This window comes from Arachis stenosperma, chromosome 10 (assembly GCF_014773155.1).
Source record: "Arachis stenosperma cultivar V10309 chromosome 10, arast.V10309.gnm1.PFL2, whole genome shotgun sequence".
NCBI classification, from domain to species: domain Eukaryota; kingdom Viridiplantae; phylum Streptophyta; class Magnoliopsida; order Fabales; family Fabaceae; genus Arachis; species Arachis stenosperma.
In genome coordinates this window covers 51,410,911-51,482,999 of record NC_080386.1, presented here as the reverse complement: position 1 = coordinate 51,482,999, position 72,089 = coordinate 51,410,911, and the positions used below count along the sequence as shown (strand labels likewise).

The following is a 72,089-nucleotide window of genomic DNA, read 5'->3' as shown; positions in this document are numbered from 1 at the left end:
CAAGATGACCATATCTTGCTCCATACCAACAATCTCCGTGGGATCGACCCTTACTCACGTAAGGTTTATTACTTGGACGACCCAGTGCACTTACTGGTTAGTTGTGCGAAGTTGTGAAGAATATGAGTGAACCATAGTAGTGTGCATCAAGTTTTTGGAGCCATTACTAAGAATTGTTCGAGTTATAAAAGTGTAAATCACAATTTTGCCTATCAAAGCTTTTGTAATTCTTCCTAAATTTGTGCTTAAGAGTCAAAACATGCTTTTTAGGCCTTTAATTAGCTAAATTTAATTCACTTTAATTCCATTCGATGCATTGACATGCTTGTTGAGTGATTTCAGACTTATAAGGCAAGTATTGGATGGAAGAAGTGAAGAGAAAAGCATGCAAAGTGGAGAATTCATGAAGAAATTAGCATTTGGAGAATCGAAGGTGGTGCACGAAATTGTGATCATCAATGGCGCCATCAACATGGTACGCTCAATTGTAATCTCAACTCTTTATCACAACTTTGCACAACTAACCAGCAAGTGCACTGGGTCGTCCAAGTAATAAACCTTACGCGAGTAAGGGTCGATCCCACGGAGATTGTTGGTATGAAGCAAGCTATGGTCACCTTGTAAATCTCAATCAAGCAGATTCAAATGGGTATGGGTGATATATGAATAAAGCATAAAACAAGGATAGAGATACTTATGTAATTCATTGGTGAGAATTTCAGATAAGCGAATGGAGATGCTTTGTCCCTTCCGTCTCTCTGCTTTCCTACTGTCTTCATCCAATCCTTCTTACTTCTTTCCATGGCAAGCTGTATGTTGGGCATCACCGTTGTCAGTGGCTACAGTCCCGTCCTCTCAATGAAAATGTTCAACGCACCCTGTCACGGCACGGCTAATCATCTGTCGGTTCTCAATCAGGTTGGAATATAATCCATTGATTCTTTTGCGTCTGTCACTAACGCCCAGCCTTCAGGAGTTTGAAGCTCGTCACAGTCATTCAATCATTGAATCCTACTCAGAATACCACAGACAAGGTTTAGACCTTCCAGATTCTCTTGAATGCCGCCATCAATTCTAGCTTATACCACGAAGATTCCGATTAAGGAATCCAAGAGATAAACATTCAAGCCTTGTTTGCTTGTAGAACGGGAGTGGTTGTCAGGCACGCGTTTATAAGTGAGAATGATGATGAGCGTCACATAATCATCACATTCATCAAGTTCTTGAGTGCGAATGAATATCTTGGAATAAGAACAAGCTGAATTGAATAGAAGAACAATAGTAATTGCATTAATACTCGAGGTACAGCAGAGCTCCACACCTTAATCTATGGTGTGTAGAAACTCCACCGTTGAAAATACATAAGAACAAGGTCTAGGCATGGCCGAGAGGCCAGCCCCCAAAACATGATCAAAAGACTCCAAATGATCAAGGATCAAAAGATTCAAAGATCTAAAGATGATCTAAGATCCAAAGATGAAAATACAATAGTAAAAGGTCCTATTTATAGAGAACTAGTAGCCTAGGGTTTACAGAAATGAGTAAATAACATAAAAATCCACTTCCGGGCCCACTTGGTGTGTGCCTGGGCTGAGCATTGAAGCATTTTCGTGTAGAGACTTTTCTTGGAGTTAAACGCCAGCTTTTGTGCCAGTTTGGGCGTTTAACTCCCATTCTTTGCCAGTTCTGGCGTTTAACGCCAGGCATTCTTGAGCTGATTTGGAACGCCGGTTTGGGCCATCAAATCTCGGGCAAAGTATGGACTATTATATTGCTGGAAAGCCCAGGGTGTCTACTTTCCAACGCCGTTGAGAGCGCGCCAATTGGGCTTCTGTAGCTCCAGAAAATCCACTTCGAGTGCAGGGAGGTCAGAATCCAACAGCATCTGCAGTCCTTTTCAGTCTCTGAATCAGATTTTTGCTCAAGTCCCTCAATTTCAGCCAGAAAATACCTAAAATCATAGAAAAACACACAAACTCATAGTAAAGTCCAGAAAAGTGAATTTTAACTAAAAACTATTAAAAATATACTAAAAACTAACTAAAATATACTAAAAACATACTAAAAACAATGCGAAAAAGCGTATAAATTATCTGCTCATCACAACACCAAACTTAAATTGTTGCTTGTCCCCAAGCAACTGAAAATCAAATAAGATAAAAAGAAGAGAATATGCAATGAATTCCAAAAACATCTATGAAGATCAGTATTAATTAGATGAGCGGGGCTTTTAGCTTTTTGCCTCTGAACAGTTTTGGCATCTCACTCTATCCTTTGAAATTCAGAATGATTGACTTTTATAGGAACTCAGAATCCAGATAGTGTTATTGATTCTCCTAGTTAAGTATGATGATTCTTGAACACAGCTACTTTATGAGTCTTGGTCGTGGCCCAAAGCACTTTGTCTTCCAATATTACCACCGGATACATACATGCCACAGACACATAATTGGGTGAACCTTTTCAGATTGTGACTCAGCTTTGCTAGAGTCCCCAATTAGAGGTGTCCAGGGTTCTTAAGAACACTCTTTTTGCCTTGGATCACAACTTTATTATTATTTTTCTTTCTTTTTCTTTCTTTTTTTTCTTTTTTTTCGTTTTTCTCCCCTTTTTTTTCGTTTTTCTCCCCCCTTTTTTTTGTATTCACTGCTTTTTCTTGCTTCAAGAATTATTTTTATGATTTTTCAGATCCTCAGTAACATGTCTCATTTTTCATCATTCTTTCAAGAGCCAACATTCATGAACCACAAATTCAAAAGACATATGCACTATTCAAGCATACATTCAGAAAGCAAAAGTATTGCCACCACATCAAAATAATTAATCTGTTATAAAATTCAAAATTCATGCAATTCTTCTCTTTTTCAATTAAGAACATTTTTCATTTAAGAAAGGTGATGGATTCATAGGACATTCATAACTTTAAGGCATAGACACTAAGACACTAATGATCATGAGATACAAACATAGATAAACATAAGTATGAAAATTCGAAAAACAGGAAAATAAAGAACAAGGAGATCAAAGAACGGGTCCACCTTAGTGAGGGCCGTTTGTTCTTCCTCTTGAAGATCTTATGGAGTGCTTGAGCTCCTCAATGTCTCTTTCTTTCCTTTGTTGCTCCTCTCTCATGATTCTTTGATCTTCTCTAATTTCATGGAGGAGGATGGAATGTTCTTGGTGCTCCACCCTTAGTTGTCCCATGTTGGAACTCAATTCTCCTAGGGAGGTGTTGATTTGCTCCCAATAGTTTTGTGGAGGAAAGTGCATCCCTTGAGGCATCTCAGGGATTTCATGATGAGTGGGATCTTTTGTTTGCTCTATCCTTTTCTTAGTGATGGGCTTGTCCTCATCAATGGGGATGTCTCCCTCTATGTCAACTCCAATTGAATAACAGAGGTGACAAATGAGATGAGAAAAGGCTAACCTTGCCAAGGTAGAGGACTTGTCCGCCACCTTATAAAGTTCTTGGGCTATAACCTCATGAACTTCTACTTCTTCTCCAATCATGATACTATGGATCATGATGGCCCGGTCTAGAGTAACTTCAGACTGGTTGCTAGTGGGAATGATTGAGCGTTGGATAAACTCCAACCATCCCCTAGCTACGGGCTTGAGGTCATGCCTTCTCAATTGAACCGACTTCCCTCTTGAATCTCTCTTCCATTGAGCGCCCTCTTCACAAATGTCTGTGAGGACTTGGTCCAACCTTTGATCAAAGTTGACCCTTCTAGTGTAAGGGTGTTCGTCTCCTTGCATTATGGGCAAGTTGAATGCCAACCTTACATTTTCTGGACTAAAATCTAAGTATTTCCCCCGAACCATTGTAAGCCAATTCTTTGGGTCCGGGTTCACACTTTGATCATGGTTCTTGGTGATCCATGCATTGGCATAGAACTCTTGAACCATTAAGATTCCGACTTGTTGAATAGGGTTGGTAAGAACTTCCCAACCTCTTCTTCGAATCTCATATCGGATCTCCGGATATTCACTCTTTTTGAGTTTGAAAGGGACCTCGGGGATCACCTTCTTCAAGGCCACAACTTCATAGAAATGGTCTTGATGCACCCTTGAGATGAATCTCTCCATCTCCCATGACTCGGAGGTGAAAGCTTTTGCCTTCCCTTTCCTCTTTCTAGAGGTTTCTCTAGCCTTGGATGCCATAAATGGTTATGGAAAAACAAAAAGCAATGCTTTTACCACACCAAACTTAAAAGGTTTGCTCGTCCTCGAGCAAAAGAAGTAAGAAGAGAGTAGAAGAAGAAGAAATAGAGGAGATGGAGATGGCTTTGTGGTTCGGCCAAAGGGGGAGAAGTAGTGTTTAGGGTGTGTGAAAATGAAGGAGTGAAGATGGGTTTATATAGGGGTGGAGAGAGGGGTGGGGTTCGGTTATGAATGGGTGGGTTTGGGAGGGAAAGTGGTTTGAATTTGAATGGTGAGGTAGGTGGGGTTTTATGAAGGATGGATGTGAGTGGTGAGGAGAAAGATGGGATTTGATAGGTGAAGGGTTTTTGGGGAAGAGGTGTTGAGGTGATTGGTGAATGGGTGAAGAAGAAGAGAGAGGGTGGTGGGGTAGGTGGGGATCCTGTGGGGTCCACAGATCCTGAGGTGTCAAGGAAAAGTCATCCCTGCACCAAGTGGCGAGCAAAATTGCTCTCTGTGCCAATTCTGGCGTTAAACACCGGGCTGGTGCCCATTTCTGGCATTTAACGCCAACTTCTTGCCCCTTCCTGGCGTTTAACGCCAGTCTGGTGCCCCTTTCTGGCGTTAAACACCCAAAATGGTGCCAGACTGGGCGTTAAACGCCCATTTGCTACCCTTACTGGCATTTAAACGCCAGCAAGGTCTTCCTCCAGGGTGTGCTATTTTTCATTCTATTTTTCATTCTGTTTTTGCTTTTTCAATTGATTTTGTGACTTCTCATGATCATCAACCTACAGAAAACATAAAATGACAAAGAAAAATAGATAAAATATAACATTGGGTTGCCTCCTAACAAGCGCTTCTTTAATGTCAGTAGCTTGACAGAGGGCTCTCAATGAGCCTCACAGATACTCAGAGCAATGTTGGAACCTCCCAACACCAAACTTAGAGTTTGAATGTGGAGGTTCAACACCAAACTTAGAATTTGGTTGTGGCCTCCCAACACCAAACTTAGAGTTTGACTGTGGGGGCTCTGTTTGACTCTGTTTTGAGAGAAGCTCTTCATGCTTCCTCTCCATGGTATAAGAGGGATATCCTTGAGCCTTAAACACAAAGGATTCTTCATTCACTTGAATAATCAATTCTCCTCTGTCCACATCGATCACAGCCTTTGCTGTGGCTAGGAAGGGTTTGCCAAGGATGATGGATTCATCCATGCACTTCCCAGTCTCTAGGACTATGAAATTAGCAGGGATGTAATGGTCTTCAATCTTCACCAGAACATCCTCTACTAGCCCATAAGCTTGTTTTCTTAAATTGTCTGCCATCTCTAGTGAGATTCTTACAGCTTGTACCTCAAAGATCCCTAGCTTCTCCATTACAGAGAGAGGCATGAGGTTTACACTTGACCCTAGGTCACACAGAGCCTTCTTAGAGGTCATGGTGCCTATGGTACAAGGTATTGAAAACTTCCCAGGATCTTGTCTCTTTTGAGGTAATTTCTGCCTAGACAAGTCATCCAGTTCTTTGGTGAGCAAAAGAGGTTCATTCTCCTAAGTCTCATTACCAAATAACTTGTCATTTAGCTTCATGATTGCTCCAAGGTATTTAGCAACTTGCTCTTCAGTGACATACTCATCCTCTTCAGAGGAAGAATACTCATCAAAGCTCATGAATGGCAGAAGTAAATCCAATGGAATCTCTATGGTCTCAGTGTGAACCTCAGATTCCCATGGTTCCTCATTAGGGAACTCATTGGAGGCCAGTGAACGTCCATTGAGGTCTTCCTCAGTGGCGTTCACTGCCTCTCCCTCCTCTCCAAGTTCGGCCATGTTGATGGCCTTACATTCTCCTTTTGGATTTTCTTCTGTATTGCTTGGAAGAGTACTAGGAGGGAGTTCAGTAATTTTCTTGCTCAGCTGTCCCACTTGTGCCTCCAAGTTTCTATTGGAGGACCTTGTTTCAGTCATGAAACTTTGAGTGGTTTTGATTAGATCAGAGACCATGGTTGCTAAGTCAGAGTGGTTCTGCTTAGAATTCTCTATCTGTTGCTGAGAAGATGATGGAAAAGGCTTGCCATTGCTAAACCTGTTTCTTCCACCATTATTATTGTTGAAACCTTGTTGAGGTCTCTGTTGATCCTTTCATGAGAGATTTGGATGATTTCTCCATGAAGAATTATAGGTGTTTCCATAGGGTTCTCCCATGTAATTCACCTCTTCCATTGAAGGGTTCTCAGGATCATAAGCTTCTTCTTCAGATGAAGCATCCTTAGTACTGCCTGGTGTAGCTTGCATTCCAGACAGACTTTGAGAAATCAAATTGACTTGCTGAGTCAATATCTTGTTCTGAGCCAATATGGCATTCAGAGTGTCAATCTCAAGAACTCCTTTCTTCTGATTTGTCCTATTGTTCACAGGATTCCTTTCAGAAGTGTACATGAATTGGTTATTTGCAACCATTTCAATTAGTTCTTGAGCTTCTGTAGGCGTCTTCTTCAGATGAAGAGATCCTCCAGCAGAGCTATCCAAAGACATCTTGGACAGTTCAGACAGACCATCATAGAAAATACCTATGATGCTCCATTCAGAAAGCATGTTAGAGGGACATTTTCTGATTAATTGTTTGTATCTTTCCCAAGCTTCATAGAGGGATTCTCCTTCCTTCTGTCTGAAGGTTTGGACTTTCACTCTAAGCTTACTCAATTTTTGAGGTGGAAAGAACTTTGCCAAGAAGGCATTGACTAGCTTTTCCCAAGAGTTCAAGCTTTCTTTAGGTTGTGAGTCCAACCATATCCTAGCTCTGTCTCTTACAGCAAAAGGGAATAGCATAAGTCTGTAGACCTCAGGGTCAACCCCATTAGTCTTGACAGTGTCACAGATTTGCAAGAATTCAGCTAAGAACTGATGAGGATCTTCCAATGGAAGTCCATGGAACTTGCAATTCTGTTGCATTAGAGAAACTAATTGAGGCTTAAGCTCAAAGTTGTTTGCTCTAATGGCAGGGATAGAGATGCTTCTCCCATAGAAGTCGGGAGTAGGTGCAGTAAAGTCGCCCAGCACCTTCCTTGCATTGTTGGCATTGTTGTTGTTTTCGGCTGCCATGGGTTCTTCTTCTTTGAAGATTTCTGTTAGGTCCTCTACAGAGAATTGTGCCTTAGCTTCTCTTAGCTTTTGCTTCAAGGTCCTTTTAGGTTCAGGGTCAACCTCAACAAGAATGCTTTTGTCTTTGCTCCTGCTCATATGAAAGAGAAGAGAACAAGAAAATATGGAATCCTCTATGTCACAGTATAGAGATTCCTTGAGGTGTCAGAGGAAAAGAAAAATAGAAGGAAGAAGTAGAGAATTCGAACTTATAAAGAAAGATGGAGTTCGAATTGTGCATTAAGGGATAGTGTTAGTCCATAAATAGAAGGATGTGAGAAGAGGGGAAGAAGTTTTCGAAAATTAAGTAAAAGATTTTAAAAACATTTTGAAAAACACTAATTGATTTTCGAAAACTAAGAATGGAAAAGAAATCAAGTGATTTTTGAAAAAGATTTTGAAATTAGAAATTAAAAAGATATGATTGAAAACTATTTTGAAAAAGATGTGATTTAAAAGTTATGGTTTTAAAAAGATGTGATTGAGAAGATATGATTTGAAAAACAATTTAAAAAGATTTGATTTTAAAAATTAATGACTTGGCTAACAAGAAAAGATATGATTCAAACATTAAACCTTCCTCAACAGAAAAGGCAACATACTTGAAATGTTGAATCAAATCATTAATTGATAGCAAGTATTTTTGAAAATGGAAAGAAATTGATTTTGAAAACATATGATTGAAAAGATATGATTTGAAAAAGATTTGATTTTGAAAAGAATTCGAAAACTTGAAAAAAAATTTGATTTGAAAACAAAATCTTCCCTCTTGTGCCATCCTGGCGTTAAACGCCCAAAATGGTGCACATTCTGGCGTTTAACGCCCAAAGCACTACCCTTTTGGGCGTTAAACGCCCAGCCAGGTACCCTGGCTGGCGTTTAAACGCCAGTTTGCCTTCTTCACTGGGTGTTTTGAAAGTCCAGCTTTTTCTGTGTAATTCCTCTGCTGTATGTTCTGAATCTTCAATTCTCTGTATTATTGACTTGAAAAGACACAAATTAAAAATATTTTTGGATTTTTAATAATGAGGAATAATCAAAATGCAACTAAAATCAAATAACAAAATGAGAATGCATATGACAAATAACAAAACACTCAAGTCAAGAGAATTCAAAGATCAGAGCAAGGAAATCATCAAGAACAACTTGAAGATTAATGAAGACACATGCATGAATTCGAAAAATGCAAGAAGAACATAAACATGCAATTGACACCAAACTTAAAATGAGACACTGGACTCAAACAAGAAATATTTTTTTGTTTTTATGATTTTGTAATTTTTTTTTTTGAATTTTTCGAAAATTAAGTGGAAGAAGAAAATAAAGATACCAAAATTCTTAATGAGAATTCCAGGAATCATGCAATGTTAGTCTAAAGCTTTAGTCTAAAGAAATTAGACGTGGCTAGCCAAGCTTCAGCAGGACATTACATTCAAGAGCTAAATTGATGAGAATCAATCAGCTTTGGTGATGATAAGAACATCACCTTGAAACACTAGAATTCATTCTTAAGAACTCTGAAGATAAATACCTAATCTAAGCAACAAGATGAACCGTCAATTGTCCATACTCGAAACAATCCCCGGCAACGGCGCCAAAAACTTGGTGCACGAAATTGTGATCATCAATGGCGCCATCAACATGGTACGCTCAATTGTAATCTCAACACTTTATCGCAACTTCGCACAACTAACCAGCAAGTGCACTAGGTCGTCCAAGTAATAAACCTTACGCGAGTAAGGGTCGATCCCACGGAGATTGTTGGTATGAAGCAAGCTATGGTCACCTTGTAAATCTCTGTCAGGCAGATTCAAATGGGTATGGGTGATATATGAATAAAGCATAAAACAAGGATAAAGATACTTATGTAATTCATTGGTGAGAATTTCAGATAAGCGAATGGAGATGCTTTGTCCCTTCCGTCTCTCTGCTTTCCTACTGTCTTCATCCAATCCTTCTTACTTCTTTCCATGGCAAGCTGTATGTTGGGCATCACCGTTGTCAGTGGCTACAGTCCCGTCCTCTCAGTGAAAATGTTCAACGCACCCTGTCATGGCACGGCTAATCATCTGTCGGTTCTCAATCAGGTTGGAATATAATCCATTGATTTTTTTGCGTCTGTCACTAACGCCCAGCCTTCAGGAGTTTGAAGCTCGTCACAGTCATTCAATCATTGAATCCTACTCAGAATACCACAGACAAGGTTTAGACCTTCCAGATTCTCTTGAATGCCGCCATCAATTCTAGCTTATACCACGAAGATTCCGATTAAGGAATCCAAGAGATAAACATTCAAGCCTTGTTTGCTTGTAGAACGGGAGTGGTTGTCAGGCACGCGTTTATAAGTGAGAATGATGATGAGCGTCACATAATCATCACATTCATCAAGTTCTTGAGTGCGAATGAATATCTTGGAATAAGAACAAGCTGAATTGAATAGAAGAACAATAGTAATTGCATTAATACTCGAGGTACAGCAGAGCTCCACACCTTAATCTATGGTGTGTAGAAACTCCACCGTTGAAAATACATAAGAACAAGGTCTAGGCATGGCCGAGAGGCCAGCCCCCAAAACATGATCAAAAGACTCCAAATGATCAAGGATCAAAAGATTCAAAGATCTAAAGATGATCTAAGATCCAAAGATGAAAATACAATAGTAAAAGGTCCTATTTGTAGAGAACTAGTAGCCTAGGGTTTACAGAAATGAGTAAATAACATAAAAATCCACTTCCGGGCCCACTTGGTGTGTGCCTGAGCTGAGCATTGAAGCATTTTCGTGTAGAGACTTTTCTTGGAGTTAAACGCCAGCTTTTGTGCCAGTTTGGGCGTTTAACTCTCATTCTTGTTCCAGTTCCGGCGTTTAACGCCGGGCATTCTTGAGCTGATTTGGAACGCCGGTTTGGGCCATCAAATCTCGAGCAAAGTATGGACTATTATATTGTTGGAAAGCCCAGGATGTCTAATTTCCAACGCCGTTGAGAGCGCACCAATTGGGCTTCTGTAGCTCCAAAAAATCCACTTCGAGTGCAGGGAGGTCAGAATCCAACAACATCTGCAGTCCTTTTCAGTCTCTGAATCAGATTTTTGCTCAAGTCCCTCAATTTCAGCCAGAAAATACCTGAAATCACAGAAAAACACACAAACTCATAGTAAAGTCTAGAAAAGTGAATTTTAACTAAAAACTAATAAAAATATACTAAAAACTAACTAAAACATACTAAAAACATACTAAAAACAATGCCAAAAAGCGTATAAATTATCCGCTCATCAGAAGGCCATGCACATGCGTCACCCACGCGTACGCGTGACGCTGATCACGTGACCTCATTAAAGTGAATTCGTTGGTGTAAAATCTGGTTAATTAATGACTAATTATTCCATAATTTAAAATATATTCTAGAGAATAAGAACTGAAATTTTTATGGTTTAATATGATAGAGAAAATTAAAACAAAAATTTTGACACCGATTTTAAGGAAATCGGCCCAAGATTGGGCCTAAGGCCCAACTAAGCTTTCTTTTAATTAGAGAGCTCAGCACTCTCTCTCTTCCCAAACAACACACACACGCTGAAAGTGAGGGGGGAAACAAGAAACCCTTTTTCCAAATTCATTCCAAATTTCATTTGATCATAACTTTTGATTCGAAGCTCCGATTGACGCACAATTTGTGGCCACGCGACCACGGCGTCGAACTCTACAAAACCCACACAATTATTCTTGAGGTAAGCCACGTTTTCTTCTTCGAATTCCCAGCCCTTAGTTTTGAAAATTTTGGGTAAAAAGTGTTGAGATTTTTTAGTTTTGATGTTATAGGATCCAATTAACTTGAAAGGAAGACTTAGTCTTGCCTCCTTGATCCTTGGGTAAGGTGAGATTCTCAACCCTAAGCTAAACAATTGGAATTTTGTGATTTAGTGATTGAGTTATTGTGTTTGGGTGTAATATTGTGGCTTAGGTAGTGTATATATGTGTATTGGAACTTGATTGATGGTTTTAGAAAGCTTTGGAGTGGAGCAATAAGTTTAAAATCTGTTGGTGAGGTTTTGGGACCTTGAAAGTTGAATTTGGAAGTGTTCTGTGTTGAACGGGAATCAGCCAAGGTATGGTTTCGGTTTCCTGTATCTAAAATATAATGTGGTCATGAAAACGTAGGCTAGTGACCCTAGGATAGGATTTTGAAATGTTGATGTAGTTGTTGAATGAATTGGATTGAGTTGAACATATGAATAGTGGTTGAATGATTGTGAGTGGTGATAATTGTTAGCAAAGTGTAAAAGTTGTATATGATATGGATTGATATGTCTAATGGATGATAAGGTTAGGACTCTTGTTGATGAGCATAATTTGGAGTGTGATATTGATATGTGTGTACATATGGTGATTGATGAATTAAATGTTTGTTTGGAAATTGAGATATGAATGTTACTTATGACTTTAATTTATTGAATTGAGATTTGGTTAAATATGGTGGAATTGGTGGGATGAGAATTGAATAAGGGTTTGGAAATGCTTGATGTTGGAATCATTGAGTTTTGGTTGGTTTTGAATGAATTTGGAAGTGTATGTTTTAGAAATTGGAAGTTTATGAGCTTTGGTAAAAAATGAAATTTTGATTAACTTCAACGGATCATATTTTGAGCAATCATTTTTGGAATTTGATGATCTTTATATCAAATGAAAGATAATTTCATAAGCTTTAAAATAGTTTAAATTTGCTAGAAATCTGAATTTTGTGGAAGGAGATATGATGTTGAAAGTTTGGGCCTGAAATCTGAATTCTGTAAATTCTGCATAATTTGTGATTTCTGGTTTGTGTGCGCATGCACATCCATGTGCGCACGCATAAACTGTGGATTTCAGGACCTGTGCACATGCACACACTTGTGCGTACGCACACACAGGGAAGTGGCTTCTGCTGGGGGAGCTAGCACGCCTTGTGCACGCATACAATCAATGAGGTTTTGCAAGCTGTGCGCGCGCACAGCCTTGTGCGTACGCACACGTTGGGAAGGACGTTCTGTTGATGGAGCTAGCACGCCCTGTGCGCGGACTTAACAATGGGAATTTTGCTTTCCACACTTTCCTAAAATACTTCTGGGTGTGCGCACGCACACCCTTGTGCGTACGCACACGACCCTGTTTTCTTATAAAACCCTTGTTTTCAAGTATTTCACCTTCCCAACAAGCTTGTAGCCTTCTGAAACAGTTTCAAGCTTATAAACCCCCATCTTTATCCTTTAAGTCTTGAATCAATATAAAATGCCTAGTGATTGAGAAGAAGCTAGGGAAGGGGATAACTTGTGGTTGAAGAAAGGGGTTATAATGAGGAGTTATGATTAATGATGAGGTTATGAGACGTTGAGGAGGATGGTGGAGTGCTGTATGAGATATGAGTCGAATGGCTGTGTATGAGATTAGCCGAATGGCTGTGTGTAATGATGATTTATGGCTAATTATGAATTATGAATTTAAGCTGGATGGCAGAGATGAATATTGAATTATGGCTAAAAATAAATGCATATATGTTGAGTTATTGATATTGTAATTGTTGCACTCCACCTATCTGAGATACGAGTTTCCCTGGATGAAAGCAGTGGCTAGCCACCACGTGCTCTAGGTGGAGACTCGATACTCTGCTGACCCTATGTCGCAAGTGTGGCCAGACACTGTGAAAGTTCCGGATGAGCTCGCCCCCATGAATATACACCAATAAGGGTGTTGGATGTGAATTACGATAATGTTTATGGATAACTCGAGTTGGGGATGCGCGACAGAGGGACAGTCCAATGGTTAGCTACTAGGACTTGTCGGGTTGGCTTTATAACCGATAGATGAGACTCATCAGCCACTAGGACAGGCATACATCATACGCATTATATGTGAATTGTTTGGAATGCCTAATTGATTGCATCATTACTTGCTAATTGTCTAACTTCCATACTTGCTTCCTACTTGTGCATTTTCTTGTGTGATATAATTGTGTTTGCATATCAAATTACTGTTGGCGGTTGGGAGGATTGAAGGGTTTGGAAATGGGATATTTAGTTAGACTGAAGATCCTTAAGTTAGTCGCCTATTTTCATTTCTCATAGTTTAGTATATTTATATGCTTTGGTTATGAGTTGGAAGTTCTAGGATTGCCTTCGGCTTTCCCAGAACATTATATGTTAGATATTTGGGCACTGTTACCATGCTGAGAACTTCCGATTCTCACCCACGCAGATTTTGTGGTTTTCAGATGCAGGACGTGAGGCTCCTCGCTGAGGCATGCTGGAGACTTCTGTTTTGGCAAAGATCATTAGCTCTCGGGACTTTATTTTGATTTTTATGTATTTTGTTTAGACACTTATATTCTCCACTATTTATATATATACTGTATTGACTCCTTTTAGAGGTTCTTTTGTAACTTGTCTTTTGGGGTATTTTGGGTTCTTCTACTTTATACATGTATGTATACTTTTATGGTCGGACCGGTTACCTTCGCAAATCGAGTCTCGAGTCTTGATATCTGTATTTTTGGCACTCTCTTGTATGTATACTCGCGTTAGCTTATCCTTTATCTGTTTTGTTTACATTATCAATCGGAGTGTTGCGCTTTCGATTTAACGGCTTTGATTTACACCTTATTCTTCAAAGACTCCTAGTTATAAACATTTTTCACACTACTATATATACTAAATTCCATTTTTAGATGTCGTAATACCTTGCCACCTCTGTTTTATGACTTAAGCATAAGACTTTGTGTGGTAGGGTGTTACAGTTGGGGGTGATTTCTGAGCTTTCCAAACCCAAATCCAACTCATTTCTGGGGCTATTTGATGCAGAATTTAAGATTGGGTCAAGAGAGGAGCAATTAGTTAGTGTAGGAAGCATGCCTTAGGTTAGTTTCTAGAGAGAGAAGCTCCCTCTTCTCTCTAGAATTAGGATAGAGTTATGGTAATTTCTCTTAGATTTAGGTTTTAATTGTTGTTGTCATCTTGTTTTCTTTATAATTTCTTGTTCTATTGTCTTGGTTTTCCTATTTCCTCTTATTAATTTCTTATTTTGGTTACTTTTATGTTCATGCACTCTTGTTAATTTCAATTTTCTTTAATGCAATTTAAGGTATTTCATGTTAATGTTGCTTTCTTTAGTTGTTATTGTTGATTTCTTGCATTGGGTAGTAGTAGATTTTATTATTCTTGCAATTTTATCATGCTTTCCTTTTATGCCCACCAAGTGTTTGACAAAATGCTTGGTTAGATGTTAGAGTAGCTTTTTGAGCATTCTTGGTTTGGAAAGAGAAATTAGGAAATTTTGAGTCATCAATACCCAATTTAGATTGGTGATCTAGAGTTGTTAGTTAATATTATTTCCATTGACTCTAATCTCTTGCTAATTCAATTAGTAAGTTGTTTAGCACTTTTAGATTGAGATTAACTAGTCTTATTTGACTTTTTCTCATGTGAAGATAACATTATACCTTCTTCCAATGTTGGAGATGACTAAATAAGATTAGCCCTTGTTACTTATTGTATGATAATTAATGACTAGGATAGAAAGCCTATATGCTCAATCCTTGCCATAAATATCTCTCTTTAGTAATTGCTTTCTTTAATTGTTTGCTTTATTTTCTTGTCATTTATTTTCTTGCTTCTTTATCAACCCAACCCGTGAAACTCATAACCAATAATTGAGCACTCAATTGTGATTATTAGGGAGAACGACCCAGGACTAATACTCTCGGTTATTTTTATTGGGTTGAACTTGTAACAACCAAAACTAAACTTTGATTTGAGGATCGATTGTCAATTTAGGCTATACTCACAACAAAATTATTTTGTTAAATTCCGAACCTGTATAAATCCTCATATCACTATACTTATTACCCAAAATATCCAAAGAACGTATATAGTTATAAAACTAACTTCAATTTTTATTAAATTACTATTTCATTCTAAAATATAACTCTTAATTTTTCGATTATAATCAAAGAACTGAATCTCATTTCCAGAATTCTTCAAGTTTTCAACTTGAGTTTTATGTGTGTTTTTTAAGCTTTACTATTACCGATTTTTTATAATTTTTAATTTAATCTCTTGGTCATCAAATCTCACCAATATCTCATCAATTTTTTCAGGTTTTTCTCACTTAAAAACAGCCCCAAACATCATCAAAACCCTCTCAATTCTAGATTGTTTCATCATAGCCGAATCAAAATTCAGCAAACCAATAATATATCATAAAAATTCAACATAAACACAAATCAATCTTATATAAACATTATCAAACCAACAATCACTCATAGTAAAGATATTTAATAGGCACAAATTTACCAAACCTTACCTTCATACGAAATCAAAATAACAGAAGTTTCACAGAAATTTTTTGACTGAGTCGCTGAAGAAGAAAATGTCAAAAATTATCTGTACCTCCTAGAATTTCAATTGACCGAACTCAAAAGAAATAAGAGCTACGTCATCGTCAGTTTCTATCGAACAAAAATAACACCAACGTGTAAAGGAGGAGAATACGAATACTTTTATCGAATTAGATTTTTTTATTGGAGTTTTGGATTAAAAGAAATTGAAACCGGAATTTTTGGTATGACTCACGGTTTCCTCATACAAGCATTCGGTCTCTCTCTCTCTCTCCGGTGAAAGAAAAAGAAGCCTAGTGAATTTTTATGATAATTATATGTGATTAAGGGAAGTGTTTCACGTTGAAGAATATTAAGTGTCATGGTTTGATAAGAAAATGAAACACGTCATGATTATATTTATATATATACATACATAATAAGTCAAGTTCCATTTCCTTTTCTTTGATTCCTTTGAAGGGTACGCTAGATTCCTTCCTTAATAATAATAATAATAATAATAATAATAATAATAATAATAATAATAATAATAATAATAATAATAAATTTAATATTTGTCTAATTAAAATATTTTTTTGATAGATAGTTTAAATTTAATAAAATAAGTAATAATTAAATTAAATTTCAATAATTATAAAATTTTATTTAATTTTTTATGTTGAAAATAATTTTTTTAAAAACTACATCTTAATATAATATAATAACTTATAAATAATTAATTATTTAACTTTTAAAAATTTGAAATTTTACAATCCAAACTAATTTAGATTAAAAAAAAGTAACAAAAAGAAGATATAGATTTTCACCTTTTGATATGTGGTACAAAAATAATATATAATATAATAAACGGTACATGTTCTCTAAACTATGTGTTATATATTTTTCATTATTTAACCTTCATTATTACTTTCTTCTCTTTTTTTCTATTTCATGGTCAATTTAAGATTTAATTTATTATTTTTTCATAAATTTTTTGTTTTTTAAATTGTTTTATTTTTTATTTTTCCATTATTTTAAAAATTTTAGATTTTAAATATCTCCAGTTTAAACGATTCTAATCATATGATCAAGAAGTGGTTCAAGAGAATAGGTTTATATTTGCGGTAATTTATTGAGTATAATTGAAAAAAACATATTAAAATATAATATACAAAATTGTTAATTCAACATTTATTAATGGATAACTAGCAGAAAAAAAATTGCATAAATCATAGAAAATAAATTGATAATATACAGGTTAACTTAGATAATCAAAATAAAGTAAAATAAATAATAAAGAGAAGATATAAAATTTTACTTTTTGTTTTGTATTATAAAGATAATATATAAGAATATAATAGAAAAATTACCACCGTCAAATTAAATACTGTTAAAAAATAAATAAATAAACTTATATAAGATTTATAAATAATTACTTTGTAAATATTTAGTTTGATATAATAACAACATAATAAATTTTTTAATATTTTATTTAATTTAAATTTATAAATTTTATACATTTTAAAAGTTAAATAATTTATAAAAAATTTATATTTATTTTTAAATATATTTTTATTCTTAATTGTTAAATTATTTTATCAAATTTATAATTTTAAAAAAATATAAAAAATTAATCTTTTAAAAATAATAAAAAAATCGGCTAAACAGGCACGGTATGGCTTATTGAAACGCTAATAATAATAATCCAAATTCTCTGATAAAAAAAGGTGCATAAAAAGTTTGAAAAATAATATTTGAACTATTCTCTCTATACATACTTTTGTATATTTTTAAGGTTTATTTATTTTGTTGATCCTTATAGTTTCACAAAATTTTCAATTAGGTTCTTATACTTTTTTTTCCTTTTAATTGGGTCCTGCACTAAATTCTTTTTCAATTAGATCCCTCTTAACAGTAATTGGTTTAATTATATAGGGACCCAATTAAAAAAAATTAGTGCAGAGACCCAAATAAAAGAAAAAAAAATATAGTGACCCAATTAAAAATAAAATTTGGTGCAAGAACTCAATTAAAAGAAAAAAAAGTATAGAAACTTAATTAAAAATTTTACAAAACTATAAAAACCAACAGAATAATTAAATTCACTTTTAATTCTTTTGTTACATTTCATAAATCAAAGTTCACAATATAATGAGAAAATAAGTTTAATTTTACAGTAATCCATAATTATACCTATTGTTATCAAACTCGCGAGTTAACTCATAAACTCGTACGAGTTTACAAGTTTAGTTGTGGAGTCGAGTTGATTCGGACATAAACTCAATTCTGAGTAAACTCGGCTGGACTCAGTCAAACTCAGTCAAATTCGTGAACCCAGGACCAAGTTTAACGAGTTTGTATTTTTGCCTAATTTTGACCAAAAATGTTTGACTTAGAAAAAAAGCCAACACACATTTTTGCATTAGGAGTACAATAACATTCCCAAAGCACTCACTCACCTCTCACACTCACTCCTCTACACCGTTTCTCTCACCTCAAGTCACACTTTCTTAATTTTTTCTTGTCGTAGCGCTTTCACTGTCCACCTACGTCTACTACTCTGCTCTGTGTTGTGCCATCATCTCTGTGGATCTCTGTCTCTGTTGCTCTCTACTTTGCCTTTCTTCGCGTCTTTGCTATTTGCATCTATGTCTTACCGATGCCATTTGCGAGTTCACCTGTTTCTCTTTTGCTGTCGTTAAGTCTCTCACTCTCTAGCTTCTACATGACATTTTTGGCTCTCTAGTGTCATCATTGTTTTGTGTTGTTGCTGCGATAATTTTCCGTCATTGCATTTAGCCATTTAAGTAATATTATTTTTAAAAAAGTTTTGCATTAAGCTTTAATAGATTAGGATTAGTTATTTAGATTTTTTGTTTTTTGCTTTAAACTTTTACATATTAGGTCATTAGGATTTATTATTTTAATTTTATAATTTATAAAGTATTAGATTATTGGTTAATGGTTGTAAATGTAAACTATTAGTAATTTGGTTAATGTTAAACTTAAAGAAAATGATTTTCTGACGAAAATGATAAAGATGATACTGATGTCATGGAAGATAAAGATATTTAAAGATTTTAGTTTTAATTTATTAGAATTTTTAATTGTATAGGTTGAACTGAAGTACTTATTGTTATTGTATGTGCTTAACTAATTGCATAAGCATAATTGTAAAGGATTTATGTGTTCTAAAGTATTTGTTATAATTTATAATGTGTGTTATTATTTTAGTTTAGTATGTGTTTTAAACTTCATATTGTTAATTTTAAATGGTGAGATTTAAGTATATATTATTAAAACAATTTATAATAAGTAAACTCGTACGAGTCTAGAGTTAACTCGCAAGTCGAGTTTAGGTCAGCTTTACGAGTTTATTTAGACTCGCGAGTTTGATAACCTTCGTACCACACAAATAAAGCACGCAAGTTATTAAAATCTAGTCTCCAATGGCCAACGGAAAATTGAGTTTAGACGTATAATCCTACTCCTACATTTTCAATCGCACAAAACACTCACACACATTACATATATATATATATATATATATATATATATATATATATATATATATATATATATATATATATATATATATATATATATATATATATGGGTGGGATCTAAATCCAAATGTAGTTATTTAAGAGACATATGATATGCCACTCAACCAAATCTCTAACTACAACTTGATTTAGTTCATACATTTATTATTATTATTATTATTTTGGGTATTATATGAGGTTGAAGTCCAAGAAAAGAAAACCTATATACAAATTAAACGAAATAAAGTAACCACTACATCAAATTAGTCATATAGCTACACTAAATTTGTGACCCTAATTCTAAGGGTCTCTATTAATTAACATTGTGACACTTATAATATAATTTTTTTGACCGTCAGTAATGAAATTTATATCTCTCTTCACTCTTCCTTTTACTCTGTCTTTGAGATGAAATGCGAAGAGATGAGAAACAGAGAAAGTAACACCATTACCTTCACCGTCGCAGATCGCATTCACCGTTCACCGTCACAGTGTGTTCGCCGTTCACCGTCGCTACGTCGCAGTCGCGTTCACTGTTCACCGTTGCGGTTCGCGCTCGCCTTTCACTGTTCGGCGTCCCCCGCGTCGTCCTTTTCTTCTCCTATTTTATGTGTGCGAACCGTACCCTAATTCTCCATTTGGCAATTTTTTTCTTCTCTTCCAACCCCACTGAACACTGATAGTGAGTATTTACTTGTTCTTCTACTATATTTTTTCCTGCAATTTCTTTGTTGTTGCTGCAATTTACTGTTATGATTATATCCTCATGTTCATACTTGCGATTGTTTCTTTGAATTCTCTTATATCATTTTAATTTTACCTGCAGTCAACATGTTCAATGAAATGCTTCAACCAGATTTCTTTAATTTGAATACTCTATTTGTTATTTCTTTGAATGCACTCAACATGTTCGATGAAATGCTTCAACCTATTTTCTTTTGTGTTAGGTCTATAGAATGATATTGTTAGTGGATCTTGGTTTAATTTGTGTTCCGTTTTAACCGAGTTTCTGAGTACTATTAATGAACAATTTTGAGAATTCTTTTTTGTTTGTCATTATCCTTTCAATACTTACTACTACTAGTTACTACTTTCAAGTTTCAGTTATAGTGAAATATCGTGTTGTGCGATTTTTGGGCTAAACAGTCTCATTCATCCCGTGGCAAGGATTCTGCCAAAAAGGATCTTAATAGCCAGATGAACTTGTTCCGAGATATTTTAGAATTTTTCAGGTATTTAAATTTCATTTTATTTATTAATTAATATTACTATGATAACCGAAGTCATTCATCATCTTGTATATCTAGTATTTAAGTGCTGATCTTACTTTGTTAGAGGTATTTTTCAGAGAAGAAGAACCACTGAAGCTGAAGCAAAATTTGAGAAGCTCTTGAGAAGAATAAATGTAAAATTTGAAAAGGTTGACCTGTCAAAGAGGTATTATTATTTGGTCTTCATTGATTATTACTATTTAGTTAGGTGGAACCTTGCTAGCATGAACAGATTTCTTCTAATATTAAGAAGTATTAATTAATTATTCTAAAAGAAATTTGTCATAGTGAGAATAAATGCTAATCAATTTTACCAGAGATTCACAACACAAGGTTCTAAGAATTGGTAATAAAATATAATGAATAAGAAGATTATTCACATATTTTCCTTATTAATGCCACAATATCGATGAACAAGAAGATGAAACAATTAATGGGTAAGATAGATAAAATTATTTGCTTTAAAGTTTGGAAATGATCTTTTGTACTTTTTGGTACTTAGTGTTTATGAATTCTCTTTCTTGATGCTTTTAAAAGGTAATGGTTTCTACAAAAGAGGAATTTGAGCTTTGAATAGAGAAACTCAATTTGGCTGGCTCTGCTTTTGGTTTTGGTTTAACAATTGAACCTCTCTATGACACAGATTTCAGGACGTTCGGTGAAGCTCTTTTGGTTCAGGTCTGCTGGTAGCGAATGCTGTTACACCCTTTTCTCTATTTTTTTTATATTGTTACCTTTTGTTCGCGTTAGAAATTGTCCATAATGGAATATTGCTTGTATGTTTAGCTTTCTTTTTATTATTTCTTTTATAATTTTGTGTTAATGCTGCTGATGGAAATGCGGGTTAGAGAAAGATTTGATCTATTTAGGCATCTTGTTTTAATTTAATTATCTACTCTATGCTACATGTGATTTAATTAAAACACCTTTATAGACATAAAACACAATTTTTTTCCTCTATCAAACTTTAGGCTTTCTACAATTGGGCTATAGCAATCTCTAATCGGGAAAAAATGCGTGGTCGCACAAGGGAAGCTGAAGAACTATGGAAACAGGTCAGCAAAAATATGGTTCTTGGCAGCTCTTGCTCTTGTAGATTGTAAATTTGTTGATGGATACTGCATAATGCTGAATTCAGAACTCAGTGAAAATAAATGGACTAATTTTTCATATTTTAATTCATAGTGAAAATAAATGGACTAATTTCATACAAAAGGCATAAGAAAGCAATGAGTCTGTATTACGATTGCATGCTTCTTACTGCATTTTTGGGTAGTGCTTCTTCTGGGGGCAACGATTTATAGTAGAACTTTTGTTGAAGCAAAAAACTTGAGCTTCTTAGAAAAGATATTAAAGAAACTATTTTCACCACCTTCCTGGGAACCAAACACTTGAATTTCTCCTGAAAGGCCTTGTTTATACCAAAAGCACTTCTTGACTCGTAAACAAATCTCATCTTCAACTACTACTAATTATCAATTTAAGTAAATTTAGGGGAGTCACATCTTTTATTAATCCTTAGCTAAGAAGGTTATCCGTACATACATGTAGCACACTCCAGATATATTAAACCAGAGTCTTATTTCATAATTAGCTTATTCTACTATTTCTTTATTTTGTTAAGTAATAGTCCTTACATTATATCACTGATTGTGTAACTATGTTGCTAAAATTTATTATTCTATAGTAAATAATCACCCAGGCTTTCCTCATTTTATTTCTTTGATAAAATGAACTTAATTAAACAAAACAAGATATTGCTATCAATCTTGATATATGAATTATATTTTTTCTGTATTGGAGTTCTAACTTATTTTCTTTGTGCTTTGTATTTTTTTTCCAATTTAGGAACTTAGTGCCATTGTTCCATTTTGAGAAAAGCAAAAGATTGTAAGAACTGCTATCAGTAAGGTACAAAAGTTATAGGAGGATACCATATAGAATTTGCAAACTAGTTCTTTACATTTACTATGTCCTTTAGCATATAACTTATTCTCTCTTCCACTTTTTAACTTTTCAATATTCTTCAATACAGTTCCGTGCAGCTATTCAGTTACAATTTGATTTCCATCGGGCAATTTACAATCTCGGAACTATTCTGGTCATAATTCTTCTCCATTTTACTTATATATCGTGCAATTGTGCTTTGTTTTACTTTGTTTGTGTGCATGTAACAGTATTAAGAGTATAGAATTCACTTTCTTTTTTCTGCACTTAACATGTTCGATGAAATGCTTCAACTAGATTTCTTTGAATTCTCCCTTTATTATTTCTTCTCTTGATTTCTTTGATGTTTTTGTGCCTTGATGACATCATGAATCGGTTAGTCATCTTCCTGAATTATGCAAATTGCTATACTAGAAATGGAAAAGCTAATTAGCTGAACTTTAGTCTTAGATTTCATCTCTCTATCTTATGTCCATCCTTGTAAAACCTGGTAGTTTTGTTTTTGTGCACCTATAAACTTGATGTGAACTTGATGACTAATTTATAGCAAAAGCTAAAAGCAAAAGACCACCATCACTACTAGTATAAAAAAACCATCTCTTACTAACTTTCTTGTGTTCATATTGACTTAGGTGTCTAACTTCTATATTATAGGAAATAAATTAATGTAGCATATGTGTCATGAGACAGAAATGGAATTGCTAAAATATATATGAGATTTCCAATTCTCCATTGCTAATATATTTCACATTGCGAGACTACTGCTGCTGCTATTTTTACTAGTGCTTTCTTTCTCTTTAATACCAGTTTTAGACCAGAATTAGTGTTTTTCAATGTTGGACCAGGATCAGGAAGGATAGAACTAAGAAACTGGAATATGTTATCTGTATCATTGGTAGTGGTGGTTGGTGTTTCAGGTAAGGTAGAAACCCAAGAGTGAGAGAGTGCTCTTTGAGCTGTAGCATTTGTTTTCTTGAATATTCTGCAGATTGCCCAAGAGTCCTGCATGTTGAAATTGAAGTTAGCTAGAAAGTGTGAGATCGATCTTGTTAAGAAGGGTTTGAGAGAGTAACAAATACTGACATTAGCAGGAATAGTGGTCTTGTCGGATGATGAAGAGTCAACAAGAGAAGGGAGCCTAAACTCATGCATCATCCAATCAGTTTTAACACCTTTGGCAGCTCTGCCTTTGTAGAAGACCAAAGATTTCTTGAGTCCAATGCACTTTGAACCCTCTGAGGAGTATATAGGCCTGTCAGTCCCTGTGGCTTTCCAGAACCCAGCTCCAGTTATCCTATTTGGCCTTGCATTGTTCCTGTATTTTCTGTCTCTTGGGCTATATTTGGCCTTGCACTGTAGTTACCCAGCTCCAGTACCATACGTGAGGGCCATGACATGATTAATTTGAAGGGGACTAAGTTGGAATTGGTTGTGTGGAACTTAAATGTAATTTCTTATTAGTTTTTAAGAGTATTTCTTAAATGTAATTAACATGGAACTCTTTAATTATATTTTTTATTATGTTTTTACAAGTATGAAGAGAAGAAGGCTAATAAAGAAGTATCAAAGTCCTAAAAAATTCTTCAAAGATGTTGAAGATGCTAAATTAGTGTCATCCCCTAATGCAAGAGGAAATAACCATATCTCAATTTTTAATTTTACCAAATTCTTAAAGTGTGAACTTACACATGATTGCTATTCTTTGATTTAAGTAATATAATTTTCTCTTATTTCTTTTATGTTTTTACAGGTATTAAGAGAAGAAGGCTAAGAAAGAAGTTTCAAAATCCTAAAAAATCCCTCAAAGATATTGAAAATGCTAGACTAGTGTCATCCCCTAATGCAAGATGAAATGATCATATCTCAATTTTTAATTTTATCCAATTCTTAAAGTGTCATCCCCTAATATTGTATATATGGATTATGACTATGTAATTAAAACTTGTAGAATTCAACTTTTGAAATACATTGTTGCTATTTTTGTAAAATTTGTGGGATTGAATTTAGATTTGTTAAAATACAATGTCGTTTCTAGAGAATTTAACTTTTGATAATAAAAATCTTTGATGTTGGAGAAATTATGACAGTTTAAAACAGTCACTAAATACAGGAAAAAACTGTCACAAGAATAAGTAACTTAGTAACGGTTTTAAATAGAAAAACTATCACTAGAAATATTGTAACGATTTAAATAGTCACTAAATATGCCTAAAAACTGTCATAAGAACTAGTAACTTAGTGACGGTTTAAAATAGTCATGAAATATAAGAAAAAACTGTCACAGAATTTAGTAATTTAACGACAGTTTCAAAACGTCGCGAAATACAGTATAAAAAACACTTTTACAAGTGTTACAAATTAGCGACGGTTTTATACTTTAAAAAACCGTCACAAACAATTTAGCGACACTCCTTACCAACGGTAGTCCAAAACCGTCACTATGTTAGCTGGCGACCCTCAAATCTGTGACGCTTTTTTAACCGTCGCAAAACCATTTAGTGACAGTTAAAACCGTCACCAAGCATTAAAAAAAACCGTCGCCAAAATGCTATTTTGTTGTAGTGAACCTCTCTTTTATCATCTTTAAAAATACTAAAAAATTCAGAATGAGATAAATCCCAAAAAACATAGTCAGATTATGAGTAGTTCATACATTTATAGCTACCGAGAGTTATGACAAACACACGAATTACATAAAAGGCCAAACCAGTTGGAGAAAGCAGAATGCTATAGTGGCCCAGCAAATCAAGGGCCTGTTATCGAATAGTTGCCCTTCAACTTTAGACAATCTCCAGTAGGGAACTCATCCGAGTCCCTATTTATGACCCACCTGTCATAAAAAGTAACTTCACATCAACTTTTGTGTCAAACAGTAAATAGGAACTTAAAGCATCTTTGTCTTCTCCATTAGGAGGAACTAACTTTAGTCATTATTGTGGTCCCACTTAATTAATTAATAAAAATACTTAAAATTAATGTAATTAATTTTTTTCAATAATATTATTTAAATTTATAAATTTAAAAATAATTCACTATTAAAATATATTAATATTAAATAAATTCATATATAACAATAATACACAATATATAATTCGAGATTACACTAATTTGTAAAATTACTTAATACAAAGAAAAACATAATTAAGCTCTATAATTGATGACAAGTATTTTGAAATTGCCACATGTGTTCAATCAAGTCCTCTTTCAGTTGTCTATGCTGCTGCCTATTTCAAAGTTGGGCATTTCTTTGGAGAAATTGATGGTATGGTGCAAAATCTTCCTCTTCGAGCTGAGGTTGTGATAAGCCATTTTCGACATCATCATACTCTAAGTTTTGAGCGAAATTTCCTGCATAAGTGTCTCGTTCATCCTCAACAATCATATTATGCAATATAATACAAGCTCTCGTTATGTTGGCAAGCTTCTTCTTTTCCCAAAAGCGAGCTGGACCACGTATAATTGCAAAGCGGACTTGCAACACTCCGAATGCTCGCTCCACATCTTTTCTTTGTCCTTCTTGGTATTGTGCAAATAACTTGCATTTCTCCCCTTGAAAAAAGAATTAAGTTGGTTTGGATCCATTTTTTCGAACAAAAAAAATATCAGCAGAACTTTGATTTCGTAAACTTGGAAGAAGATGAAAAAGGGTAGAAAAAAGTGTGAGAATAGAAGTGTATGTAAATGGTATATATAGAGTAATAAAATATTAATTTATTAATAGTAACGGTAACATATTAACAGCTAGTTTCTAAAGGCTAATTTTGCAACGGCTAGTTTTACAATTGCTAATTTTAATAATGTGGTTAGCATTTTAAATTTCAAAAATAAAAATAACCAACCTAACAAAAAATTATTTTGTAAAGTATAAAAATTAAATTTACTTTTTGATGTAAGTAAATTTAATTAATTATAATTTAATATAATAATATAAATGATATTTAATATTAATTAAGATATATATAAGGGTTTTTTACTTAAATAAAAATCTATGGGAAGCAAAATTACTTGATTCCCTGATACAAATTCTGCAACTTGATTACCCTCTTGGTATTATTATATAAATCGTCCTAGGCTATGTAGAGTTATATAAAACTTAAATCATTTCAGCTTGGGACGATTAATGCATTATCTGGTAAGAGAAACAAAGAGTAAATCGTGCTACGGTCCCAGAGTGGTAGGTTTAACATGTTGTTGGGCTAAACCTCATTGGGCTGTCACGATTTACTCCTTATTGAGACTCTCTCCAGCCTAGCACAATCTTGTTTCAGCAACACTCACTGGGTTGAAACGATTTATTCTCAAGTTAGTAACCCAAAGGAGGTAAGGACGATTTATACAGACATAAACTCTATAAATAAACGAGTTTCAAACAAATGAACCACACCCATGCAGGCTTGCCACCGTCCATCAACTGCTCGAAGTCACTGAAGCACCCACTCACTGCATGACCGTCAATAGAAAGGCCGAACTAGTATGCCACATCTTGTAGTATTATGGTACACTCTCCAAATGGCATATGGAACGTATGCGTTTCGGGACGTCATCGCTCCACAAAAGCACTGATCAGCAGCTTATCAAGCTTGAACCAATAATCATTCAACCGAGCAACATATAATAGGTTGGCACGATCTAAGTACGGGAGTACACGATCATGCAGTATCATCTTCTGTTGCCGATGCACGCTCCTAACGCATCGAATTGGCTGAAAATAAGCAAACATAAGCACATCAATATATCGGGTCCTTGTACAGACACATATAGAAAATAACTTAGTCCAAGACAAATATCCAACTCACAGATACCATCAAAATGGATATGTTCAAAGGGTGTTAAAAAATATAATTTTGCATAATATAAATTTATATGGGTTTGAGTAACATAAATTTAAGTTTTTATAGAATTTTTAGTATTTGTTATTTATGTAATTTTTTTTAATAATTTTTATCGATGCATATTTTTTATAGAATTTTTTAAATTTATGTGGGTTTGAGTAACATAAATTTAAGTTTTTATAGAATTTTTAGTATTTGTTATTTATGTAATTTTTTTTAATAATTTTTATCGATGCATATTTTTTATAGAATTTTTTTGGCTTTTTTTAATATATAAAATATAAAAAATATGCATCGATAAAAATTATTTAAAAAAATTACATGAGCAACAAATATTAAAAATTTTATGAAAACTTAAATTTATATTACTTAAAACCACATAAATTTATCTTATTCAAAATTATATTTTTATTTTTTAAGTTAAAATTGAAATAGATATAATTTAAATTAAAATATTATAAACAAAAGTATCCTCTTATGCATAAATCGTATCAGGTATGAGAGGATTTGCTTTAACACGTTAATCGTGTCAAACCTTTGTGTTTTAGCTCAAAATCATTTGAATCCTTATAGGGTGATATAATTTATGCGTTACCTATAACTCTGTGTATCCTGCAACGATTTACTCCCTATTTTCCTGGATCATCCATGCATAAATCGTTCCTGGGTGACATGATTAACATATTATATAATTTTCATGCCCCTGGAACGATTTATATAATAGTAGAAAGAGGATATTCACGTTTTAAAAAACCCTATAATGTAAGAACATCAAATTTTTGGGAATTTTGCCATCAAAACCATCGCTCTATCGTGAGCGAATTCCCTAATTTATTAAGAACCCTGATTTCTAACGTCTTATACTAAACTAAAAACTAACTACATCACTAAACATGGTATCGCACAACGGCTTAATAGAAAATTATTCTAAGATGCATATTCAGCCTATACAATATGATCCAACATACTATATGATACAACATATTAACGTACTTAACATTCTCGTGGCATCAACTCAACAACATTATAAAATCCGAAAACTTACCTCTTGATCAATAAATTTGGCAACATGTGCAATGCCGTTTAGGCGGTACATTTCTCCTTGGTTTGCGGCCATTATCACCGTTGAACGGATTACTTCCTCCACCAGCCGGCCACCGGCGGCTCACTCCCACCCCCACCTGTGCCACTAAGACACCTCTGCCCACTGCCACTTGAACCTCCGCCGCGGGCTGGGATCCACCCCAAACACATTTCCCCCAAAGCTTCCTCTCCGGTGACAATGGTGGCTCCCAAACCTCCTCTCATCTTTACGCCGCAGTGCTTTCAGCATGCACTACTAACATAACTCGTGCCAACCTCCTTAGGGTTACTAAGATGGCCTTAAATCGTCTCAGTCCAGTTTGTATTACCAACTAATACGTAAATCTACTAGGCTGGAGAGGGTGTCAATAAAGTGTAAATCATGGCAGCTCAATGAGATTTAGCCCAACAACATATTAAACCTACCACCGTGGGACGATTTACACTCTTTTTTTAACTCCAGGGACCTAGCACGATTTACTCTTTGTTTCCCTTATCAGATCATGCATTAATCGTCTCAGGCTGAAATGATTTACGTTTTATATAACCTTACACAGTCTATGACGATTTATATAATAATACCAAGAGGGTAATTACGTTGCAGAATTCGTTTCAGGGGAATCAAGTAATTTTGCTTTCCATAAAATTTATTTATGTAAAAAACCCTATAAATAATTAATATAAATTATTAATTAAAAAATTTTAATTATTTAATTTAATTAATTATTATAATTAATTATAATTTAATTACTTAATTAATTATAATTTAATTACTTAATTAATTATTATTTAAATATTTATTATAATTATTATTAAATTAATTATTATTTAATTATTTAATATAACTATTTAACTAATTAATATTTTATATAATTATTTATTTTTTAAATAACTTGCCAAATGATAAATTATTATTGGGTATAAGAGACTTCCTTTTCTTGAAATTGATATAGGAGCTCAACTTTTTTTCTCTCTGACGTATAAATCCTTTTCTTTTGATACTACAGTAGAGTAGATGGATCCCAAATTTTTTCTCATTGGAAATGCTCTTAATTTTTTCATGCTAATACAAAACCCAACCTAATGCTGACAAAAGTAAAAAGAAGTACTTAGCTTTATCGGAGTTTGCTGTATAGAGGAGCTCATCGCGCCGGACAGAGAACGTCATCCGTAGCGACAAGGTAGGTTAATTCATGGCTATGGAGTCTATTCACAGTAACCGTGGCCAGAGAAGACATGACTAACGCAACATTTAGTTTTTTTTTTTTTTTTTTGGTCTAGACGCAACATTTAGTTTAAGGAGAGGGTCAGGTGGTTCTTTGAGTTGGGTTTGGATTGTTGGGCATAGTCCAAATCCACAAAAAAAATACCTAGCTTAACTGCCAAGTAATTCGCAAATTAAGACCCAAAATAGAAACTAAACTTAGTTACTCAAAATTTAATAAAAAATAAAAAAGAGGTGCGTATTTTCCACGCCAAAAGCACCGCAGAGCAGCGTAGCAAAAACACGCTTAAGTAACGGGCTCTGACAATATAAAAAAAAAAAAAAAAACGGTACGTTTTGATCCCCACCATTTCAAATCCCCAAAACTCAAAAGCCAAAATCAGTTGGTTCTCATTCTCTCCTTTCTCATCAATCAAATCGGAACCTCGTATCTTCAATTTCCAATCCTATTCTCAAATCCTGTTCCCAATTTCAACCCTATCCATGGGTACCTCTCAGAGCCGCGAAGGCCTTGAAGTCTCCGACTCCGATTCCGACTACGACGAACGAGACGAAGAACAAGAAGAGGAAAATTACGAAGATGCCCAAACCATTTCCACTTCTGTAACTCAAACCCCAACCCAGCTCGATGAAGTTGACGCTAGGCTCAAAGCGTTAAAGCTCAAGTACCAATCAAACACACCTTCTCCTTCTTCTTCTTCTTCGCTTCCGAAAAACGCCGTTAAACTCTACCTTCACATAGGTGGCAACACCCCCGCCGCAAAATGGATCGTCGCCGATAAACGCACCGCTTACTCCTTCGTCAAATCAAACGACAACGAAGAAGTAGAAGATGAAGAGAACGAAAACGACGACAACGACGAGCGAAACTACGGTAAGTGGTACTTGAAGGTTGGGATCAAGGTTAAGGCTAGGGTTTCGACGGAGATGCAATTGAAGATGTTCGGTGACCAACGCCGCGTCGATTTTGTCTCTAATGGAGTCTGGGCTCTCAAATTTCCTACCGACGAGTCATACCGGAGATTCATCACCGAATTCCAGGACCGACTCTTCTACAACGTGTACGACCTCGAACCTACGGAGGAGAACAAAGTGAAGGTCTATGGTAAGGAGTTTATCGGTTGGGTGAAACCGGAGGTCGCCGACGATTCGGTTTGGGAAGACGCCGACGATGCCTCCTTAGGAAATTCACCAAGAATCACCACGCCGGTTAGGTCAAGAGACGATTTGCTGGAGGAGTTCGAAGAGGCTGCGAATGGCGGAGTTCAGAGCCTTACGTTGGGAGCGTTGGATAATAGTTTCTTGGTTAACGACACCGGCGTTCATGTTTACCGGAATTTCGACCGGGGAATTCACGGGAAGGGTGTGGCTGTGAAATTCTCCGGTGGTGATCTCCGGCAGCATACCGCGAACAAAGCCCTGCTGATGAGGGCGGAAACCAACATGATGCTGATGAGTCCAATGAGCGAAGGGAAGCCCAACGCTTCGAAGCTTCACCAGCTTGATATCGAGACTGGAAAGATTGTTACTGAATGGAAGTTTGAGAAGGATGGCGCTGACATCACCATGAGAGACATAACAAACGACACTAAAGGGTCACAATTGGATCCTTCCGAATCAACTTTCCTGGGGTTGGATGATAACAGGCTGTGCCAGTGGGATATGCGTGATAAGAAGGGAATTGTTCAGAACATTGCGAATTCTTCGAATTCGCCAGTGCTGCATTGGAGCCAGGGGCATCAGTTCTCAAGAGGGACTAATTTCCAGTGCTTTGCGACCACGGGCGATGGTTCCATTGTTGTAGGGTCGCTTGATGGGAAGATAAGGCTGTATTCCAAAACGTCGATGAGGCAGGCGAAGACTGCATTCCCGGGACTTGGATCGCCGATCACTCATGTTGATGTTACCTTTGATGGGAAGTGGGTGCTTGGCACCACGGATACCTACTTGGTGTTGATTTGTACGTTGTTCACTGATAAGGATGGGAAGACTAAGACTGGGTTCAGTGGTCGTATGGGAAATCGGATACCTGCTCCGAGGCTGTTGAAGCTCACTCCTCTGGATTCACATTTGGCTGGTGAAACCAATAAGTTCCATGGTGGCCATTTCTCATGGGTAATCACTTTTTCCCAATTATTTTTACGTTTTTGTTATGTTGTCTTATACTTGCATTGCAATAAGATATTAATACATATATCCGTGTTAGCATATTTCATGTAGCTGTTTATTATTATGTCTGTTGGGTAACATCATCAACTGCAGCACATTTAATTTCCCTTTGATCAGTTTTATTAAAGAAAAAAATGAATGTAGTTTTTTTTTTTTTTTTCAGAACCCCCAGCTGTGCCGCCATTTCATGTTAAAAAAACATACTCCAATCATCAAAATTGAAAGTTTTGTAATTAATGTACTCCAATGCTTCAAATTTCCAATTTCCTGTTTTGTCTATGATTAGCATATGGGGCAATGTACAAGATTGCGAACATTCGCAAATGAGCTTAGTTTCACTGACTATCATGTTTATATTAGAACTAAAAGAAGTGTAGTGAAGTCAACTTTTCATTTATGGATTGGTGCTGATAAGTGATAATAAAAATAACTCTCTTGTGTGTTGTGCAAGCTGACATGACTCTTACGCAAGATTTTGTGCCATTCCCCTGACTTCATGCTTTAGAGTTGCAGGATTACCTTTTTTTTTTTATGTATGAATATTGAGTTTCTTACCTTGTATTTAGTTATTAACAATAACGATGATGTTGCTGTTTGTGACCATTGTGCTAATATTTTATGGACCTGGAGGGTAAGGCATGTAATCCATTATAAACCTGAGCATATTCCTGGAATCATTTTGATTCTTGTCTTGATGGAGCAAGACATTCTGTCAAGTTGAATGATGGTCTGTGAGATAAAATGGTGGAGGATATTTTTAAGACATAAGGGATGTAGGAATAATGCAAGTCGGATTTATGTTGCTGTTTTCTGTAAATTAGGCTGAAATGCAGAGTAACAGGGGATGCAAACAAGTATTGTTCTGTTAATCACTTGCATGTTAGTATTCACTTCATTAATATTTGTTGCATACATACTTGAATGTAAAATGAAATGTATACTTCAATTTGATGACATCTGTTTTCATATGGTTGCCTTATATGAATTAATAGCTTGCTTGTTATGTATTGTGGAAACTAGTTCTAATTATAGATTGATTCATTAATACCGTTGTAGCATCAAGTATCTCACATATTTGTTGTTGTCTTTCTCTTTCAGGTCACCGAGAATGGTAAGCAAGAACGCCACCTTGTTGCAACCGTGGGCAAGTTCAGTGTCATATGGGACTTTCAGCAAGTAAAGAACAGTGCTCATCATTGTTACAGAAATCAACAAGGGTTGAAGAGCTGCTACTGTTATAAGATAGTGTTGAAAGATGAGTCGATTGTGGAATCAAGATTTATGCATGAGAAGTTTGCTATTAGTGATTCCCCAGAAGCTCCGCTTGTGGTGGCAACTCCTATGAAAGTCAGCTCTATCAGTCTCTCTGGAAAACGACATGGCTGAACCTTCTTTTTTTTTTTTTCACCTTTTTTTGTTTTTTTCCCCTCTTCAATTTTTATGTTTGAAATTAGGATTTTAGTCCCTCAATCGATTTGTTGCCATGTATTCAAGTCTGAGTGTTTACCGTTTGTTCTTCTGTATAGTAGGTGTTTAGGTTTGCGCTGTATGTATTTTCATTCTTATTCAGTTAATAGTTATACCTTTTTCATTGGTGTGGTATTTCCTATTTGCAAAGATATTTTGTACCCTTTTTTTCAGATAAAGAAAAAAGATAAAAATTGGTTAAAAGATATGCCATTTCTAAGCTTATTTTCTCGTCTCACCTGTATTGAATCTTGGAGATTGAGTACCCTATTGTGCTTCTGGGCATGTTAATCTCCTTTTACCACTTATAATCACTTTGAAGAAATGAATCACACTTACTAAACAAATAATGAATCTGTACTTCCTGCAACGGTTCCTGCATGAAATCTTTAGCCGTGTTCGGATTTTTTGCTGAGAATATGAGCTTGTGAAGTCAGGGGTATGTAGATCCTAACCGCACGATTTTAGAACCAGGCTGAAAAGGCAATATGTAATGGTGCGTTTGTTTTCGGATACAGAGCGAAAACAATTCTTAAATTATAAATCCATGCATAAATTAAAATAGAAAAAGCAATAAAATCAATCCATACAAATAGACAGAGTTCCTAACCTTAATGATGAAGAATTAGTTGCTCATGGTTCAGAGAAGAAAACTATGATTGTAAATTGGAATGGAATTTGATCATATAGCTTCTAATAGGAATTAATTGACCAAGGAATTGGCAGTTAATAAATTTTAGAGGAGACTGGAAAGATCTAAGGAATTAGGGTCTAGTCATATATAGTTTGCCATAAATTAAATCCTACATAATTAAAATAGTTAGTAAGAAAAGTAATTTCGGAAAAATAGATAACTCTGAAACCTTAACTATCTTCTCCATATTTTATTCCCAACTTAATTATTTGTCTATTCTTTTGATATTCTAAGTTGCTGTTTAATGCTCTTTGAACACTCAACATACTATTCTGTTTATCTAACTAAGTAATTTAATCAACCATTGTTGCTTGATCCACAATCCTCGTGGGATCGACCCTTACTCACGTAAGGTATTACTTGGTACGACCCGGTGCACTTGCCGGTTAGTTTGTGGACTATAAATTCCGCACCAACGCGTCCGCGTCATTAAGAAAATTCCGCGACCCACGTGTACGCGTACTGCACGCGTACGTGTCGCCTGCACTGCACAACTACATTAGTTCGCTGCCCAGTTTTAATTTTCTTTCCCCTTCTCCCAATCCTAATTCTCTCTTGTTCTTTTATCCTTTTCTTTTTCTTTCATCATAATATTTGTCTCTTTCTATTTTCAGTTCTTCTTTGCTTGAGGACAAGCAAACTTTTAAGTTTGGTGTTGACGCTTCGCTTAAGGGTTTTCTGTTTATTCCTATAGCACCAAAAGGGAGGCGAATCATCTTTACGGAGGAGCACAACCTAAAGAATAAAGCAACCGCTAGGATAACTAAGGTGGTTGAGTTCCTTTCATATTTTTTATTCCTCCCCTCTTTTTCTATGTTATGTTCCAGTTTTCTGCTATTTTACTTTGTCTATTGCATGATCCTTTATTAGTAAGAATCCTAGGTCTAGTTTAGTTTTCCCTTAAATGCTTTAATTCTGAAAAGATGTCTCATGTATTACTCATTGAGCTTGAATTCAAATAAAAAATACAGAAGTGATGTATTGCATGAGAAATTGAGTTAATTTTAAGAGTAGTCTTATTTACTTAAATGTGGTGGTATTTTCTGTGATTCTGAATGCATGACATGAACAATACATATTTAAATTTGAATCAAAGAATGTTGATGTATAAGGAACAGGAATTTAGAGAATTATTATGATTTCTATGAAATTAATGAAAGTTTAATCCTTGAAGCAAAAGAAACAGCAAAAAAAAAATAGTTAATAATAAAAGAAAGGTCCAAGGCTCTGAGCATCAATGACTAGGGAGGTCAGACATGATTAAGAGCTCAAAGAGTTGTTTTCCTAGTCATATGCTTGTGGTGTGATTGTGTCAAGTAATCCTTGAGACAGAATACTTAGATTCGAGACCAAGTGCGTTTAACAGAGTATGCCAAAGGCTTTGAGCACCACTGTCTGGGAGTAACTGAAAGAAAAATCAGAACTCAAAGAGAGTTTCTCAGTTAAGTGCTTGTGGTGTTTCTGTGTCAAGAAACCTTGAGACAAAACATTTAAAGTCACGGCTAGGCCCAAGGTGCAAAGCACCAAAGAAAAATAAATTAAAGTAAATTTTGCTGTGTTCAAGGATTAAACTGAAATATAAAAGATCAGAGAATTCATAATATTATCCATTCTAATTCCAAATGACAATGACATCCTTCTGATTCAAAAGAGAGTGAGATGCCAAACCTATTCAGGATTACAGTTATAAACCCCACTATAAAAAGAGACATGAGTTTAATCGAACTCTCATTCTCATGCAAATTCACATCCTAAGCCTATATTAGTTTTGGTTGCTTGAGGACAAGCAACAGTTCAAGTTTGGTGTTGTGACGCGTGAGCATCTTTTCTATTTTTTCCTAGTGAATTTGCATCTAATTTGTTGAGTTTAATAAAGAATTAATTATCTTTTAGCCAATATGGATGCTACTTTGAGTCTTTTGCAATTTTGTTTATTTTAGGTAGCATTCGGATGGATTCGATGCAGTTTCTGCAGCATAAGAATCAAAGGAGATGGCAGCGAAGAGCGACACGTGCGCATGACTGACGCGTACGCGTGATTTGGAGCTTTCCATGGCGACGCGTGCGCGTGATCGACGCGTCCGCGTGACTCGGGAAAAAGACCATCGACGCGTACGCGTGACTGACGCGTACGTGTGACATGTGCCACGTGCAGAAAATGCAGAAAAACGCTAGGGGCAATTTCTGGGTTGTTTGACCCAGTTTCTAGCCCAGAAAACACAGATTAGAAGCTGCAGAATAGACAAAACAAGTGGTCCCCACCCATCAACTGAAGACTTGCTGATTGTTATAATTAATTCTGATTTAAATTCAAATTTGATTTTAAAATAGGAAAAGATATTAGTTTAATTTTAAAAATTAGATTTTAAATTAATTAGGATTAGTTATAAAAAGAGGTTACATTCCATAAGGGGGATTCCATTAGAGAATTCTATACAAATTTACATTCCACATTCCATGAGCAACTAAACCTCCACTGTTAAGGTTAGGAGCTCTGTCTATTTGTATGGATTGATTTTATTGCTTTTTCTATTTTAATTCATGTGTGGATTTATAATTTAAGAATTGTTTTCGCTTTTTATCTTATGAATTTGGGTGGAACAGAAGTATGACCCTCTTTCTATTTGAGTTCTTGTAAAACTTGGAAAAGCTCTTTACTTGAACAACAGCTTGAAAATAATTTCTCCTAAATTTTAATTATTTGGATTTAACGGGATACGTGACATATAATCCTCTTATTTTTGGGTAATTAGAATTTTTGTGGCATATAAACTGGAATTTGAACTGCACCCTCTAATTGGAATTAATTGACCAAGGCATTGGCAGTCGATGAATTTTAGAGGAGACTAGAAAGGTCTAAGGAATTAGGGTCTAGTCACATATAGTTTGTCATAAACTAAATCCTACATGATTAAAATAGTTAGTAAGAAAATTTAATCCGGAAAAATAGATAACTCTGAAGCCTTAACTGTTTTCTCCATATTTTATTCCCAACTTATTTATTTGTCTATCCTTTTGATATTTTGAGTTCGAATTTAAACCTTTTGAATATATCAAAACCCTTTTCTGCTTGCCTAACTAAGCCAATCAATGAATCATTGTTGCTTGATCCATCAATCCTCGTCGGATCGACCCTTACTCACGTAAGGTATTACTTGGTACGACCTAGTGCACTTGCTGGTTAGTTTGTGGTTGTAAAATCCAAACGGTGAGTTTGTGGTTGTAAAATCCAAACCAAGTTTTTGGCACATGACACTAAGACAGAGACAATAGGATGGAGACACTAAGAATTATTGTTTGTGTATTGTATTTGGATACGATGTACAAGACACTCATGTAATGTCTAGTATTACGTTTGGATACACATGGACAAGACTAAAATATAATATGAAATGATTAAAATAACCATATGATTCCAAATTTTCTACATCAAGTTGATGCCAGGGCATCTAAGCCAGTTTTACTGACCTTTTCTTTACTGTTTTAGTGTAGTTTCATGCATTTTCTTAGGAAATAAGCAAGTTTTAGATAAAAGAACACTTACATCTTGATTTAGACAAATATTGTGAATTTTACATTATTTCATGAGAATTATGCAAGGAATGAATGTTAGATTGGATAATGCATGATTTCATGACTTGGATTAGAGCTTTGATGCACTTTATTTGTGTAATTTCAGGACAAAGGAAGCAAGGAAGAGCCACGTTAGCATCCACGTTAACCTAGTTAACGTAGGTACTAACGTGGAATAGGGATAAGCCTGCAGCGTTAATGAGAAAAGTGGACACCAGTAACGCCCTCAAAGCCATCATGAGCCACGTTAACTACATTAACGTGGTAGTTAACGCGGAGACAAAAAAGACTCCAACGTTAGTGGTAATTGTGATCACCACTAACGCTCCAAGATGTGGCAATGAACCACGTTAAAAGCCACGTTAACTAAGTTAACGTGGACTCTAACGTGGAAGAGAGGAACAATGCCAACGTTAGTGACATTCACCTTTGTCACTAACGTTGGATCAAGCTTGCATTGCCCACATTAGTGGTCACGTTAAGACCACTAACGTGAAAGTTAACGTGGAGTTGAAGTTGATGAGCCAACATTAGTGACACTCACCTTTGTCACTAATGTTGGGATGGCATTCATAACCACGTTAACTTAGTTAACGTGAGCTCTAACGTGAGAACTAGGGGCACAAGGCAACGTTATTGGGAAAGGTGAGTCCCAATAATGCTTGCGAAGATGAGACATAACCACGTTAAGAGCCACGTTAACTTAGTTAACGTGAGCTCTAACGTGGGGACTAGGGGCACAAGGCAACGTTATTGGGAAAGGTGAGTCCCAATAATGCTTGCGAAGGTTTGTAAGGCAACGTTAGTGGTCACGTTAGTACCACTAACGTTGGAGTTAACGTGGGCCATGTGGTGGGAACGTTAGTAAGAAAAGTGATTGCCACTAACGTTCTCGAACCCATAATGTCACTCAGCGTTAACGCCACTAACGCCCCAAGCCAAAGTCCATGCTTACATCACTTTCTCTCTGTAACTAAAGCTGAGCCCACTGAAGATTCCCAACTACTTTAACTTAAGATCAAAGGCCCATATCCAAGACTTGCAGAATTGACTAGAAGACCAAGAAGAGTAGTATATATAGGAGTAGTTTTGAACTAGAAGGGAGATTGGCACATTGGAGAAAACTAGACTATGTATATTTTACTTTTCTGCAACTTCTAGAGTTAGAATGTATCTTTCTTCTTCTTCATTTCCATTTTCCAGAGCTATGAACAACTAAACCCCTTTCATTGGGTTAGGGAGCTTTGTTGTAATTTGATGGATCAATCATAGTTTTCATTATTCTTCTTCTTTCTTTTCTCTTGATCTTACTAGAAAGCTTTTGATCTTCATCTAATTGGATTGTTATCTTGGGAAAGAAACTCTCCATAATTGGATCTCCTCTGAGCTTTGGAAAAGGGATGAGGAGATCATACTAGAAATGCTTTCTCATGTTGGACCAAATTGGGGTTTGGATGGGTATAGTGACATGTAACCCTACCAACACTTTGATTTGGAAATACATGTGGTATAATCAGTGACCATACCTCATCTCTTCTCATGAGCAATTAAATCAAGGAATTGGGCAATTGTTCAAGTTTAGAGAGATTGGATTGCCAAGGAATTGGGATTCAATCACTTAAGATTGCCAAGGAGATCAATGAATGCATTGATTGCGAAAGAGATGAGAATGAACTTGATCCGGAGAATGCAACACCTCCTGAACCCAATGATTTTCCCATTTCTGATCTTACCCATTTTCTTTACTTTCTGTCATTTACTTTCATGCTAATCACCCTAATTCCCCATTTAAGATTCTGCACTTTATTTTCTATCATTTACTTTCCTGCCATTTACTTTTCTGCAATTCTATATCCATTTTTTGCTTAGCTCAACTAGAGCATTCTTCCAATTAAAATTGCTTGACCAATCAATCCCTGTGGGATTCGACCTCACTCTATTGTGAGTTTTTACTTGACGAGAATTTGGTATACTTGCCGAAGGAAATTTGTTGAGAGACAAATTCCCATGCATCAAGTTTATGGCGCCGTTGCCGGGGATTGATTTTGAATCAACAATGATTAAGTTGGAAGATCACTAGATTGAGTATTCTTTTTTTTCTTTTTTTCATTTTGTTTAGCTGTTACTTTCAGTTACAGTTACTTCTTTCCTTTCCTTATCTCCCCTTTTATTTTCTCGAATTATTTACAATTCTGTTTAGTAACCCACTAACTGTTTGACAATTTGCACCACTCACACTAACAATCACTTTAACCATTATAATTTCTGCAATTTCTTTCTTGCTGTGAGCTGTGCTGGTTGTATGACAGGTAGAAGAAGCAGAGCTTCAACACCCTTTGATTCTGAACCTGAGAAGACTCTCCTTAGAAAAAGGAGGGAAGCAAGAGGCAAAAGAGTTGTTGGAGCAGAGGAAGAGGAGGAATTCTTTGAAATAATCATGGAGGATAACCATGAAGGAGAAGCTCATAACCATGCCAGAGATGGTCATGTGAATCATGCTGAGCCAGGAAGAAGGGTTCTAGGATCTTACATCAACCCAGACCCAGGCAACTGTGGAAGCAGCATCCAAAAGCCAACCATACATGCTAACAACTTTGAGCTAAAACCCCAGCTCATCACCCTTATTCAGAACAACTGTTCATTTGGAAGAAGTGCCCAAGAAGAACCAAATCAAAATTTAACCACGTTCATAAGAATATGTGACACCGTGAAGTCTAATGGCGTCCACCCAAATGTTTACAGATTGCTCTTGTTCCCCTTTTCACTCAGGGATAAGGCGTCTAAATGGTTAGAGTCTTTCCCAAAGGAGAGTTTAACAGCATGGGAAGATGTAGTGAACAAATTCTTGGCAAGGTTCTATCCTTTTCAAAGGATCAACAGGCTGAGAGCTGAGATACAAACTTTCAGGTAACAAGATGGTGAGACTTTCTACGAAGCGTGGGAGAGGTTTAAGGATTTGACAAGAAGGTGCCCACCGGACATGTTCAATGAATGGGTACAACTGCATATTTTCTATGAGGGACTCTCGTATGAATAAAAGAAGGCAGTAGTCCACTCATCCGGAGGATCTTTAAACAAGAAGAAGACCATTGAAGAAGCTATAGATGTCATTGAGACTGTAGCTGATAATGACTACTTCTATGCTTCTGAGAAGAGTAACACTCGAGGTGTAATGGAACTGAACCATGTTGATGCACTACTAGCTTAGAACAAGATGATTACTAAGCAACTAGCTGACCTTACAAAGCAAATGGAGAAGAACGAAGTTGCAGCAGTCACCACACAATCATCAACCCAAGAAGGAGTAAACACAGAGGAAGGAGGTGAATGGGAGCAAGCCAACTATGTTGGTAATTCACCAAGGCAAAATCATGATCCATACTCCAAAACTTACAATCCAGAATGGAAGAACCACCCCAACTTTGGGTGGGAAAACCAACAGGACCAAGGCCAAGATCAGAGACGTCAAAATCACAATCCTAACAACCATGCTGTCCACCAACATTCATCACAAAGATCATATCAACAACCACCTAACCACACTCCTCAACACCCATATCAAAACCAGCATGATCACCCTCACTCTTATAACCCAAACCCACCATCATACTCTGAGGATAGACTCTCTAGAATTGAAACCTTACTTGAAGGTTTATGCAAGGAAGTCCAGGACAACAAAGCATTCAAGGATGAGGTGCGAACCAACATCAAGAACCAAGGAGAAACCATTGAAAGGTTAGAATCCCAAGTAGGGTATCTATCCCAGCAAATTCCTAAGTCCACTGATAGCTTCCCAAGTGACACAGAGAAGAACCCCAAAGGAGAAGCTAAGAAATTAAGATGGGAAGAGTGCAAGGTAATCACCACTAGTGATGAAGTGAGTGTGGGGGAAGCAGTCACACAAGCAAAATATCTTCAAGACAATCCAGAAGATAAGCATGAGGAGAGAAATCAGGAATCCAACCCTCCACAGAAGGAGAAAGAAGAGGGTCTGAACCCATATGCACCCTTTCCCCAAAGACTAAAAGGTGGTGAAGCAAGAAGAATATACTCAAGGTTCCTTGATATGTTTACATCTCTTCATGTAAACATACCATTCATTAAAGCTCTCCAACAGATGCCCTTATACATTAAGTACATAAAAGAGCTTCTGACCAGGAAGAGTTCATTGAAAGGTGGGCAAACAATACTGATGAATAAGGAGTGCAGTGCTCTCATTCAACCACAGCTACCTATAAAAAGAAAAGACCCAGGGAGCTTCCACATCCCTTGTGCTATAGGCGAAATAAAAATTGACAAAGGGCTTTGTGACTTGGGAGCAAGCATCAACTTAATGCCCCTCTCCCTCATGAAGAAGCTCCAAATCAATGAACTAACTCCTACTGATGTAATTATCATATTGGCTGAAAAAACTCAAAAACAGGCAATAGGAGTAGTTGAAAATGTGCTGGTGAAGGTTGGGAGCTACTATCTCCCGACAGACTTTGTTATCCTAGAGATGGAAGAAAGTCATCTCCATCCAATCATCTTAGGGAGGCCATTCTTAGCCACTGTTAGGGCACTTATAGATGTGGAATGGGGAGAGCTAATCTTAAGGATACGTGATGAACAACTCACCTTCAATGTCTTCAAATCATGGCAAGAAGCAAGTCAAGAAAACAAAGAATCAAGAGAAAAGCATAATGAAGCATTGAGGCAAGAAACAAGCAGTGAAGCACAAACAACACAATTGAAAACCCCATTGGTTGGAAAGCCATATATTCAGGAAGAACCACATTCAAAGGTAACTCAAAGGGAGCTGAGCCCACCAGAGTCATGCAAAGCTAGTAACAAGGATCCCTTAGAGAAAGAATCTATAGAAAGCAAGACAGCATCAAGAGAAACAATGAGGAAAGTACCCAGAAGATGGAGAAACAAGAAAATCCCTACAGAGGATTTCTCCCCAGGAGATGAAGTGATTTCTGCTCACTATCCAACCATCCCACCTCATCTTCTTACCATCCCATCTCAGCTACCTCAAGTATACATCATCAACAAAGTATTATCCTTGGAACATGTGGAGCTTCTCAATAAAGCCACTGGAGACAAACACACTGCAAGAGGGGAGGACTTGAAGCACCACCAACCACCCTGACAAGGGTCAACCATCAAGCTAATGACGTTAAAGAAGCGCTTCATGGGAGGCAACCCATGATTCTTATCCCTTCTTTTAAATTCTTTAGTGTTAGTTAATAAAGTAAGATTATGAATTTCAAAACAACTTTGACAAACATTTAACAAAACCCTTATATGCAACATATAGTGAACAACAAGTTTGGTGTTCAAGGCACATTAAGATGGCATGAACACAACTTATGTTATTTTAGGCTAAGAGTCTTGATTAAACCCTTAAACACCACATGATCACAAACTAAGTTTGGTGTCACCAATGTGCATATATGAGCATCAAAGAAGTCAGTTGTTTTGTCTTCCTGAAGATCATATTTATAAAAGAAAAAAAAATAATATTTTTTTACGGTAGCTAGTTCATATTTTAAATCTTCCCACCAAAAATTCAATTAACTTTTTGTATTCCTTTTGTCTTGTATAGGAAATGAAAAAAAGGGGGATTGGAGTAGATTGATGGAACAACCAATGGAAGGAGGTTCGGCCACTTCATTAAGAGGGGTTATACACTTGTCTTCAAAGGGAACTCCCTGGAAAGTGTGCCATGCAATGTTGGGAAGGATCATCTTGGAGATCAAACTAATCAAAGTCATAAAAGCAATGATCCTCGTGGCCCCCCCAAAATAAACCCCAACCATCCACCATTGAACTTCCCTAACAATCTATACCCTTAAATTCTCACCACCAGCCTATATAAGGAACCCTCACCACTCTAACCCTTATCAAATATTCATCCAACTCACCTCTCTTCCTTCTCTCAAAACACATTCCTTTAAGACATATCTTGCCTCAAACCAAACGAACTCTATCTTCAAACTCATATCCTTCACCACCTTCGCAAATCAATTCTCACTTATGGCATCATCAAGCTCCAAGAGGCAAAAGAGGAAGGAACCAGTGGAGAGCATTCCCTTCGATGGAAGGAAATTCAAAACGGCCTTCCATGAGCTCGAGTTTGAACGAATAAAGAATAAAAAGATACTGCCTGAGTTGACATTCCAGTTCAACGAAGATGAATGTCCACAAATTCGAGAGAAGATTGAGCAAAGGGGTTGGCAAAAGCTCACCAATCCGAAAATAAGGATTAATGCAACCCTCATCAAGGAATTCTATGCAAATGTGGTTAGAGAAGACAAGACCATGGCCCCACCTTCAAGAGCTACGTAAGAGGAACAGAGGTGGATTTCAACCCCAATGCCATAACAAGGGCTCTCCAACTGAAATCACCACGTTTTGTTGAGCTCGGTTATCAAGAAAGAATAAGTAATGGCCTCGACAATAATGAACTGGAAGAAATTGTGGGTGACATATGTATTGTGGGATCTGACTGGGAAAGGTATTCGGATAAGAGGCCCCGGTTCATCAGGAGAGGAGACCTCATCCCGGAAGCCAAGGGATGGTTTGAGCTTGTGAGATGATCTATCCTTCCAGTTGCAAACAATTCTGAGGTCAACATCACTAGAGCTACTATGGTACATTGCTTAATAAAGGGTGGAGGCATCAATGTGCACGAAATCATAGCTGAGGGAATTCAAGAGTCAGTAGAGAAGAGTAATTCGGGTGCTAGACTTTGGTACCCCAGCACCATCTTTAGATTATGCATGAAAGCCAAGGTAGTCTTCGAGGACAGTAATCCAATTTGGGTAAGTCTTGGGAGGTCACTTACACTTCAATGTATAACTCATGTGACACCAGCTCAACAGCAGAAAAGACCCCATCTAAGGAAGCGGACATCAGGAGAAGAACCAGAAGAAGAACCTTTCCAAGAAGAACCTCAACCAACAGAATATCATCAAAAAGGGTACTATGACCCAACCAACATAAATTTGGGTCACATTCGAGGAGCCATTGACGATTTATCAAGAATATACATGGAAGGACAAGAACAATAGTTGCATTTTCAATCTCAAAGAATGGATCGTCAAGAGGAAATGCTATCAAATTGGATGAATCAACAAGGGTAATGGCAAAAACAGCTAATGGAGCAGCAACAAGAGCACTATTCTCAGTTCACTCAAGCCATCAATCAAATGTCTGAAAGGCAAGAGCGTCATGATAAGCACCTTCAAGAGCTCAATCAAAGGCAGATAGCTCAAATGAAAGCATTCAATGAGTTCACTGTGCTCAATGAAGGGCGGCAATTACACAGGGAAAAATTTAATATAAATGCTCAAGCCAAGCTGACTTATGTGGCTGAGAACATGCATCATATAAACTCTGCCATTTCAAAATATGAAACAGTTCACAAAAACCTGAAGAATCAAAAGGAGATGAAGGTGAAACAACAAAAGGAAACACTGAAAAAGAAAATGGAAGATGCTGGCTTCTGGAAGAAATTGATTGGGAAGAGCAAAGGAGCGGGGGAGTCAAGTAGTCAAGAGAAAGACAAGGAAGCAAAAGAGCATGAACAACCTCATGAGTAAAAGGTGGTGGAGTTCCTTCTTGTTCTCTACCTTTTCAAGCTTTAAATAAGGAAAATCATGTATGAAATAGAACATGCTTCCATAGTAGTTTAGGATTTTCAATTCTGCATTTAAGTTTCATTGTTGTTAAAGTCTATGATTACTAGTCTAATGTTCCTGGTTTTCAACTTCATCTTGCTTACTTGTATGTTTGTCCCTTAAGCCAAATGAAAAGAAATGATATGAAAAACAAGAGTGGAGTTATTTTGTGAAGTGAATTCTATATGTTTGTGGTAGGAAGATTAGTTAGCTAAGTTGGTTCACCAACAAGGAAAGAAGGCAACTATCTATCCTGAATCCTATGCTTGAAACACATCCTATGAGACTAACTAAATAATAAGATCCCAATAAGAAAAGAAAAAGAGCAATAAAAAAGGGAAGAGAACACAATAAGAAATAATGCTAGGCACTAAGGGTTTTAAGATGGAGGCATGTGTTTGTGGTGTTCATGTATAGGGGATATACTTGGATGAATAAGCTCTCAGGAGTGCCTTATCACTTGATAACTTGGGTTAACTAACTCGGGATTATCAGCTGAAAGTCCACTATCAAGAGTAACCCTTGCTACAGAACACTTAGTAACCCAAAGAGGTGCTAGACACCAAGGTCTCAAGAAAGAAAAATAACAAACCATGTGCCTGTGGTGTGTATGTATGAGGGAAAGAGACTTGAGGGAGTAAGTCCTTAAGGGTGCCTCAACACCTAGCACCTTGAACCAATTGGTTCGAGAGTGTTGACTGAAAGCTTATCATAAAGAGTCGCCCTCTTACAAAGCACTTAGCCAAAGGAAGAACACAATAAATCTTAAGAAAACAAAAGAAGGAAGGATCAATAACTAGGAAGTCTCAGGGGATGTAAACAAGCAAGTGTTCAAGGACATGATAAAGGTCTAAAACCTGGTAAAGGAACGAACCTAAGTTGCTATGCATGAAACTCCATAAAACTAAGGATTTGACTTCCACAATAATGATTCATTCCTCTTGCCTTTTCATTCATCACTCATGTTTCAGTACCTGCTTAGGGACAAGCAAGCTTTAAGTTTGGTGTTGTGATGCCAGGGCATCTAGGCCAGTTTTACTGACCTTTTCTTTACTGTTTTAGTGTAGTTTCATGCATTTTCTTAGGAAATAAGCAAGTTTTAGATAAAAGAACACTTACATCTTGATTTAGACAAATATTATGAATTTTACATTATTTCATGAGAATTATGCAAAGAATGAATGTTAGATTGGATAATGCATGATTTCATGACTTGGATTAGAGCTTTGATGCACTTTATTTGTGTAATTTCAGGACAAAAGAAGCAAGGAAGAGCCACGTTAGCATCTACATTAACCTAGTTAACGTAGGTACTAACGTGGAATAGGGATAAGCCTGCAGCGTTAATGAGAAAAGTGGAGACCAGTAATGCCCTTGAAGCCATCATGAGCCACGTTAATTGCCACGTTAACTACATTAACGTGGTAGTTAACGTGGAGACAAAAAAAGACTCCAACATTAGTGGTAATTGTGATCACCATTAACGCTCCAAGATGTGGCAATGAACCACGTTAAGAGCCACGTTAACTAAGTTAACGTGGACTCTAACGTGGAAGAGAGGAACAATGCCACCGTTAGTGACACTCACCTTTGTCACTAACGTTGGATCAAGCTTGCATTGCCCACGTTAGTGGTCACGTTAAGACCACTAACGTGAAAGTTAACGTGGAGTTGAAGTTGATGAGCCAACGTTAGTGACACTCACCTTTGTCACTAACGTTGGGATGGAATTCATAACCACGTTAAGAGCCACGTTAACTTAGTTAACATAAGCTCTAACGTGAGAACTAGGGGCATAAGGCAATGTTATTGGGAAAGGTGAGTCCCAATAATGCTTGCGAAGATGAGACATAACCACGTTAACTTAGTTAACGTGAGCTCTAACGTGGGGACTAGGGGCACAAGGCAACGTTATTGGGAAAGGTGAGTCCCAATAACGCTTGCGAAGGTTTGTAAGGCAACGTTAGTAGTCACGTTAGTACCACTAACGTTGGAGTTAACGTGGGCCATGTAGTGGGAACATTAGTAAGAAAAGTGATTGCCACTAACGTTCTCGAACCCATAATGCCACTCAGCATTAACGCCACTAACGTCCCAAGCCAAAGTCCATGCTTACATCACTTTCTCTCTGCAACTAAAGCTGAGCCCACTAAAGATTTCTAACTGCTTCAACTTAAGATCAAAGGCCCATATCCAAGACTTGCAGAATTGACTAGAAGACCAAGAAGAGTAATATATATAGGAGTAGTTTTGAACTAGAAGGGAGATTGGTACATTGGAGAAAACTACACTCTGTATATTTTACTTTTCTGCAACTTCTAGAGTTAGAATGTATCTTTCTTCTTCTTCATTTCCATTTTCCAGAGCTATGAACAACTAAACCCCTTTCATTGGGTTAGGGAGCTCTGTTGTAATTTGATGGATCAATCATAGTTTTCATTATTCTTCTTCTTTCTTTTCTCTTGATCTTACTAGAAAGCTTTCGATCTTCATCTAATTGGATTGTTATCTTGGGAAAGAAACTCTCCATAATTGGATCTCCTCTGAGCTTTGGAAAAGGGATGAGGAGATCATGCTAGAAATGCTTTCTCATGTTGGACCAAATTGGGGTTTGGATGGGTATAGTGACATGTAACCCTACCAACACTTTGATTTGGAAATACCATACCTCATCTCTTCTCATGAGCAATTAAATCAAGAAATTGGGCAATTGTTCAAATTTAGAGAGATTGGATTGCCAAGGAGATCAATGAATGCATTGATTGCGGAAGAGATGAGAATGAACTTGATCCAGAGAATGCAACACCTCCTGAACCCAATGATTTTCCCATTTCTGATCTTACCCATTCTCTTTACTTTCTGTCATTTACTTTCATGCTAATCACCCTAATTCCCCATTTAAGATTCTGCACTTTATTTTCTGTCATTTACTTTTCCGCCATTTACTTTTTTGCAATTCTATATCCATTTTCTGCTTAGCTCAACTAGAGCATTCTTCCAATTAAAATTGCTTAACCAATCAATCCCTGTGGGATTCGACCTCACTCTATTGTGAGTTTTTACTTGACGAGAATTCGGTATACTTGCCGAAGAAAATTTGTTGAGAGACAAATTCCCATGCATCATAAGTACAAACTAATTTAATAGAAAATGAGAGTACGTAGGAGTAGAGACAAAACTTGAAAAAATATTTAAAGAGACCAAAAATTTTAATTAAAAAATATATTATAGTATTTATATTAAAATAAAAATTATAAATATATTTATTTTATTTTTAAATTTATTATTAATATGTAGGAATACATATAGTTAAGATTAATAAAAAATAGATCTGAGTTTTATTAATAAAAAATTTTGTTTAGATTAATAAGGCAAATTAATTTTAAATAAAAAACCAGTTTTAAAACAGAATCCATTTTTACATGAAAAAAAAGCTTTTGCACATAAAAATCTATTTTTATTTAGAAAACCAACTTTTTTTTATCTAAAAACTAATTTTTCTTTAAATTATATAAAATCAATTACAACTTATAAATTATTTTTTAGAAGTTTAAAAGATCAATTTTACCTTTAAAAATATTTATCTTTCAAAAGTTTCCAGACTTATTATAGGAAAAATAAGAAGGGATTATAGTGGAATAATAAAAAATATCTATGGACAAAAAGAAAAACAAAATTTATAAAAAAGTTTGTGTCCACTCTTCCAAATCCTGTGTCTATCATTGTCCTTCGTAAAAGAGTGGACACAAAAATATAAAAAATTGTCTTGGAGACAATGTGTTCCATATCCATATCTCTGCTTCCAAACACATTTTAAACCTGTACTGTCCATGTCTCTGTGTCCTGTCTCCGAAAATAAACGCTACCTAAGAGACGACAATGGTTAAGTCAGTAATGTTTTTTGGGGTTGGAGTTTTGTTTGAGTTTATCTGCTGAGCTTTCCTCTCCTTTTATTCCCCTTTTTCCAGGTAACCTTCAATGCCTGGTTTGATGCCATAATTTGACAGTCTTATCTAATCCAGACTTCATTAGCTTTAATGATATACCAGTTTGTTAGTAATGTGATATTCTCTCTTTATTATAATGTCGGTTATTCGATATTGTCCAAAATAGTGCCCCAACTCCGATTTCTTGACTTAACGACTTTGTCGAATTCGAATTTATGGGATCAGGCTTAAATGATTTTTATTTATTAATTTTTAAGCGCAAAAAAATCCGTTAAAAAACTTTTATTTCTTTTGTGCAAGGATAACCTTTTTCGACTTGCGAACCATCGGGTTATCAATATTTCTCTCCCCATCAATCAATGCCACATTAAGTTTCAATTAAATAACTTCACTTTTAACTTCTACTTTCCTATTTCTTCGAAACATTTTTTTTTCAAAAAAAAAAGAACTTTCCTGAAGGTTTTTCTTTCTTCTCTTCTCCTTTTTCAATGAAGAATGACTAGCTTTCTACAAGTATCACTAACCAAGTTATTCAACATCAAATCAGGTAAAATTTTTAGCCTTGTTTTTCGCAATTTTATACATCAACATATATATGTTTTTGAGAATTTTCTTCTCATTCCCTTCGTCTTCACTGTTACATGTATTTTCTCTATGGCTCTGGTTCTACTTTTACATTTGCTATTTTGATTAGGTTAACATAGTAGGGAGTACAACTATTTTAGTTTTTCCTAATCCTGGTTGGGTTGACTTTAGGTTTTATTTTGTCTTATTTTTAAATTTTTTTGCACCTTTCTGAATTTTTTATAATTCTGTTGTATTTTCTTTGAACTTTCTAGGTGAATTTCGAAAATTTCTCTTTTTAACATGGTGGTGATGTCTCTGTAAGTTCTTTTAAAATGCCGAAAAAAATGGTGGTTGCAAATTGTGAATTTGCTAGCACCTCAAAATGTTCGAGGCTTGTCCCTGTGCCCCCAATCAATTTGGACACTAAGCTTGAAGTAGATATCTATTCCTGAGTTTCTGAGGAAGTAAAATTGATACCTTTCTCCGTTAGCCAAGAGGAATCAAATAACTTGCGAGAAGTTTCGGTTATTTTTAATTCGATTAAGGTAATTGGTACGTTTTGCTGGTTCTGGACCCCAACGACTACTTATACCCTATAAACAAAAATGATGGATATATCTTGGATTGGCTGTGGATGTACAAGATGTAACGACTTGTATTTTTAAAAATATAAATATGAATAAGTTATGGTTTATTTTATTAGTTTGGACTATTTATTTTTAGAGGCTATTTTATTAAAGATAATTAAATTGATTTTATGATAATTAGAGTTTAAATTAATTAAGAATTTTATATAATTTTTATTATAATTAGATTTTTGATATAATTAAAATTAAAATTATGATAATTAAAAAATAGTGAGGATTTGTTAATTTAATTTAAATAATTAGAAGTTAGTTCATCTTTATAAATTAAAAAAAGTTAATTAATTTATCTTTAATTTTAAATTAGAGTACTTTGTTTAAAACCAATGAGTAAGTTGATAAATAATATTCTTAAAAATACTTTTAATAGACTATATTTAGTTTTAAATTATCATTTGAATCTATAATTTTATCAAAATATCTATTCTACCCTTATCCCATTATAAAATTTCTAATTCTAACCTAAAATTCCTAATTATTTGCCCGAGTTAATAGTCAAAATAATCCCTGAAAGATACATCGATATCCATTTCTATCCCCAAAAGAATAAATTAATCAAATTCATCCCCAAAAGATAACAAATTTAGTCACATTCGTCCTTCCGTTATTTTCTTTACTTACGGTGCTAACAGAGAATGATGTGGCAGTTACATTTTTTTTGTTAAAGCCTAGAACTAAGCAAGCCCAAGCACGAAAAAACGAACCCTAACCACTACCCGACCCAATTCTCTACTAAAACTCCCTCATAGATCGTCTTCTCTTGCTCCTTCATGGTGGAACACTGCGCGAATCCTCCATGGCAATGGCTTTGCCGCCACTGCCTCGGTTACAATTGGTCCTGTCGCCGCCGATGACTCTTCTTTCGTTGCCTCCACCCATGCCTCTGCTCCCGCTACTGATGCCTCTACTCGTGCTGCTAATGTTGACACCTCTGCTGCTTCCGCTAACTCCGCTTCTGCCGCTGATGATTCTGCTGTTGCCGTCGATGATGTCGGTGTGACCTCTAAAGTTGCCCCCCATCTCCGCTTCACTTTTGCTGTCGCATTCACACAGTAACTATGCTTCGAGCTCCTCCATGCGAAGAAGGGAGAACGATGAGGCAATTATCATATGAAATACACCAGATAGAGATGACACCATTGTCCTGGTCGGAGACGACGGATTCGAATTGAAGCTACCTTAGGGGGTGGTTTGAGCCAATTCGAGAAGCTAGATTTATTATCACTGCTTGTCTTGTTCTCTTTTGGTTCCACCTAACCTCACTTCTTCATCCATATATCCACTTTCCATTGATAAATCAAGAGAAAGGAGGGACAACTTTCCAATTGATGAAACAAATTTCTTGTTGTTGCTATCATTAATTTCATGATCCATTGCTGTGTTTGACCAAGCATCCATGAAAACCTTCGTTTTATTAGATTGAAAAGTTTCCATAGGAACCAGAACAGGATTAATGGAAGTTTGAGAGCGCCTGTTGTGTTGTTGATCTAAGCACATTCCAAGCTCCAGAAAGGACACACTAACAATGCTCTATGACTACTCTAATGGTTGCAGATGATATAGTGATCTTCTTCATCTTCATGATGGTAGGTCATGGGTTAGGAAAATAGAGATTGAGAGTGAGAGTGAAGAAGAATCTGAGAATGTTTTAAGGGTAAAACGACGTTGTTTAGTAAGCTGTGCTGTCACTTCACGTTTCAGGGTCAAGAAACTAATGGAAGGATAAATATGGCCAATTGGTTATCTTTCGGGGATGACTTCGATTAATTTATTCTTTCAGAGATGAAAATGGAGATTGAGATATTTTTTAGGGACTTTTTTTACTATTAACTCTTATTTGCCCTAATTCTATCTGCAAACATATGCACATTAATCCGAGAGAGAGAGAGAGAGATGAAGGAGAGTGCGAGGGAGAAAAGGGGAAGGGGAGGACAGTGCCGGCGGGGTTGGGAGCCGCCGTCGCCCTCGCCGTCACTATCACAATGAAGAGAGGAAGAGGCCAATCAGAAGAGAGAAAGATGCGAGAGAGAAAGGGGGATGCTGTCCCACGCCGTCGTGCTTCCGTCGCCACTGCTGTTAGGGCTCGTCGCCGGTATCATCACCGTCGTTACAGATTGCAGTCGCCGCCGTCGTAGTGGAGGAAGCCCAAAGATAGAGAGTGATTCCTATGCCTCTGTCGTGCCCTATTTGCCGTGCTGGAGCTCCCTGTCGAAGCTTCTAAAGCCACTGCCATCACTGCTGGAGCTCGTCGCCGGAAAAGAGAGACTGCTGCAAGAATTTTTTGAATGGTCAGCATGCACCCGCAACAGCTGCTTCCCTTGCTCTGTGCTATTCCATTCTACCCTCTGTTGCCGCTGCTATTGTTATTAGAGATAGTCATCAGAGCCACTGCCGCTGCTAGAGCTGCCCAGAACCACCGTTGTTGCTGCCATGGGAACAGAACGGGTGCTGGAACTGCTAACAGAGTTGCCATCATCATGAGATTGAAACAAAGGACTACCGTGTTTGGTAATTTCTGTGGGTTTTAACACTCTAAGGTAGGGGATATTTTTAGAAATTAAAGACTTTAAATTATGAATGGCTGAAAAATTCTGTAGATACTTGCAAATAATTGATGGGTATTATGAGATTGATTAATATCGAAGACTTGGAATTGTGATTTGGTTTGTTATAGTTGTGATGATGGTTTAATGGCTAGACTAATTCTCAGTGCCATGATTAATTGATGAGATTGATTTTGGTTTGAGGTTGTGATTGTGACTGGTTTCTTGATTGGTTTGGAATTGTTGGAAATTCTAATTTTTAGTTGATTATTCCGAATGAATTATTTGTTTGATGGCACTGTGGTGGCTGTTAAATTGATTTATGATTAGTTAGGATTGGTCTTGAGAATTGTCAACGGATTGAAGTTTGATTACTAAACCTTTTTCTTGAAAACCTGATTTCTGAAATAAAATGGTAATTTTGAAAACAAATTAGGAACCCGATAAACGAAACTATACAGGATTAAATGCCAGTGACAAGGACACGGGACATGTTGACACGCAAATTTTAAAATTTTATAAGATTCGGGGACACACATACATATAAAATATAAAGTATTTTTTAGATAAATCGTAATGACATTTTTATATTTTATTGATACCAAAATATAAATTAATTTTTCAATTATTTTTAATGAGTTATTTTAATTATATCAAGTATTTAAACTATTTTTTGTTTTAATAAATAATAATATATATTATATCTAAATTTATTTCAAGAATATATGTTAAGAATAAGACTGGACACGCTAACACGTGATGGTATTTAGGTGTGTCCAAGCGTGTCCGAAGAATAATATTTTATTTTTTATTAAGACACAGGTGGACACAGCAGACATGTGTGTCAGACGAGTGTCAGTGAGTATCGTGTCCAAAATGTGTCCGACACGCAGACACGGTAATTCAGCGAAGTGTCTGTGCTTCATAGGTTACAGTTTAATTTTGAGAGGTTTGTATTAATTGGAGAATTAATTATGAATTTTTGAAGTTGGACTGGTTGATTATAAACGAATGTTTAATGGAAATTCTGATTTTTAAATGATGATAGGATGTCAGTTGCTAAACTGAATTATGATAAATACTAATGAAAGACTGGTAAATTATTGAAACTGAGAGAACCCTCAAGGGTGGTTAAGTCTACTTTGAGGGGAGGTTATGCCCGAATTTTAATAAAAAATATAAAGGTTAATTAAATTGAATGGTGTGAAAAGTGCCTTGTATGCGTGATTGATAAATTTGATGTTTGATAACCGAAAATGGGTATTTAGGGACTTTTTGATTATGGTTAATGATTGCTTATAAGGTTGAAAAGTGGGTCTTCTTTAAAAATGTTGGAATAAACTCAAGGTGTTTAAAAGTGGTTTGAAAGAATATTTAAGGAAAAGTTAAGAAAAAGATTAAGGAAAGAGAATTGAAAGTCAATTGAATGACTTCGGTCATAAGGCTTAAGAACTGAAGTAAGAAAATGAAAGAGATGAATGAAAAACTAAAGGATGAAAGGAATGACTGAGTGTTTGTTTGGGGCTTAGTGCCAAATTGTATGTGGGGACGCCTGCATGCTAATGCCCTGTTTTCTAGATATAGGCCAATTAATGCAATAGAAAGTAAATTGAATGGCTACTGGCACAAGTCTTATGCAATTTGTGAGTCAATTGATTGGCTTTGGCCATAGGACTTGTGTATTTGAATATCTGGAAAACCATATCTAAGATTTGTTCTTAGGTAATGTCGTGCTGCATGTTGTAAACTGATGATGAGCGGATATTTTATACGCTTTTTGACATCATTTTCATATAGTTTTTGTTATGTTTTATTTAAGTTTTATTATATTTTCATAGGTTTTAATGCAAAATTCACATTTTTGGATTCTACTATGAGTTGTTGTCTTTTATGGTGATTTTAGGTATTTTCTGGCTGAAATTTGAGAGTTTTGACAAAGTCTGATTCAGAGGCAAGGAAAGCCTAGCAGATGTTGTCAGGATCTGACCTCTGTACATTCAAACAAGCATTTCTAGAGCTACGAATATCCAAATGGAACGTTCTTAACGGCTACGGAAAGCTAACATCCAGGAATTTCTAGCAATATATAATAGTTTATACTTTTTTTTTTTGGAGATGAATGCCCAAAACTGGCGTTCAATGCCAGCCATCTACCCCCTTCCTGGCGTTGGACGCCCAAAAGGGAGCAGCTGGCGTCCAACGCCCAAAGAGGTGTCTCAAGCAGGCGTTCAACGCCCAAGGAGCCAACTAGCATGTGGAGACACCCTTAGCTCATCCTAAACACTCACCAAGTGGGCCTTGGAAGTGGATTTTCGCACTACAAGCCTAAGCCTATCATATATTCGTAATCCTTAGTTATTAGATTAGTATATATAAGAGAAGATCAACCATGTTTAGTATCTTCTTCCTCCCCAATTATCTTCTTCCTCCCCCATTATTGTCAAATGCTATTATGTACAGTATGAGCCACTAAACCTCCTAGGTTAAGGTTAGGAGCTCTGCTGAGTTTTATGGATTAGTAAAAGTACTACTGTTCTATTTCAATTCATGTTTGATTCTCTCTTAAGATGTATTTTCGTTCTTCAACTTTATGAATGAGTTGAACCGTCACAAGTTATCTCTATTCTACATGGGTTCAATAAGCGTCTTTCATCGAATATCAATGAACCCCTATCTTGATTATACATCTCTTAGACGACTAATCCATGACTTCGTTGGGAACTTCTCGAGACATCAGTTCAGCCGAGGTATGGGGACATTAGGGTCTTTGTTGTAAAGGCTAGAACCAAAGCGTAGCATTCTTTGATCTGGAAGATTCGACCTTGTCTGTGGCGTTTTGAGTAGGATTACCAAGGGAATGAACTGCAGGAGCATCACCCTCATACAGACTGGATGTGTACTAAACCTAATGTTCAGCCTAGAGGAAGATTGGCAGCCGCTCAAACCGGTGTTGATCACTGGTGCATGAATCCCCACACTTTCGTACAGTTGTACCCAAGGTTGTCAAACTCACGAATCTAGGTAAACTCGTGGAGCTGACCTAGACTCAACTCGTAGACTCGACTCGTAGACTCGTACGAGTTTACCTGTTATACATTTTTTATAAAAAAAATATATATCATGTATAATATATATATTTACTCAGATATAGACATTCAAACCTAACAATTTCAACATCAAAACACATAATAAATTAACATAATACTACAATTACAAGTTACAACAAGTACTTTGGATCAAAATTTAAATCCTTCACAAATATCTATCTAGTTCAACATAAAACACATAATTACACAATCAAAAGTTTATAAGACACAACCAAAAGACAAAAGAAAACAACAAAGCAACAATTAAATTTCTAATAAATTCTAAAACTCAAATCCTCCAATATCTTTATCTTTCATGGCATCAACATCATCATCTTCACCATCTTCATCAGAAACATCATTTCTTTCAGGCTCAGGTTCAACACGGCCAACAACATCATCATCATCATTCACATGTTCATCTTCCTCCTCTATTGAATTTTGTTGTGGATTCCCAATAAACTCATTCTCACATCCCTCACCCATGTTGAATTCATTACTATTCATACCTGGAATAGCAAATTCATTACTATTTGGATCATCATTAGTATTATCATTCGTTGGCAAGTGAGAATGCTCAACACTTTCAGCAATATTTTCATCAACATCCTTAGTTATCCACTCATCATCAGAATGCACTGCATCAAATTCAAGTTCTGGAATTTTTCTAATTTGCTTGTCCTTTAACTTCAAATTATACATCACATACACTAAATCATTCATTTTTTTATGCAATCGATTTCTTCTCTTTGTATGAACCTACAAACATATAGTGCCAATAGTTAATAAATATACAAAAAATAAAATTAAAATAAATAATGAATAGTTCTAAGGATGTAAGGATTAAGGAATCACCATTTCAAATGCACTCAAATTACGCTCACAACCAGATGAACTACAAGTTAAACTTAGAACTCGGATAGTAAACTTCTTTAGTTCTGCACAACTATCTCCATAGAAGTCCCACCACTCAGCAGGTAGCAGGGTTTTCCTACTACTCTTTGTAGTTTCATTACCAAAGAGGCCTCTAACATAGTAAAATTCAGGAAGCTGTAGACCAACCTTTTTTCCTTCTTCCTGGTTAGGAACCAGTTTTTTCAAATAACTATATAGACCAATCTTAATGTCAGCATCATCAACCACTAACAAATTCAGATTCTGATTATCCACTAAACTAAATTCAGATTCAAATTATCCACTAACAAATTCAGATTCAGATTATCCACTAACTAAATTAATAACTAACACTAACTAAACTAACACAGTAACACTAACATTTCAGACTTCAGACAACTAGTAAACCATGAAGCATGAAGCAGCATCAGTAACAGCTTAAAGTTTAAACCAGACAACCAATAAACCACAGTACCTCACATTTTAACCATGAAGCATGAAGCATGAAGCAGCATCAGTTTACTAACTTATTAAAGCATGAAGCAGCATCAGTTTAATTTTTTTTCAACATATCAAACGCAGATCAGGGCAGAACTGAAATTGCAGAATTGATACCAAAATTTTTATTTGTTAATATTTGAATTTTTTGAAAAAAATTACCTTGGAGATCGGCAGAATGATGCAGATCGGCAATGAAGAACAACTGAACAAGGGTGACGAATGGGGGAGGGGAGGCAAACACAGTGAAGCAGAACAGGGAGGAGTGCAACGACCGACGATGGTAGAATAGAGGCGGTGAACCTTCACTTCGTGGTGATAGGCTCTGCGACTCTGCGTGGTGGTGGGCTGGTGTCGACGAGGAAGTGAGGAACCTTCATTGCGTGGTGGTGGCTGGTGGGCTCTGGCTCTGCGACTCTGTGTTAGATGAGGGATGAGGGATGAGGCAAGGCGACAGGCGAGGGATGAGGATCCGTCCGGCATTTGGCCTCTACGTGGCGGCGCAGACAACGGTGCCGGTAGATGGTGGTGATTCACCGGTGTTGGAGAAGAAGAAGAGAGTGATGGGCTGATGGCTTGGTGCTGGTGGAGTGTGAGGTTTCGAAATTAGGGTTACACATTACCGGGTCTGGGTGGGTAATGGGTTAGTGGTTAGCTGTAGGTTGGTTTCATTTTTTTTTCGGGCCCAAAACGACGCCGTTTTGGCGAAAATGGGCATTGAAATCAAACTCGCTGACTCGCTAGCAAACTCGCGAGTTTGAGCGATTCTATCCGAGTCTAGCCGAGTTTAGCCGAGTCTACTCAGAAATGAGTTTGTACCCGAGTCAACTCAATTCCAATACCTAAACTTGTAAACTCGTACGAATTTACGAGTTAACTCGCGAGTTTGACAACCATGGCTGTACCAGCAAGTGCACTGTGTCGTCCAAGTAATACCTGAGCAAGTCAGTGTCGATTCCACGAGGATTGGGGTTTGAAGCAAGCTATAGTTATCTTGCAGGTCTTAGTCAGGTGAAATCAAAAGGTTGTTGGTTGGATTGATTCAAGGGAAATCAGTAATAGGAATATAGTTGAGGTTTGGAGTTGCTTTGTCTTTCTGAATTAACTCTGGTAGTACTGTTCTCTTTGCTTTGTGAATGATTTCTTCAATGGTAGGCTATATGTGATTAACGCTGGTTTGAGCAGCCGCTAATAGTCCTCCAAATTTGAACCCCAGGGTTAGTGCGGATCCATTCTGATTGAGGGTGAAGCTCCTACAGTTCATTCTCCTTGGTGATCTTACTCAAAATGCCACAGACAAGGTCAAATCTTCCGAATCGGAGGATGTTGCGCCTTTGGTTTCAGCCTCTACCATAAAGACCCTGATCTCCCTGTAAATCGGCTGAACTGATGTCTCGAGAAGTCCCCAACAAAGTCGTGGATTAGCCGTCTGAGTGATGTATAATCAAGCTGGTGGTTCATCATTGTCCGATGAAAGACGCACTCTGAACCCATATAGAATGTGATAACCTTAAGCCAGTTCAATGCATTCATATTGATGAAGAATGAATATACATCCGAGAAATAATCAAACACTGATCGAAGAAGAACAGTAATACTTTTATTAATTCATAGGACTCAGCAGGGATCCTTCCCTCAACCAAGGAGGTTCAGAAACTCATGCTGAAAGGAAAATACAATGGTAAAATGTGTAAAGTCTATAAAAAGCTGATTAAAGGTTTGAATAACATAAATCTAATCCCTTAAATACTAAACAAATGACTAGTATGGGTAAACCAGTATTGTTAGTGTTAAAATCCACTTTTGGGTCCCACTTAGTGAGTGTTTGGACTGAGCTTTGATGAGATCCACGTGCTAAGAGGTCTCTAGGACATGAAACACTGGATAGGGGGTCCTCTTTGGGCGTTTGGACGCTGGTATCTGCTCTGTGGGCGCTGGAAGCCTGGAAGGGGCAGGAGGCTGGCATTGGATGCCAGTTTTAGGCCTTCTAATCTAAAGCAAAGTATAGATTATTATACATTTTTGGAAAGCTGATGAGCGGATAATTTATGCGCTTTTTGGCATTATTTTTAGGTAGTTTTTAGTATGATTTAGTTAGTTTTTAGTATATAATTATTAGTTTTTATGCAAAAATCACATTTCTGGACTTTACTATGAGTTTATGTATTTTTCTGTGATTTCAGGTATTTTCTGGCTAAAATTGAGGGACCTGAGCAAAAATCTGATTCAGAGGCTGAAAAAGGACTGCAGATGTTGTTGGATTCTGACCTCCTTGCACTCGAAATTGATTTTTTGGAGCTACAGAAGCCCAATTAGCGCTCTCTCAATTGATTTGGAAAGTAGACATCTTGGGCTTTCCAGCAATGTATAATAGTTTATACTTTGCCCGAGAATTGATGGCCCAAATTGGCGTCAAAGCACCAGTTAGAGACCCTTTTCTGGCGTTAAACGCCAGAACTAGCATAAAAGCTGGAGTTAAATGCCCAAACTGGCACCAAAGCTGGTGTTTAACTCCAAGAAAGCCTATGCACGTGAAAGCTTCAATGCTCAGCCTAAGCACACACCAAGTGGGCCCCGGAAGTGGATTTCTGCATCATTTACTTATTTCTGTAAACCCTAGGTTACTAGTTCACTATAAATAGGACATTTTACTATTGTATTTTCATCTGTTTGATCATCTTTGATCTTGGGATCAAGTCTTTGAACCTTTTTTGATTGTTTCATGTATTTGGGAGGCATGGCCATTGGTGCACGAATTTGCAATCCGTACAACTAACCAGCAAGTGCACTGGGTCGTCCAAGTAATACCTTATGTGAGTAAGGGTCGATCCCACGGAGATTATTGGTTTGAAGCAAGCTATGTTTATTTTATTAGTCTTAGTCAGGATACCAATAGAGTTCTTTAGCCTCGTATAAAGTAAAAAGGGCATAAAATAAATAGTTGTAACTTGTTGTGCAGTAATGGGGAATATGTTGGAGTTTTGGAGATGCTTTGTCCTCTGAATTTCTGCAATGTAATATTCAACTCAATTGTTTGTAAAGCCCGTCTATGGCAAGCTGTATGTAGGGTGTCACCATTGTCAGTGGCTACCTCCCATCCTCTCAGTGAAAACGGTCCAGATGCTCTGTCACAGCACGGCTAATCAGCTGTTGGTTCTCGATCATGTTGGAATAGGATCCATTGATCCTTTTGCGTTTGTCATCACGCCCAGCAATCGCGAGTTTGAAGCTCGTCACAGCCATTCGATCCTTGAATCCTACTCGGAATACCACAGACAAGGTTTAGACCTTCCGGATTCTCAAGAGTGGCCGCCATCAATTCTAGCTTATACCGCGGAGATTCTGATTAAGGAATCTAAGAAAAGCTCATTCAGTCTGATATAGAACGAAGGTGTTTGTCAGGCACACGTTCATGGATTGAGGGAGGTGATGAGTGTCACAGATCATCACCTCCTTCATAATTAAGCGCGAATAAACATCTTAGATCGGAACACACACACGTTTGAGTGAAATAGAAACAATTGCATTAATTCATCGAGACGCTGCAGAGCTCCTCACCCCCAACAATAGAGTTTAGAGACTCATGCCGTCAAAGTGTATAAAATTCAGACCTGAAAATGTCATGAGGTACAAGATAAGTCTCTAAAAGTTGTTTAATTAGTAAACTAGTAACCTAGGTTTACAGAATATGAGTAGACTAAGATAATTGGTGCAGAAATCCACTTCTGGGGCCCACTTGGTGTGTGCTGGGGTTGAGACTAAAGCTATCCACGAGCTGAGGCTTTTCTTGGAGTTGAACTCCAAGTTATAACATGTTTTGGGCGTTCAACTCCGGATCATGACGTGTTTCTGGCGTTTAACTCCAGACAGCAGCATGTACTTGGCGTTCAACGCCAAGTTACGTCGTCTTTCGTCATGCAAAGTATGGACTATTATATATTACTGGAAAGCCCTGGATGTCTATTTTCCAAAGCCGTTAAGAGCGCACCAATTGGACTTCTGTAGCTCCAGAAAATCCATTTCGAGTGCAAGGAGGTCAGGATCCAACAGCATCAGCAGTCCTTTTTCAGCCTAACTCAGATTTTTGCTCAGCTCCCTCAATTTCAGCCAGAAAATACCTGAAATCACAGAAAAATACACAAACTCATAGTAAAGTCCAGAAATATGATTTTTGCCTAAAAACTAATAAAATTTAACTAAAACTAATTAAAACATACTAAAATCTACATGAAATTACCCCCAAAAACCGTATAAAATATCCGCTCATCACAACACCAAACTTAAACTGTTGCTTGTCCTCAAGCAACTAGATAAATAAAATAGGATGAAAAGAAATTAAGAAACAATAATATCTCAGAGTTTCAAGTGAAGCTCAGATTCTAATTAGATGAGCGGGGCTAGTAGCTTTTTGCTTCTGAACAGTTTTGGCATCTCACTTTATCCTTTGAAATTCAGAATGGTTGGCATCCATAGGAACTCAGAATTCAGATAGTATTATTGATTCTCCTAGTTTAGTATGTTGATTCTCGAACACAGCTACTTTATGAGTCTTGGTCGTGGCCCTAAGCACTTTGTTTTCCAGTATTACCACCGGATACATAAATGCCACAGACACATAATTGGGTGAACCTTTTCAGATTGTGACTCAGCTTTGCTAGAGTCCCCAATTAGAGGTGTCCAGAGTTCTTAAGCACACTCTTTTGCTTTGGATCACGACTTTAACCACTCAGTCTCAAGCTTTTTACTTGGACCTGCATGCCACAAGCACATGGTTAGGGACAGATTGATTTAGCCGCTTAGGCCTGGATTTATTTTCTTGGGCCCTCCTATCCATTAATGCTCAAAGCCTTGGATCCTTTTTACCCTTGCCTTTTGGTTTTAAGGGCTATTGGCTTTTTCTGCTTGCTTTTTCTTTCTCTCTTTTTGGCATTTTTTTTTCGCAAGAAAATTTTTTTTTTACTGCTTTTTCTTGCTTCCAGAATCAATTTCATGATTTTTCAGATCATCAATAACATTTCTCTTGTTCATCATTCTTTCAGGAGCCAACAATTTTAACATTCATAAAATTCAATATAAAAAATATGCACTGTTCAAGCATTCATTTAGAAGACAAAAAGTATTGCCACCACATATAAATAATTAGAATTTTCCTTATTAAGAACTCGAAAAAATTAAATTGTCTCTTTATTCTACAAATCTACTATTTTATTCATGTTTGATGATGATGAGAAAAATAAGTTATAACTTAATTGGAAATAAAGCCAAAGTAGATATGCTAATTATTACTACTCCTATATAACTTCTAAGGTAAAATCCTATAATAATACTATCACAGAGTTAAAGCTAGAATTAGAACTTAACAACCTGTATTTTGGGAAGTGGATGTTCCTCTAGTCTGTGGGGTGCCTTCAAGAATTAATTTCTGACGCTTCAGCTCCCTTAAGTTCACATCCTTGCTCTTCCTGTTCCCTTAGGTGCCATGATCTTAATGAGTTTTAGCTTAGTGATCATGACAAATCACACCAAACTTAGAGGTTTGCTTGTCCTCAAGCAAAAGAAAGGAAAGGAGAGGAATAGAAGGAGAGGCAGTTTCGAAAAAAAAGATAAGATGAGTTGAAAAAGATATGAGAAGAAATTAAAAAGATTTTAAAAAGAATTGAATTGGAAAAAGATTTGTGTTTATGAATTAAGATACATTTGATATTTTTGGAAAAAGGGATTTTAGAAATTAGGGTTTTTAGAAATTAGGATTAAAATTTTTGGAATTGAAACATGTTTATGCAAGAAATCATGAATTGAAACATAAAAATTAGAAAATTTGTGAAGAAAAATGAATTTTACCTCCTCCCCACCATCCTGGCGTTAAACGCCCAAACGCTGCATGTTTTGGGCGTTTAACGCCCAAATGCTGCTTCTCCTGGGCGTTCAACGCCCAGCTGATGCTTCTTTCTGGCGTTGAACGCCAGGAAGTCCTTTGTCACTGGGCGTTTTTCTGAACGCCCAGGATGCTAACAATCTGGCGTTAAACGCCCAGAAGGTGCTTCTTTCTGGCGTTCAACGCCCAGAAGATGTTCCTTTCTGGCGTTTAACGCCCAGATGGCTACCCTTACTGGCGTTGAACGCCCAGTGGGTGCTTCTTTTGGGCATTCAACGCCCAAAATGTTTCTTACTGGCTTTTTCACGCCAGTGAGCTTCCAAATTTCCATGTAACTCTGTGAATTCAATCAATTGCTATTTTTACCCTTTGAAGATACTTGGACACATACCTGTAAAAAAAGGAAATTTATTTAATTAGTAAATAAACTTTGTAAATGGCTGGGTTGCCTCCCAGCAAGCGCTTCTTTATTGTCTTTAGCTGGACTACCACTGAGCTCTAATCAAGTCTCAGTTTTGAGCATTCTTGCTCGAAGTTACTTTCAAGATAATGTTTAATTCTCTGTCCATTAACAATGAACTTTTTGTTAGAGTCATTATCCTGAAGCTCTACGTATCCATATGGTGATACACTTGTAATTACATATGGACCTCTCCACCGGGATTTTAATTTCCCGGGGAATAATTTAAGCCTAGAATTAAATAGCAGAACTTTCTGCCCCGGCTCAAAGACTCTGGATGACAATTTCTTATCATGCCATCTTTTCGCTTTCTCCTTGTAAATTTTTGCATTCTCGAAAGCATTGAGTCTAAATTCCTCTAGCTCATTTAACTGAAGCAATAGTTTTTCTCCAGCTAACTTGGCATCAAGGTTTAGGAATCTGGTTGCCCAGTAGGCCTTATGTTCCAGTTCCACTGGCAAGTGACATGCCTTTCCATACATAAGCTGGTATGGGGAGGTCCCTATAGGGGTCTTGAATGCTGTTCTGTATGCCCACAGAGCATCATCCAAGCTTCTTGCCCAATCCCTTCTACGGTTAATTACAGTTCGTTCCAGGATTCTTTTGAGTTCTCTATTTGAGACTTCAGCTTGCCCATTAGTCTGTGGATGATATGGAGTGGCCACCCTGTGGCTAACTCCATAACGAACTAATGCAGAGTAAAGTTGTTTATTGCAGAAATGAGTGCCCCCATCACTGATTAATACTCTAGGGGTACCAAATCTGCTGAAGATGTGTTTCTGGAGGAATTTTAACACTGTTTTAGTGTCATTAGTGGGGGTTGCAATAGCTTCCACCCATTTGGATACATAATCCACTGCCACCAGAATATAAGTGTTTGAGTATGATGGTGGGAAAGATCCCATGAAGTCAATTCCCCATACATCAAACAAATCAATCTCCAAGATCCCTTGTTGAGGCATGGCATAACTGTGAGGCAGATTACCAGATCTTTGGCAACTGTCACAATTAAGTACAAACACTCGGGAATCTTTATAGAGAGTAGGCCAGTAGAAGCCACTTTGGAGGACTCTTGTGGCTGTTCGCTCACTTCTAAAATGTCCTCCATACTATGATCCATGGCAGTGCCATAGGATCTTCTGCACTTCTTCCTTAGGCACACATCTACGGATTACTCCGTCTGCACATCTCTTGAAGAGATATGGTTCATCCCAAAGATAGTACTTTGCATCTGTGATCAATTTCTTTGATTGTTGCCTACTGTACTCTTTGGGTATGAATCTCACTGCCTTGTAGTTTGCAATGTCTGCAAACCATGGCACTTCCTGGATGGCAAAGAGTTGCTCATCAGGAAAGGTTTCAGAGATCTCAGTGAGAGGGAGGGACGCCCCTTCTACTGGTTCTATGCGGGACAGGTGATCTGCTACTTGGTTTTCTGTCCCTTTTTTGTCTCTTATTTCTATATCAAACTCTTGCAGAAGCAACACCCATCTGATAAGTCTGGGTTTTGAATCCTGCTTTGTGAGTAGATATTTAAGAGTAGCATGATCAGTGTACACAATCACTTTTGATCCTACTAAGTAGGATCTAAACTTCTCAATGGCGTAAACCACTGCAAGTAGCTCTTTTTCCGTGGTTGTGTAGTTCTTCTGGGCGTCATTTAGGACACGAATGGCATAGTAAATGACGTGCAGAAGCTTGTCATGCCTTTGTCCCAACACTGCACCAATGGCATGGTCATTGGCATCACACATTAGTTCAAACGGAAATGCCCAGTTTGGTGCAGAGATGATTGGTGCTGAGACCAATTTAGCTTTCAGGGTCTCAAATGCCTACAGACATTCTTTATCAAAGATAAACGGCGTGTCGGCAGCTAGCAAGTTGCTTAGAGGTTTGGCAATTTTTGAAAAATCCTTTATAAACCTCCTATAGAATCCTGCATGCCCCAAAAAGCTTCTGATTGCCTTAACATTGGCGGGTGGTGGTAATTTTTCAATTACTTCAACTTTAGCTTGATCCACCTCTATTCCCTTGTTCGAGATTTTGTGCCCAAGGACAATTCCTTCAGTCACCATAAAGTGACACTTCTCCCAGTTTAAAACCAGGTTAGTCTCTTGGCATCTTTTTAGAACAAGTGCTAAATGGTTAAGGCAGGAGCTGAATGAGTCTCCAAACACTGAAAAGTCATCCATGAAGACTTCCAGAAATTTTTCCACCATATCAGAGAAAATTGAGAGCATGCATCTCTGAAAGGTTGCAGGTGCATTGCACAGGCCAAATGGCATCCTTCTGTATGCAAATACTCCAGATGGGCATGTGAATGCTGTTTTCTCCTGATCCTGGGGATCTACTGCAATTTGATTATAACCTGAATATGTGATGACAAGTCATCATATACCCATTTTCTATGCTTTTTCATACAAGAAATTGATGATTTGTGCTTAAATATTGAATGCTTTTTGTACTTAAATGATATATTTTCTTGATATTTTAATTTTATAAATCTTGTAGGAAATAAGAAGAAAAAGAAGCAAAGAAGCACAAAAAAAAGAGGAAAAAAAGAGCTTTGGGGTACATTTTGAAGTTGGGAACACTTTGGAGCCTTAGGCCACGCTTTTAAAAGCGTGGCCCATGACAAAATCAAAGAGGAAGCAGCCAGCACGCACACGATCCTGCCCTTGCCAAGGGCAGGGCAGAATTGTGATGTATATTGAGGATTGAAAGCAAAATTTTCGCTAAGTTAAAATCTGGCCGCACACAGCATGACCATGCCTACTTCAAAGGGCTATAACTTGAGCTACAGACGTCCGATTGATGTGCTTCCAGTTGCGTTGGAAAGCTGACATTCAGAGCTTTCCAACGATATATAGAAATCCATATTTGGCGTCCAATTGAGGCAGGAACGAAAGGCATCTTTAAGGGCCAAAAACAAGCGAAAATAAACCAAAATGCTTCCACCAAGGCTCGAAGAGGGAAACACACGGGACAAGCTTTGGAAACTCTGCCCTGCCCTTGGCGCGGGCAGGGCAGCATTGTGTGTGTGGTGCATCACGCACAAAACTTGGCGCACCAAGCATTCGGTTGGCACACCAATTTCTTTCCTTGGCAGCACCATGCGCGCACCAACTCTCAAATCTGGCGCATCAGCATTCTCTGCCCCGCCCTTGGCGCGGGCAGGGCAGCCTCATAACGCACCAAGCGCGCGCATCAACAACTTTGGTGCACCAATTCAAGCACCAAGCTTCAATTTTCTGCCCTGCCCTCCACAAGGGCAGGGCAGCCTCCTGGGAGTGGTTTTTGGGCCAAAATTCAAATTAAAAATTGATTTGAATTCATTTCTTCACCAATCCAAAAGCCCATCCAAATCCCATCATCCAAGAATAGAAAGTGTATAAATAGGACTTAGTTTGATGTAATTAGGACTTTTAGCTACCTTTACTTTTGAGCTTTGCAATTTTGGCTTTCATTCTGAATTTTTGAACTTCTTTTTTTTTGAGCTTTCTTGAGAGATTTGTCCGAGCACCAAGAGGATCAAAGGAGAATTGCTTGATCTCCTTCCTCAATTCCCTTGGGCAATTCTCCTCTTCTGTTTTCTGAGTATTGGGTGTGTGAAATTGGGGAAATTCTGTCCCAATTCCCATTCAAACTCTTTGCATTATATTTTCTGCATAATTCAATCCAAATTCTGTTCTTCTACTGCTTCATCTTTAATTTTCTGTCAATTGCTTAGTAACTTCAGATCTGGGAAGGAAATTGGGTTTTAGGCTCTGCTACCTAAGCCCTTGGGATCCTGAGATCACTTTTGGTTCCTCTGTGAACCTTTACTGCACTTTAATTTCCTTGCTGTTTAAATTTCCTGTTTGCATACAATTCATTTCTGCTACCTTCTTTACTGCAATTTACTTCTTCTTGTTTAGATCCTGCAATCCCATTCCTCAATTCCCCTTTACATTCAGCAATTTATCTTTCTTGCCATTTAAGTTAATGCAATTTACATTTCTTGTCATTTAAGATTCTTGCAATTTACATTTCTTGCTCTTTAAGTTTCAATGCAATTTACTTTCTGCAACTTTAAATTCCCTGTCATTTATAATTCTGTCGGCTACACTTCATCCAAATTCACTTCAATGATTCGCTTGACTAAACCACCCACTAAACTAAAATTGCTCAATCCTTCAATCCCTGTGGGATCGACCTCACTCATGTGAGTTATTATTACTTGATGCGACCCGGTACACTTGCCGGTGAGTTTTGTGTTGGATCGTTTTCCACCCATCAAGTTTTTGGCGCCGTTGCCGGGGATTGATTAGATCAACAATGATTAAGTGGGTGAGAAGTCTAGATCAAGCATTTTTTTGTTTTTGTTCTCTGTTTTAAATTGATAGCAAGGTGTTTGAGTTATTGCCTCACTAAGAAATTCTATCCTGTGACATGAATTTCTGATTTCATTGATGTTTATAAAATACAAATGGAGTTCAACTCATCTTATGGTCAAACAAAATTTTATGGGATATCACCCACCATCACCGATCTCTAATGGTGGTTGGGAATATCACCAAGAAATCACAGATTATGAGCGCTCCAATCCATGGAGAAATGCTTCACAGACACAAGATGAGCAAGAGAATTATGAGGGATACCAACCACCACCACAAAATGATTCATATCATTATCCTCATGGTGGATGGGAGTATCACCAAGAAATTGCAAATTCTGAGCAGTCAAATCACATGAAAAATTATCCACCCTTACTTCCCAGTTTCTCATTTCAAAATTCTTCATCATTTGATTATGCCTCAACACAAAATTCCCTCCAAGATCCATACAACTCATCTCACCAACCACAAAATTACTCTCAACCTTTATCCTTTGAGCTAGTGGCTGAGGATCCCCTTCAAAAGTCCAGAGAATTATTGGAAAGAGTAGAACAAATTATGGAAGAACAAAAACAACGCTGGACAGAACAATCTGTGAGTGAAGAAGAGGAAGAAGAGGTTCCTATATCAATTGAAATTTCAATGGAGGAAGAGCAAGATGAGGAGGCTACTGTATCAAGTGAACTTTCAATGAAGAACAAGGTGGTTGAAAATGAAATTGCCCTTGAGATGACAAGGGAACATGAAGACTCACAACTCTCACAAACTTTCCTGACCCAACAACTCTCAACACTTGAATCCATGATTGAAAGGTATGAAGAGGAGATGAAGAAAGCTTGGGAAGATCAACAAACCTCCTCCATGAAAGAGCTACTAAAGCAAATGTTGAGTGTAAAAGAGGAAGGGGAAGAACAAGCTAGTGAGGAGGACAATCAAGAACGTCCAAACTCAAGGGAAACAGAGAGGCTCATGAAGGACAAGCTCATTGAACCATCACTGCAAGGAACTCTTGATGAAGACAAAACTCCAACAATTACACAACCACCAAGATTTGGACTCAAGGAAGTGAAGGCAATTGACAAGAACACCAATTCTGTCCCTAATCCAGCAAGCAAAACCAATCAAGACATTTGCAAAAGAAAGCTTGCTGAGGAAAGACTAAGAAAGGGGACAAAAGCTGAAACTTCTCCCACCTTGAAGTCATTCCTCTTAACCAATTGGAAGAAGAGGAAGAAAGTGAAGAACAACATGTCAAGCTAATGACACTAAAAGAGCACTTGTTGGGAGGTAACCCAACCGTAGGTACATTTCTTTCTATGCTTTGTTTAAATTCAATAAATTGGCATATGATTACATTCTAAGTTTGGTGTTGCCTTGCAACAAATTGTTTTCAATCTTTTTGGATGATTGCATCAAATCAAAAATGAAAGTGACACACCAAGATTCTAAGTTTGGTATGCCACTTATTTTCTATGCAATTCATTCAAGCAACACTACTTGTTTGCATAATCATAATGCTTTTGCAATTTTATTTTTCTCTTTCGGTTTAACATTTCAGTTTCCTTTTTTGTTTTATTCATTTACTTGTTTTTAATGCTTTCTTTTGTTAACTGTGTTTGTTAATACATCACCAAAAGACCTTTATTCATGACAAGATTCTTCACTTGGTGATTGTATTCAACAAATAACAGTTTCTTTTGTTTAGTTTTAGTTCAAATAAATTGACATATGGTTGCATTCTAAATTTGGTGTTGCTATGCAACAAAATTTGGTTCCAATCCTTACAAGATACTTGCATCAATTCCAAGTGAAAGTGTCACACTAAGTTTGGTGTGCCACTTATATTTTTTATGCAATGTATCATGCACACCATCTTATGTTTGCAATCATAGTGTTTTTATTTCTCTGTGCCTTGATTATTATCTTAATCTTGCTTGCCTAAACACATATGCTACTGACATCCTTTTGTGTGAGACATTCATGATCCATTTTAGACCCCACCACCATTGTTCTAATTGTTGCTTGAGGAAGAGCAAGCATTCTAATTTGGTATGGGAAGGAGAAGAATGGGAGGAAAATGACAACAATAGAGAAGATGGATTACAAGGTTGTAAAGTTCCTTTTCCTCTCATTTGTTTCTAGCACTTTAAATTGCATGATTGTCATATTATCTTCTTTGTATGCATGTGTGGTATGAATAAGCATAGCCTAAATTTTGATTTGAAATATGTTGTTGTGACATTATGACTACCAACTTGAGTTTTGTGAATCCAAAAGCAAAAAAGCATCATGATCATAAACAAACAAGGAATTAAAGAAGAATTTAGCATGTGCATACAAGTATTGGAAAGCTAGTATGATTGATTGTTGCTCAATTGCATTGGATTTTATTTAATTGAAGTTTTTCATCTAGTACATTTTGTGAAATCTTTTGAAATCATGAAAACCTTGAAGAAGCAAATACAATTAAAGCAAGAAAAGAAAAAGGGAAAGAATGAGAAAGTTGAAGGCTCTGAGTACCAATGGCAATTTATTTGCTAAGTGCTTGTGGTGTTATTGTATCAAGCCAAATGCTTGAAAACAAAACACTTAGAAGTCAAGGCTAGGCTCAAGTGCAAAAGCACTCCCTCAAAGCTCAAGGTTCTGAGCATCAATGATTAGAGAGTCAAGAAAAGAAAAAAAAAATGAGCTTAATGAAGTCCTCTAATTAAATGCTTGTGGTGCTTATGTATCAAGTGGTAATACTTGAAAACAAAGCATTTAGAAGTCGTAGCTTTGTTATTAACTGATGGGGCAAAGCACCCAAAAGGAGAAAAAAAAATCAAAAGCTTGTTTCAAGGAAGAATTATAAGAAAAAGATTTCATAAAATAAGCTAGATAGAAGCATCAATCATTTACATCTCTTTTGTAATTGTAGCATGCATAGAAAACTAGCTTGCCATGAACATTGAGTTGCTATTCTTCTTACCTTGGATTGTCAATCTTTATTGCATGATTCTTTTCTTGCTTGGGGACAAGCAAGATTTAAGTTTGGTGTTGTGATGACAAGTCATCATATACCCATTTTCTATGCTTTTTCATACAAGAAATTGATGATTTGTGCTTAAATATTGAATGCTTTTTGTACTTAAATGATATATTTTCTTGATATTTTAATTTTATAAATCTTGTAGGAAATAAGAAGAAAAAGAAGCAAAGAAGCACAAAAAAAAGAGGAAAAAAAGAGCTTTGGGGTACATTTTGAAGTTGGGAACACTTTGGAGCCTTAGGCCACGCTTTTAAAAGCGTGGCCCATGACAAAATCAAAGAGGAAGCAGCCAGCACGCACACGATCCTGCCCTTGCCAAGGGCAGGGCAGAATTGTGATGTATATTGAGGATTGAAAGCAAAATTTTCGCTAAGTTAAAATCTGGCCGCACACAGCATGACCATGCCTACTTCAAAGGGCTATAACTTGAGCTACAGATGTCCGATTGATGTGCTTCCAGTTGCGTTGGAAAGCTGACATTCAGAGCTTTCCAACGATATATAGAAATCCATATTTGGCGTCCAATTGAGGCAGGAACGAAAGGCATCTTTAAGGGCCAAAAACAAATAAAAATAAACCAAAATGCTTCCACCAAGGCTCGAAGAGGGAAACACACGGGACAAGCTTTGGAAACTCTGCCCTGCCCTTGGCGCGGGCAGGGCAGCATTGTGTGTGTGGTGCATCACGCACAAAACTTGGCGCACCAAGCATTCGGTTGGCACACCAATTTCTTTCCTTGGCAGCACCATGCGCGCACCAACTCTCAAATCTGGCGCATCAACATTCTCTGCCCCGCCCTTGGCGCGGGCAGGGCAGCCTCATAACGCACCAAGCGCGCGCATCAACAACTTTGGCGCACCAATTCAAGCACCAAGCTTCAATTTTCTGCCCTGCCCTCCACAAGGGCAGGGCAGCCTCCTGGGAGTGGTTTTTGGGCCAAAATTCAAATTAAAAATTGATTTGAATTCATTTCTTCACCAATCCAAAAGCCCATCCAAATCCCATCATCCAAGAATAAAAAGTGTATAAATAGGACTTAGTTTGATGTAATTAGGACTTTTAGCTACCTT

General features: G+C 36.7%; 2 protein-coding genes and 1 non-coding gene across 3 annotated transcripts; all 3 read left to right on the top strand.

Annotated features, from left to right (window-relative positions):
- Positions 1-6,734: 6,734 nt before the first annotated feature.
- LOC130959234 (small nucleolar RNA R71) lies at positions 6,735-6,842 on the top strand. The gene has a single exon (XR_009078327.1). It is a non-coding gene; the product is annotated as a small nucleolar RNA R71 (small nucleolar RNA).
- Positions 6,843-29,869: 23,027 nt separating this feature from the next.
- On the top strand, positions 29,870-33,349 carry LOC130955652 (protein CYPRO4). The gene is made up of 2 exons (XM_057882572.1): positions 29,870-31,646; positions 32,799-33,349. The coding sequence occupies exons 1-2, from the start codon at positions 30,015-30,017 to the stop codon at positions 33,084-33,086; spliced, it is 1,920 nt and encodes a 639-aa protein (XP_057738555.1). The 5' UTR covers positions 29,870-30,014; the 3' UTR covers positions 33,087-33,349.
- A 7,299-nt stretch (positions 33,350-40,648) lies between these two features.
- LOC130957071 (uncharacterized) lies at positions 40,649-42,568 on the top strand. Its single transcript, XM_057883967.1, has one exon. It carries the CDS (start codon positions 40,649-40,651, stop codon positions 42,566-42,568), a length of 1,920 nt encoding a protein of 639 aa, XP_057739950.1.
- The last annotated feature ends 29,521 nt before the right edge of the window (positions 42,569-72,089 follow it).

Bases quoted from the DNA above. Each gene is read 5' to 3' on its own strand.
- LOC130955652 (XM_057882572.1), top strand. From the start codon at position 30,015: ATGGGTACCTCTCAGAGCCGCGAAGGCCTTGAAGTCTCCGACTCCGAT. The intron at 31,647-32,798 runs GTAATCACTTTT...TTTCTCTTTCAG, and splicing joins ATGGTGGCCATTTCTCATGG to GTCACCGAGAATGGTAAGCA.
- LOC130957071 (XM_057883967.1), top strand. From the start codon at position 40,649: ATGATTACTAAGCAACTAGCTGACCTTACAAAGCAAATGGAGAAGAAC.